This window comes from Sylvia atricapilla, chromosome 9 (genome assembly GCF_009819655.1).
Source record: "Sylvia atricapilla isolate bSylAtr1 chromosome 9, bSylAtr1.pri, whole genome shotgun sequence".
NCBI classification, from domain to species: domain Eukaryota; kingdom Metazoa; phylum Chordata; class Aves; order Passeriformes; family Sylviidae; genus Sylvia; species Sylvia atricapilla.
Window position 1 is genome coordinate 29,028,812 of NC_089148.1, and position 72,089 is coordinate 29,100,900.

The 72,089-nt window shown below is 41.7% G+C and overlaps 1 protein-coding gene across 1 annotated transcript; it reads right to left on the bottom strand.

The window, feature by feature from the left end:
* Positions 1–12,021: 12,021 nt before the first annotated feature.
* DMRTB1 (DMRT like family B with proline rich C-terminal 1) lies at positions 12,022–18,947 on the bottom strand. The gene is made up of 4 exons (XM_066325580.1): positions 18,552–18,947; positions 16,182–16,414; positions 15,496–15,640; positions 12,022–12,582 (listed from the first exon to the last, which is right to left on the bottom strand). The coding sequence occupies exons 1-4, from the start codon at positions 18,928–18,930 to the stop codon at positions 12,512–12,514; spliced, it is 828 nt and encodes a 275-aa protein (XP_066181677.1). The 5' UTR covers positions 18,931–18,947; the 3' UTR covers positions 12,022–12,511.
* Positions 18,948–72,089: the final 53,142 nt, after the last annotated feature.

The following is a 72,089-nucleotide window of genomic DNA, read 5'->3' on the forward strand; positions in this document are numbered from 1 at the left end:
ATTGTGCAAACTGGTTTGCTCTGGAACTCGAATCTCCTCAAAAGAAGCCAAAGTGTTTAAAAAAATAAACGGAGTCAGAGTGCACAGGGGGAAAAGAAATATTGACATGTGAGGCTGCTGTACTTCTAACATAAAGAAACATTGTTTTCCCTTCGGTCCTTTTATTGTCTAAATAGAAAGCGCAAAGCAGGGGGAGAGCGCACAACAAGGCAGAGTGCACAAGTGAAGGTCAGGAGCTTGTGCTGGAAGCAAAAGACACTGAAAGGAAAATGGAAAAGCACCCAGCGGGGTAGCCACAGGACCAACACATTCCTCACTGACAGCAAGAGGGCAAACTAACCTGCCTGCCACCACACTCAGACACCAAGGGGTTTGGAGAGCGAGGTCAAACCCAAGGATTGAAGATAGTCCCACTGAAAGTTTCATTCGATGAATCTTCTCTTCGAAATCTGGGTCTAGTCTTCTCCTCAACAAGATGCTACTGAAGGGCAGCTTCAACCCACGCCTCTTGGTGGATTTCTTTGGAACCACCCGGTCTCCAAAGACCCACTTTAACTAAACGGGGCGTGGATGCTTACTTACTGTTGTGGTTTTGAAAACAAACCAAGTGAGAGGCTCTAAGTCAGAAATAAAATTTAATGAGAAGAAAAGGAAAATAAAATAGAATAAAATAAAATAAATACAAAAAGAAAAAACCACTGACAGAGTCAGAATACAACCTGATCAGGGTGATGGAAACAGTCCAGATGAGGTGGTCTTCCTGAAACAGAAATCTTGTAGAAAGGTCTGGTAGCTCCAGTCCTCTGGGAATCCAGTGGGTGAGGGCTGCTTCTACTGTCCCAAATCCCAGCTTATATCCAGGTGAGAATGCTTGGCTCCTCCCCATGGGCGGGGCATCTCACAATGGGATGATGAGTCATGGAAGAGAGCCTTAATGGCCCATTAAAGAGAGAGATAACTCCCGGAGAGAGTTATCTCTGAGTCATGCAGAAGGCATTGATGGGCCATTAACTGAAGATGGTGATAGAATACATCCTAAACTACAACCCAGGACACTTACACTTCCCAAAGGAGAAACAGGAGTCAAGAACAGGCACTGCCCACCCCTGCCATGAAAACTGTGCCAGCGTATGGCAAAACCAAATTCCCTGTTAGGGAGGGGATCTCCCACAGCAACACCAGACATGGCTCAGCTGTGGCAGTGTTGTTATCGTGGCCATCACCTTCCTGCCTGTTTCCTGAGGCCTGTGACCGCTGCCAGTGCTGTGCAGCTCCGGTGCAGGAAGGTGCATGGCTCACAAGGCAGGGGATGGCTGCACACCAGGGCAGGCAGAAAGAGCCCTGACAGCTCAGGAGCCACAGCTCTGAGAGCCACACATCACCTGCAGAGAGATGTCTGTCCCATGTTCCAAACCAGTGACTCTGCAGGATCTGGACCGTGGTGCTCCTCAGTTAAGAGTCTTATCTTTGGCTGAGACTTCACCAGGCTCCTCTGCAAGGTGCACTATCAAATTTCTACATAAATAAAAATCCAGCTTCTTATATTGCCTGCTCTCCCACATACCTGCCTGGTGACATGGAGAAAGTGAATAGTGAAAGGTTTTATGTTCCACTTGTATGATTGGAGACTTTGTGCTTTAACACAAGCGCAGGGTCACAGGGCAGGAACAAGGTGTTTTCTTTCCCGTCAGCATGGACCTGACATTTATTACAGGAGGGTTTTTCTTCTATTTGTTTTAAGTCAATTACATTTTTACTCAGTTCAACAATGCTGGAAAACCTGACAAAATATTCCAGACTGTTTAATCAGCATGAATGGACAAACATTCAAAAGTTAAAATAGGAGCATATTGCAGTTTGCTCTTTACACCAGTAGGTCTTTCTTGTTCCAGTCCCTGACAAGCATTTGTGTCTCTGCCTGTGGGAAATCAGTCTGAAACGTTTCTCTTTAGTTGGGAAAAGTCTTTTCAGAGAAAGGCCAATGTTTCTTGTGATTAATTATTGAAGGAATTGGCTATTATTTTCAATTTAACCGTGGAATTTTTGCCAGGCTTATTAAGCTGCCAAGTCCTCACCTGTTTAAGAGAATAAGCAACATGAATCTGTAAGAGGAGTGGAGGGCAGTGGGGGAGTGCTGAGCTACACATCATCAGTATTTCTGTATATTCCTTTCAGAAGGGGCCTGGATTTCTCATACTGTTTTCAGGTATCATCACATTCGAGTGAAACACAAACAAAAAATGGGCAAAATTTAAGGGACTGGGTTCTCTGCAGTAATGTGCATCTACTATCAATCCCAAACAGGTTCAACTCCAAACTTCTGAAAGCATTTTCTTGCATTCTCCCTGGGAGTCTCATTACACAGGGGTAAGGAGAGGGGCAGACTAAAGTATGTAAATATATCTATATACACACATACATATAAACTGCATATTAAAGCTTTGAATTTAATTCCCTTAGCTCCAGGTTGTTACTTTTAAACACAAATAAATTTGTTACTTTTAAACACAAATAAATTTGTTGTAGACAGGAAGAAACATCCTTCTCCAGCTTAGACCAAACTTTGCATTAAATATCCAGTTTGTTCTGGGGATACTGACTTTGGTTTGCTCACTGCAGAAAAGGCAGAGTACCAAGAGAAATGCTTAGTCCTTTAGTGTTTCAGCACTTAAATCACCAGTTCCAGAAAAAAATGTTCTGAAGGCCACAGAGTTCTGGCTTCATGTAAAACCAAGGTCCAGAAAAATTAATATAATGAACAACAACCAATTCAGTCAGAACTTCTGCAAACATTAGAATAATTCATGAATATTTGCCTAAAATGGTTATTTCTGCAAATGGAAAGCCATTTAAATTCACTTCTCACTTATTATTCAGTGCACTACTCCTAACACATTTATATCTTGTAAAATGCTCCTCAGCAAGGAATAGAAAGATAGCTAAAAAATCTGCTTGCCTGACAAGACAGTTTTGTAAGCTGTAAAATATACAGTAGCTCTGTTTAATGGGTAGCATTCTAAAATGGTGAATAAAATTTGCTACTTGATGTTGCTCACACACACGAAAAATCAACCACCTATTGGAAAAGATCTTATTTTCCCAACCAGGACACTAAAACCAGCCTCTCAAACATGAGCTTAATTATGAAAATATACACAGTACCTATTCACACAGGTACTGTTCCCTGAGGATGCATCACTTCGTGGAGAATAAAGAATTAACTTTTGATGATCCAGAAATTATCCTTAGAGAAGATACCAGTCTGGCCTCTTCATTTCAGTTACAGCTCAGGTTGAACAATTTTATCCCCAGTCACTCAAAACCCTACAGATTATCCACTCTAAACACAGTTGGATTATTTTACTTGCTCAGCAGTCTGGTCTAGTGGAAGATGTCTCTGCCCATGGCAGGAGGGTTGGACTAGATGACCTTTTGAAGGTTCCTTCCATCCCAAACCAGTCTGTGACTCTGTGACAAGATGCAGCTCACACAAAGTCAGACCCTTCTGACTGCATCAGTTCACTGTGTGTTCTCCAAAGATTGACTCATTCCTGCTCCTGCTGAGAAGCTGCCCCTCACCATCATCCTGCACGTGTGTTTTATGCTTTTAGAAAGGATTCCATTGAAAATGGGAAATTCTGTTTGGAGTCTTCATTACAGAGAAACATTGCTGGGATATTCCAGCTAAAGATTGCCTCTGTCCTTTACCAGAGATATTTACAATTTTGCTTTCAGGATCACACGTGGGTTGTTTTCCTTTAGGGGACAAACATCTTGTAAGGTTCTGAGCTTGCCTTCTGATCGTAGTTCAATGTACAGTTTTCCTTGTGTTTTTTGAGAGCTAGCCTGTGTTCTCCTTGCCTCTCTCCAAAAGGAGTATCTTGCACATCTCTTCAAAAGGAACTACACTCACTGGATGAAATACTGGCCCTCCAACTGCAGTAATTTGCTTTGCAAGTTTCTGGTTTCTTCACCAAATTTATTTCTCTCAGCTGTGGCTCTCGTTTAGTCAGATGTAAAAGATTAGTATTCAAGGGAAGAAAGTCCTGAATGTCAATCTTGTACCACTGCTGTGCTTGAATGTATCAGGAGACATAATGTAGGAAATCACCCTTGAAATACATTGAGTGGAGAAGCAAACTGTGGCCAATACTAAATACATTTGTGTGACTGCTACAAGGTCCCCACTGGTTCTTTGTAGGCTCTGAGTCCTGTTTTCTCTCTTTTTCCCTGCTGGAGATCCCACTACACTGGGATACATTCTAGCTCTGTTTCTGCAAAGATTCTTCATGTCCTCATTCTCTCACTCAACTTTCAAAATAGAATGCCTTTTTCTTGGAAGGGAGGTTTATACTCTTAAAAGAAAAAAAAACCCAATTAAAAGTGCCTTTAATTATAACCTGCTGCTCTAGAACACTAGCACAAGGGACACCACGCACACCAAGTCTGTACACAGGCTCTGCTTCCACAGGTCACTATAATTTAAACAGCTCTCAGACATCATTTTTCTGCAAACATTTCAAGTCCAAAAAAGGTTAAGACCATTGGTCTGACAAAACCAGGACAAGAAGAGAATTGACTGCCTGACTTTACTCAGTAGGACTGAGGTCAGGTATTGAACAAAGCCTTCCTGACTCAGCTTCAACTACTAGAGCAGCCTGCCTCATGAATCACCCACTAAGAGCTAGCTTATTTAACATCTACTTAGAATCTGTATGATTTAAACACTGTAATAATCACTAATCAATTTGACAAGCTTAGGCTTAGAGGGGGAAAGCCTGAAACTTGGTATAAAAATATCTTTGACCAATTCTTTTCCTACGGTTACACAAAGAAGTTAATTTCTTTATATTGCTACATAAATATGTGGAACTCTCATGCAGAGAGGTCCTCAAAAACAGAGACCTGAACTGAAGGTAACAGAATCACACTGAAACAAAAGGACAGTCTTGCAGGCATAGCACTCTCCTACTTGCAGTGCCCTAATAGCACTGGGTCCTCTCAGCAGGCAGACTGAAAATTGCTTACTCCAGAAGGCAAGTGCCTTCTTGAACTCCAGTCTTTTCTGTGGCTCCAAGAGCAGTTTGGATTATCTATTGCAGGAAACACACATCTTACCTGTTTCTTCAACATAATCCACCTGCATGTTTTCTAAAGAAACTTGCTTACTTGGTTTAGACTCAGATTAATGGGAAATTTACACCACCCTGTTGGCAATCTGTTTCCCTGGTTAACTCTCTTCCTCTAAACTTTCACTTTTGAACTTGGACACTGGTGTCAACAAACCAAACTTGTATGAAACACAGTAAGGACATAAATTGGTCTGAAAGAGTCAGATTTCATTTGACCTCGAGTCTTAGACTGAAGTTCAACATGAATCAGCACAAGTCTCATTAGGGCTAAACACCCATTATAGCTAAATTTAGGTCCAAGGAATCCAAAGCCATGAATAACTGTGTTGAATTACTTAAAAAATAGAAGTATTCTGAGTTAACTCTTAAATGTTTCGTTTTCCTATTTTTATGCTACAGGCTTGTTGAGTTTTATATTCAGACTTCTCAAATTGAAACAACAGTCTGAAAGCAAGAACTTTTTAAAATGGGTGTCAAATGTAAAGCTGTATAAAGTATGGGTAATGTGTTTTGGGCTTGATTCATACCGTACAATCCAATCCCGTAAATGCTGTCCAAACCTTGTGTCCTGGGTTGTAGTTTAGGATGTATTCTATCACCATCTTCAGTTAATGGCCCATCAATGCCTTCTGCATGACTCACAGATAACTCCCTCTGGGAATTACCTCTCTCTTTAATGGGCCATCAAGGCCCTCTTCCATGACTCATCATCCCATTGTGAGATGCTCCGCCCATGGAGAAGAGCCAAGCATTCTCACCTGGATATAAGCTGGGATTTGGGACAGTAGAAGCAGCCCTCACCCACTGGATTCCCAGAGGACCGGAGCTACCAGACCTTTCTACAAGATTTCTGTTTCAGGAAGACCACCTCGTCTGGACTGTTTCCATCACCCTGATCAGGTTGTATTCTGACTCTGTCAGTGGTTTTTTCTTTTTGTATTTATTTTATTTTATTCTATTTTATTTTCCTTTTCTTCTCATTAAATTTTATTTCTGACTTAGAGCCTCTTACTTGGTTTGTTTTCAAAACCACAACACCTTGGTTTTAACAGTAGTTATCACTCACTGCCATCCTGCTGCCACCACGAGCTTGGCCTGGGCGCACTGGAGCACTGTCACGGGGCTCTGCGCTGCTTAACAAACGCCAAGGCACCACGGGACAACCTTCTCCACGGAATTCTTCCTCTCAGCACCGCCAAGGCTGTAGAACGATGGAATATTCCCGGCTGGAAGGGGCCCACAAGCCCTGAAGGGAGCGCAGGACAGAGCCCAGCCTGGGGCTGGCAGCTCTACCCACACCTCTGCGCTCGCTGAGGAATTCCGCACCATGCCTGGCAGCAAAACTCCACGGGACTCGGGAGTGAACAGAGAACAAGATTAACATTCCTCATCTAGTACTGGAAAGAAGCAAAAAACCCCAAACGAAGGTAAAAATGGGTCTAGTCTGTAAAAATCCTTTTTTTTTTTTTCCTGTATATATGGAGTAATTTCCCTCGCTTGTACTTGTGAATTTATAGCACAGTCTGCAGAGTAGACTGATGTAAGTCAAGTGATTTAAATAACTCTGAAGATGTAACAAATTACAAACAAAAGTGCCTTATAAATAACACATTTGAAATAGTACATGTTTTATTGTTTAACCAGAGAGCCGAGCCTGTACCTGTTTGCCCTGAGGCATGAAAGAACAGTCCATCGCCATGGCTGCGGCCAGGCCCGCTCCCTCTTCCCCCCGTAAATCGCCCCCAAAACTCCAAGGAAATGAATCGGGATTCTGGAAGGTGATTGATTTTTTTCTTTTCTTTTTTTTTTTTTTTTTTTTCTCTCCCCAGGTTTCGCCGTCCTCCGAGTCATTTTGTTGCACTGGCCACCATTAAAAAAACACCGTGAGGGAACACAAAGCGCAGCTGCCGCCTGGGACAGTGAGGAAGGTGACCCAGGCACATCCCTGTAAACCTCCAGCCTTGGAGTGCCTTTGGAGACTTTGGGCACGGTATAAATGCCTATTATAAAGCTGGCTTTTCGCAAATTGTGTGCTCTAGGATTAATAACTTTGTGGTAAGGATATAAGTTCTGATTTCTGCGGTTAGTAAAGAAAATTAGGCATAGTGGTAGTAGTGATATAGTATGGTTAAACTGTCTGGGATAACATCCAGTGAACATGTGAAGAAGACTCTGCTATTGATACACCAGCTATCGGCATCTCCATCTGAAAAAAGCACAGACCAAGGCCCAATCTGGAGGTGATGGTGAAGACACAGCCCAGAAACACGCAGCTCTAAAAAGGCAGACCCAAGGAGGGGCCATGCAAAACAGTCCCTGGAATATGGAAACTAGTTTATGGAAAAATATAAATATTCAACAGATTGATACAACAGAAAGGGTATTTAAAGAAAGTCTCTGAATGCTGAATGCCAACTCGTACCCGGCCAGCCGTACTTTGCTTTTTTATCTCCTAATTGTCTTATCTTTTATTAAACCTACTTCTTAAAATTCACAAAATAAGTGAATCTCGTTTTTCACAGGGCAGGGTTTGTAACCCCAGGACTGAGGAACGTCGGCAGCAAAGGGACATTTCACAACACGAGGCACTCCACGAGGAAGGGGATGTAAAAAATCAGCCATCTGCAGGTACACGAGGCTTTTGAATTTCTGGAATTTAAGTGTGTATTTGCTGTTGGAAGAGCATGAGAAACGGTCGATTTGCACCTTGATCAAAAGAATACATTTCTTAATGGAAAACAGAACCTTTTTGTAAAAAAAAAAATAAACTGGGAAGGTTCTCCCAGGGAACTATGTAGATGACTGTTATTTAAACCACATTCTCTGGAAAAATGAAAAATTTTGTAAAAAGAAATGTTTTGTATTTGCTGTAGCTTATGTGGCTTGAGCACTTTTGAGTCCCTTGTGCCAATAAGGCTATAAACCCCTGACAGTAATTATTAAATGAAACCAGAAATGCCTTCACTGAAGGCAGTTGTGTAAAATAAATTTTAAAAAAACCTGTGTGAAATCACAGCTAGATCCATAGGGGATCACCTTATGGAATCAGCAGCAAGGTCACCACTAATATTGCCTGGCTGTGGACAATACCCAAAGAAGCAGTAAGAAGAAATGAGAAAAATGTTACCCACTGTAATTAAAAGTAATGCCAAAATAAATCTACTTTTTGTGGGGGCTCTTTTCAGAATTGTTGAAGCTGAGCTTACTTGTGTGTGATAAGATGTACCTGTAAGGATATATGGAAAAGTCAAATGCACAAGGTGAGGTGTGGAGACGTCACTGCCTGGGTGTCTGTGGTGGATCTGGAGCTCTCTCAGGGCTGCAGTAAAACAGGCACTCAGTCCCTCTCTGATTTCAGGAACAGTTTCCACAAGATCTCTCTTTACATTTGGATTGCTCCCTCACATTCTGGCAAGCTAAGCAGAGACATAACTCTGTGACTAACGCTAATGTTGCAGTAGTAAAATATTGGGCAAAAAATGGGAAAAGCAGACCCACTTGCCTATAAGAATGATTTAATTAAAGTTTTCACTGTTCTAAAGTAGTTATGTTTCACATCGTAAAGAATTTTTCTGTCATGAAAACTATTTTTTTAAGGGGAAGGAGATTTTTCTCTGCTGCAAGCTGACTTTATTGGTAAGCAATTAAATACTTCTTTGGATTGCAGTTCAAAATTAATTACTCATTAATGTGGAAAAACCAGCTATAGTCTTGCTATGGATTCAGAGGTTTCCAACTGGGTGCATCTAATTCCAAGAAGAAAAAAACAAAAAGAAACAAACCCTAGAAGGAGTATTATAATTACTGTCATATGAAAACCTGCTTCAGTCCAGATGTAGAAGCCAATAGCCCGGGAGTGTTAACACTGAGCAGTCTGCTGCAGGGAAATGACAGATGAATCCTACATATGTTTGCAGAATGGACATATTATACTATCCTTCTAGAATCTCTTGGGTTTGCTTTCATTTTTCCAGAGCTCCTACCAAAAAAAAAAAAAAAAAAAAAAAAAAAAAAAAAAAAAAAAAAGGAAAAAGGAAAAAGCAGGTCTACAATAATCTGAGGGTTTAAAGTGTCACAGACACCTCTGTATAAAATCTGGATCCTAAACTTGCACAGCTAACCAGTGCTGTCCACTCTCTACCCTCTCAAGGAATTCCACTGACAGTAATGAAATTAGTGGTGGTAGTAAATGTTAAAGAGCTGGCTCCTAATTCCAGGTTTTCTCCTTCAAGGAACAAACAGGGACTTGCAGCAAGGACAGAGAATTGACAGATGTGTCAGCTGTAAGGAATCACACCTTCAGAAGTTCAGCTCAAGGGAGTGAATCCTCTAAAATCTGAAAATAGTGATGATGACAACTGCATATATGCAGATTTCCTACTGCAGCCAGTAGCAGCTTGCATGCATAAAGACTTCAGAAGCAAAAGGAATCCTTTCCTTTTCCTTCACAAATTCTATTAATTCAACCAAAGTCTGTGTGGCTTCAGCCTTAATAAAAACCAATAAAATTCTGGGATGATTTAGGCTGGAACAACCTCTGAGTGACTTGTCTAATCCAAATCATTCCATTTCAATCCAAACTGATTTCATTATCCCTAAGTCATTTATTTAAATAAATGGAGTCAGGAAGAGATCACAGAGTTTAATTATTGGAAACACTGGTTGGCACTAAGTTTGGAATTAAAATTACTCACTTTGAAGTCCTTAAGTGCACAGTATGACACCACCAGTTGTCAAGGAATGTTTTTTTCCTTGGTTAAAAAGGACAAGCTGACCACAAAGTGGAAGAATGAAACCTTGAATTATCCACATAAGATAGTTCATCCTGTCAGTTCGAGAGTTACCCACTTTCAATTCTCTTACCAAGACATTTACATCTCTAGGCAGGTGCAAGAACTTGGGCCCAAGTTTCCTGAAATGTCCAAGTCTGAAATGACACCACACAGAGTTTGACTGATGACAGGATTAAGCATATTAAGCAGGACTGGCCCCACTGTTTTCCTGCAGCTGTAGGACACGCAGTCTTAAGCTGTGCCAAGGGAAATTTAGACTGAAAGAATGATAAAGTACTGCAGTCCTCTTGCCTGGGGATGTGGTGGAGTCACCATCCCTGGATGTGTTTAGAACAAGCCTGGATGTGGCACTCGGTACCGTGGTTTAGTTGGTGTTAGGGTGTGGGTTGGACTCCATCTTAAAGGTCTTCTCCAGCCCAGTGATTCTGGGATTCTGTGAAAAACAGGTGACCTTTTGCCACAGTCACCTTCTTGTCCTTCAGATGTATAAAACAGCAAGGTTTGGTCATGGTCTTACAGCTGCTTTGCCACACCTGACATGTTCTAAAACTGAACACTCTACTTTTAGACTCCCCCAGTAATGAACTTCTCCATCTTTTCAGTTTAGTTGCCTTTCTTTGGCTCTTGCTTAAACTCACTACTTCCCTCTGGAGATGCCAATTTATCTGCAGCCAGGGAGCCCCTCGTGGAGAGCCAGACCATCCTTCAGACAGCCAAAGTAAGGGCTTTGGTTCACCTGATGGTAATTCAGAAAGATGGAGAAAAAGGGGGCATGGCAATCTGGAAGCAGTTACTGGTCCAGTAAACCAGAGAGCAAACAGTGTATCTGCAGTGACTGTGCATTACAGTCAGTGAAATGGGCTGCAATCCACCTTGCTCTGAGATTTAAGGAGTAATACAACACTGAGTATGACTTAAGAAAAATATCTGGGAATGAGCTGGTTCAAGTATTCATCCTGAATATCACTATTTTCTTAAATCATTATGTTATGAAAACCAAACCCTCCATCTTCAGAGGGAAGATGCTTTGTGGGCACTGCTGGTATTCCTATTTGTAGATTATTTTGTTTTGAAAAGAAAGAGGTATCCAGAGCTTTCCAAGCAGACTAAAGTTCTGGAACACTCCTGGGAGCAAAGATCCTATTGTAAATCTAAAATATAACAAGTTGTACATCAGATTCTTTGCTATAGATAAATGAGTTTTTCTGTTTTTTTTTTTTCTCTTGGCAGTTCTAAATTTGCCATTTCCACTTCTGCCCCAAACCACTGTGCTGCAAAGCATTCCTGCAGATCATCTACTACATTAAACAAAAGATAAATATTCAACTTAGCAGAACTTCTTTACTTCTTGCATTGAGCAAGGAATTATTAATATAAGCATCAGAAAAGAAGTCTGTTTATTTTACTGGGCTCATCTCTACAGAAGCAGACAGACATAGGAAAAAGATACTGAGGCCTAATTCTCTCTCCAGACAAGTCTGTTACACAGAGCTGTTTAGGGCAACATGTGACATTTGGCTAGAAAAATTACATGCAGACACACATCAAACTATAACAACAGTTTAATGTATCTTTTTTAATTATACAAAAGTCCCACCCCAATTATTCAAACATTAACAGCTGATCCATTTGATACAAAATTCATCCAGGCAAAACAGTAGAGGAATATACCATTCATTTTTAATTAAAGATTATAATTGACAATCATAGTACGGATGGATTTGACTAATTATTATTATTAGAAGTGGTGTTTTGTCCTGGGCTAATCTCTCCACACCTTGGCTACGCCACAGTGCACTTCCAGTACACACGTGTCAAGCTGTCTACAGGAGCCCTTTAGAAACAAACAGTACTGCTCAGCTTCAGCTGTCACGAGTTAAACAACACTGAAATCATGTATAAATCATCAAGGACCTTCAACATGTCAGATGTGAAGCCTGTGTGACACGAGGTGATTCCAAATAACTTTGTGCCCAGTCTGCACAGAAGGTGCCTTACAGGACGCAGAAACCATGCGGAGGCACCAGGCCTTTCCACACATTCCTGCCAAGCCCTTCCAGAGCAGCACCCACCCTTCCCTTCCCCTCTGTCATGTTCTTAGGCAGCCCAGGCTGTCTTCACGTCCCCTCTCATGCAGTCTTCAGGCTCCACATCACTTAACTCTTCTGTAACATTCAGAACCAGATTTCCTTTACAGCAAACTGATACAAACAACATCTTTCTGACTACTGTCATGAACATGAAAATGCTGCAGAATGCACATGGCTCAGAGACCACGGTCTGGGAGCCAGGTAAACTCAGCAGAGGAACAAATTTGGAGTCATAATCATTTTCTGCTTCCACTGGAAAACCTTTTAGAAACATGGGCTTTGTAGTGCTTGGGAGGCAGAGCTGTGAGCCTGGCAGCTGGAACATTGATCATGAAGTGAGGCAGGGGACTAATCCCCTTCTAGCTGCTGTGGCTGCTCAGTGATTAAGCATCACTCCACCCTCATTAACTAACCCTCAGAAATGAGAACAGTGCTGCCTGCTCTCAGCTCTTCTCCAGCCCATTCTCTGTGTTTAATACACAGATTGGTCTGTTGTTTATTCTAGGGAAGAAGGAGGCTGGCCACGTTCATGAACCACCCCTGAATCCTCACTGTCAGCTTCAGTAGCTAAAATGAAGAATAGGAAAATGTCAGAGTTAAACACAAAGAAAGAAGCAAAACAACCAAACCCTCTGTTTCAGTTCTTGTGACACCTGGAATCAATCACATTTCCACATTTGAAGCTGCAATGGAATAGAACTGAGGCAGAGACTTCTGCCCACTTACCCACAGTGAAGCTATTCCATGCCTTTCTAACACTCCTGTGAATTCTCAAAGGCCTTGACAGACTGATTCATAATCCCTTTTTCAAATCCAACTAGGGATTTTTATTTTCTAAAGTATTTACTTGGCAATTTCCACGAAAAACTGACTCATCTCCTCAAAGGCAACCTGGGCTTTGGTTTTCTGTGGCTTGCTCTTTTATAAAGTCAGTCATTTGCAATCAGTCTACCATCAGATGCTGTACTGGTTGTTTCACTGAACATACCTTGTGTTTATTTTGTCAAATCTCTGTAACACAACCAGTCAATACTTCAAGGAATTGTGTAACAACACGTCTACACTTCACACCACCCCTCTGAACCGAACTGGCCTCATTAGCTCAAATATTTCTGGAAGCATCTCCTACCCTAGGAGCATCTTTTACAGGTAAGCCTTGGAGTTTTTCATTTTTTGTTTTTATCTGAGATTTCCTTTGGGGCAGATATCACAGACACTTCTCCTCACCAGCTGTCACCTTGCTAGGGCTTTCTATATCCATCATCCTGCAACAGTTTTGCCAGAAAGCCAATTTCACCTCAGTTCTCAAGATTTCTGGAGAAAGGACGTTCCCAAGTTTAACTGCAGGTTAGAGTCTGTTCCAGTTTGAAAAATAAAAAAGACATCATGCAATCCTAACACATCCTTATGCACCATGCATTACAGCTTTTCTCTTGTTTCAAGCATCTTGAATTCCAGAAAGAATGTATTTGTTTCACTCTTCCCTCCACATCTGCATCTTCTGCTGCCAGGCTATTTTGTGTGACCTCATGCAGAATTATCCCCCCTCACTGGGTTTACAATTGCAAATTCCTACATATCCTGGAGCACAAATGCTATGCAGTAGAATTAATTTCTACTTTCTCCATAGCACTAAGGAAACTGGACTGTTCTCTGAGCAACACAATCCATGATGCATTGTTTCCTATGGCTCTGTGCCTGGGCTGGTGTGTGTTAAGGGCTGAGGTCATTAGATGGCACTTGGCTCCCTGGGGAAGGCTGCTCTGCTGGTGTTTCTTCTCTATCCAGTTGCCTGTTCTCATCAGTTTTTGGCCAGTACAAGTTCACTTTACCAGCGCAGGACTGGATTTCCTCTGTTTCCCTCATGCACTATGGTAACTTCACTCCATGTCCCCCGTGTTTGTGTGCTACTCCCAGTTCCTTCCCCTTCCCTCAGAGTCCAACAGAAAAGATACAGCTCCCTGTGTGTTCTCTGCCACTGCAACATCCCCCAGATTTTTGTCCCTTCCAAATCACAAAGCCCATTAATCCTCACACGCACATCCTGATTTGCAGGCCAGCCCTTGTTTTCCTCTCTTCCCCTCAAACTCAGCCTGTATTACTCCACCTCCAGCACACCAGTATCCCCTGCACACTGCCTTTATCAGCATCCTAATGTAACTTTACATTTCTACAGTGTACACCCCTACACTGCCATATTCTCCACATTCCCCTTGTCCACCACTTCTCCTGCTTCCTCTTTTTTGGCTTTCCAGCCAGAGCAGGAGCAGGGATGCCCCCAGTGCTCAGGGGATGTGTCCCCACTGCTGGGATCAGTGGCAGGCCCCAGGGACACACACCCCAGGCAGGGACTGAGTGCACAGTGACAGCCAGCCCAGCATCACAACAAGCAAATGCTTCAGTGGGAAGCATCTGCTTCCCCTGCACATCAATACTGTGTAGGCATGTGATCACAACAGATACGTTTGGCTGAAAATAGCTAATGGGTTGAAGAGTTAGGAGGGGACTGACATTAACAGAAAATGAGGCTGCATGAGCCTTATGTTGTTGAGAAATCAGGCCAAAAAACCACCAATTTGTATTTTGTCTCACATCACCACCACCACCATCTTTTCAGTTCAGATGAGATCATTCTCCTTCTCTTATTCCTCCTCTCTCTCGATTTTTCAGTGGGTGATTATTGTCATCTATTTCATAAACAGCTTATCGATTTTTTGTTCTCATGTTTGAGAAAAAGTTATATTTATTTATCTGCATTTTAAAAAAATATTAAAAAATTAAAAATTAAATAAACCTGGCTATCTGCACATCCAGTATTAGTGGTTAATTCTCTGAGCAGCTCTACCCTCTTGTGGTCACAGCTTAGCTGCAGCCAAATGAAAAATATATTGTGAATATAATCACAAATATGTCCACATGTAGGCACAGTACATAAAACAGACCTAGAATAGAGGGGCACAAAGACTTAATCTATGACAGAAATTTAAAATCCTGTGGGAATCAATCAGGGATTTTGAAGATTTGATCTTTCTTTTCCAGCAATTAAAATCTAGGATTTTCAGATGAGCAAGAAATTTCAGTATTATTCCTTGTAAGTGTTAGTCTGCATGATTTTCTAACGATTTGTCTAAATTGAAAAACAGCCAAATAACTTTTAAAATAAGCCCTGCAAACTAGCTATGTGGAGATACACTTTCTTTCTGAGAACACCAACAGATCATTTTGTGGAGTAGCTCTGAGTCCTGGGGCCTTTGAGGCCTGCCTGGGATTGAGGTGCTGTCAGCTGGAAAGCCCAAACTTGCCAGGCTGCCTTCCCTGAGGTCAGCCCTTCCCAGAGCAGAGTCAGGACTTCAGGCCTGGCTTCAATCACAGAGGTCAAAACTAGCTGGCATCAGGGTCTCCTGGGTTGCCATCTCTGTGGTTAAATACTGAAACTAGTTTAACAGTGACTCTCTCAGGGCTTATCTCATATTTCCTTACCATGAACTTCCTTGGTTGTTTCAGCCAGGATGTTCAGTGAAACCGGAGCTGGGATGTAATGAATCCCTGTCAGAAAACTTGGTGGGATGAACTGATGCAGAGGAGTGTAGTATCCTTGAGGGAAATCTCCAGCTCCATCTGGAACCTGTGGAAACACACGAAGCAGATCACCTTCCATCTAAAGACTCTCCCCAGGACACATCTGCATTATCAGACCAGTTCTGGGTTTTTGTCCATACACTGCCATGTCACTGCATGTATTGGCACGTGGAAAGCCTGTGCACAGGGTAACGTGCTGCAACTGAAGAGCAAGAACTTCTCAGACCATGTCAGAGCAAAACTGGCCTTTAAAGTCCTTGCCACCTGTTCTGGCATCTCATTGCAGTAGTCTGTTTAAACCAGGAGCAGCCATTCTCTTTCTTGGTAACCCTTAAAACGAGACAGGGAATTTCTATACAAGCATAATAAATCTATTGTTTCTTGTCTTGAGGCAGATCACTCTGCTTTCCTACTGAAAGCAGGTAGGATTATTAACATCATTTGCTAATGTCTTCTTCAGTGTAATGTACCAAAATGCTATGAAGTAACAGGTCAGGAGGATGACTCTCCTATAGTTACTTCAGCAGAGAGAAGGCAGCTAAAATAAAACAATATTAGCACAGGTAATTAAAAAACGTGCCACTCACCGATACAGTGGCTGCATTCCCTGGCACATAGCTGCTAGGGATGTGTCGGAATCCTCTCTGAAGTGATATCCCTGGAGGTGATGGTGCTTCCCCACTGCTTGACTCATTGATGGCAAATCCCAGGGAAAATGGGTGGTAAGGATATACCCCGGAACACCCAGGGTACACTTTGGGGATTTCTCTCTCCAGGTATTCTGGGTTGACACTGTATTCTGGAGGAAAAGCAGGGTGAGCTAGGAAAGAATGAGAGAAGAACAAATAAAATTATCCGTGCAATTTTATGGAGTTACGTAGAAATAGATGCAGGAACAAATTCCATTCTCACACAGGAGAATCTGGGCCTTTGGTTTCATGTTTAGCTCCCTATGAATTGATTTTGTGATTTTTTTCAGGAACTAAGGAAAGGTGCAGCAGATGACCCTGTAATGCAGTTATTTTGCATTCTTTTCTATCTTGTATGCTGCAAAGTTTGTCCTTAGGAAAGAGCTGGCTGCAGAATCTTTTTCTTTCAGTACATCAGCAAGAGCAAAAGAAACTACCTTAAATTTTGACTCTAGTGGTACTTAAAATTCCACAGAAATAGCAGACTTCTAACTTTCTAGTGTACTAATAATGCAGTCCTATCTGTCACTTCTTAGGTGAATTTACGTACGTTCAGTTTTAGGGTCATACACAAACAACTTCAGAAGCAGAAATCAGTTACTTCACTTTTATCTTGCATCTTGAATCTTATATGGCCTCTCTGAAGTCTCAGGAAAAGAAGTAGAGTGGCTATTTGAATGTAAATAGGGTCCTTCTTGTCTGCCCATCCTCCGACTGGCAGAGAAAGGCAAAGAATTTCCTTTGAAAGGTTTACTTCTGCAGAAATGTAATTTGTGCCTAATCTTTTTTTGAAGTTGGTCAGCAGGTTAGAAATATTAAGGGAAGGACTGACAGATGTCTGTATAGCTACTGTCATCTATAAACATATTTTTATTCCAAAACAAAGCTTAAAAAGGGAAGTTATTGACAGTATTCTCTGGGGACTACAGATGTCCAAAGTAAGTCTTTTCCCTGGGCTTCTCAGGACATTTTGTCTTGCAGGCTACCAACTCTTCCAGAGGCTCAGATTCATTACTGAAGTCAGTAAGAAATTCTGCAACATTCCTATAGTAACAGAATGGAGTTACCATAATAAACTAGACAAGTCCCATGAAAGAATGTTCAAGGAAACAATTTAAGATATGACAGACCAAACAACTGCTCCACCTGAGAAGTTTATGCCCTGCTCTTAAATACCAAATACACTTACATCAAGTCATGCCAGCCAGATTTAGGTTTTGCTACAGGTATGAATTAAGGCAAAAAGGTCTTTTTCTTTTACAGTGCTAGCATAAAATGCTTACATCGGACAGCTGCAGCATGACCTTACCTATTTACACGCCATCTCTGAGCTTTTTTAGCGTTTTTGTTGCTGGAATTTCGTACCTGTGAGTTTATAAAAACGGTGACAGCATTCAGAGAAACATGTGGAGCAGACAGAGTCTGGTTGCAGTCCCAGACCGATTCCCCTCCCGGTGAAAAGCCCCTTTGCCTCAGCTTGGAGGCGGCCGGGCACGCTGCTCCCGCCCAGCAACCGGCGACACGCACGAGTGGCACATTCCACACGGGAAACAGAACCGAGGAAGTCGCCGGGAAGAGGCTTTGGGGACAGGTCTGATTTGTTAAAAAAATATGGATATTGATCTAATACCGATATCCAACTGTGACGGACAAAGACTCTCTAACAGTTTGAAGTTAGAAAGTGTGTGTTATCACGACGCCGGGCAGCGTGTGGGATAGCTCCCAAATACACACGCGCAATTTACAGATGATCACAGGGTCTTTTTATGTACAAAAGTGTTGAATACCCAAAACACAAATGCATATTCATGACTCTGGGACATCCCATTCCCCGCTTCGTATGGTAATTAGCCAAAAAGCAATTAAGCATGCGTAGTTTGTTCTTTGAAACGGGTCGGTGGTCCTTTTTAGGGGGTGGGGTCTCAAAATGATGAAGTAAGATGCGTCTTCCTCGCTTTGCCTTTTTAACCTTTTAGTGTTGGTGACACCAGGATCCTGTTTTCTCAAGACTATCTGATTTACGATCACATTGTGTTCTTGGAGTCTATTGATTAAGTTGACAGGTCTCCTGATTTATCGGTTCCTTAAATCCGGCTTATGTTAAAAAAAGGAAGTTTACCTCAGCAATGTCTAGTTAGTAAAAGGGGAGTCTACGTGCTAAAGTCTTTTATTCTTCAAAATGTGAAGGGAAGTCTACGTCAGCAAGTCCACGTCTAATTCTTTAACTAAAGTCCTTAATTCTTTAAAATTACCATCTCAGGTCCTTACCGTCGTCCCTGAAGGGAGGTGGCGGAGGCGCCCAGCACGCCGTGCCCTTGCCGCCGCCGTCGGGCTGGGCGCCCTTCTTCCCGTCGTGGCCGCCGGGCTCGGGGGCACCGTCCTCCCTGGCGGCGGCGGCACGGGCCTCGCCCGACGGAGCGGGCTCCGCGCCGGGCCTGGCCGGCGGCTCCGGCTCCTGCTGCCTCAGCGCCTTCTGCGCTGCCATGATCTTCTGCCGCTCGCTGATGAGCGAGCACTTCTCGCACAGGCACAGCTTCCAGCGGCAGTGCCCGGCGTGGCCCTTGACGGGCACCACGAAGCCGTGGTTGCGGCAGCGGGAACATTTGGGCGCCCGCAGCGCCTTCGCCGCGGCCTCCGCCGCCTCCATGGCAGCCCGAAGCGGGCCCGGACCCCCCAGCCGGGCCCTTATATAGGGCAGGGCGCTGTGCCACATGTAACAAGCGGCTCGGCGGCAGGAGAGCCCACGGCAGCGGGCGGGGACGGCCCCGGGCCGGCAGGAGCCGCGGGGGGACCGCACCCACGGCTGGTGACATTGTCCCGCATTGGGGGTTCGCATGGGCCCGGCCTGCACGGGCACCAGTGCGCTTCCCTGACGAAGTGCCCTACAAGAGAATTTTCCCTTTCGACGCTTTAACATCTGCGCCCGCTTTCATACCCCTCATGCATTCGCTTTTAATATGCACGGGCCTACAGTCCCGTTTTGTTTCCAATTTGCGGCATGCTTCTCTTGATGAGGAGGAGTGACTGCCTCAGCAGAAAAAGAACACTTTCATCATTCTGGTTTTCAAAAGAAGGTACTGAGACGAAGGTGGAAAGCGTATGTCATTCCGAAGACCTGTCTCCTTTTCTCAGAATTCCTTATTCTCTGGAAACAAAGACAGGCTTACAATTAGAAATACAGGAATGCTCCAGTTCCAGTGTTGCTTTGAAAGCACTTGTTATTTGTTACTGCTGGTGTGATAAAGTGTGTTTGTTCACTAAATCTGGGTGAAGGGATATAGATGCTTTGCTCACTAGAAGGGTGAAGGGAAATAGATGTTTTATTCACTAGAAGGGTAATAGGATATAGATGTAATAAAGTACATTTGTTCACTAGAAGGGTGATGGGATATAGATGTAATAAAGTACATTTGTTCACTAGAAGGAGTGAAGGGAGATAAGTAAGGTATGTCCGTTCACTAAATCAAGGATGAAGGGAGATAGATAAAGAATGTCTGCTCACTAAATCAAGAGATAGATAAATTGTATAACTTTACTGACCCCTTCCTGTTGAGATAAACATTTTCAGGGACACGCTAATTGCGATGATTAACTGCATCTGAGGAAAGGCTAATCAAGACCCTAGCAACACAGGATGGACATGCGCAGAGTACATCGAGGACAGTCACGTCGACAAGGAACAGAACTGTATAAGAGGACACCAGAGACCCCGGATCGGCGCGGCGGGTTTGTGGGACGAAGAGCCCACCTGTCGCCCAGCGCTGAAACTGCTTTTGCTTTGCTTGCTGTAATTAATAAAATTTCAATTGGAAACCATAATTGGCTTTTGGTCATAAATTGGTAACAATTTGGTGCCGTGACTCGGATGGGAATGCTGGTGGACTCGTGAGGGGCTTGAGGAGGCGCCCCACCTACAATAATAGGTGGCCTTGGCTCCCGGTCTTCACCCCACTCCCACCGACGATCCGAAATTCAAAGCAAAGGCAGGGAAAAGACCGGTCGACCCTATAAATTCTGTGCACAGGAGTCCGGACGAAGACGCAGGAGCGCGTGAGTACTGCCCGTTGAGCAGGGGAATCCGTTCGGTCGGGGTCGGGAATCCCGGAGTGTGACGTATGATGTGTGCGTGAGAGGGAAACCGGCAGCCGGATTTCCCAAGTGAGAGCGGACCCTCAGTAGTGCGTTTCTCATTGCCCGCGAGGGCGTGAGCCACGAACCAGGGGAAGCGAGTGAATACGTGTGAAAAGAAGGCACTCCGGAAGATGGGACAGGGGAAAAGCAAGCCCCCTCCACCCATAAAGCCCCCTCCAGTACTTAGGAACTCCCCGCTAGGATTCATGCTGGAGAATTGGGAACATTATCCCGGGATAAGGGAGAAAGATAAGTCTAAAATGATACATTATTGTGTAAAGGTTTGGGGAGGGCAGAAAATATCAAAAGATGTGTGTTGGCCGATGTATGGGTCAGCTGATGATTGGGTACAGCAGTTATTGAACTTTTGGGTGAACTCCAAAACCCCTTTCAGTCAGGAGGAAAGTGACTATGCGGCAGTTTGGCTGACGACACCAGGGGTCGCTATTTTCAAACTTTCAGAGGAAAAAAGATCTAAGGAACATAAGGCTCGAAAAGAGGAAGAAATTCCCATGGGACCCCCACCTTATATACCCCCGTCACCACTGGCTCCCCCTCCGCCTCACCCCGAGCAAAGTGAGCAGGAGGAACTGGAGCAGGGACCGCAAACACGTAGCAAAACCCGGCAACATAACCTATTTCCCTTAAGGGAAATGCCGATGGGGGGTCCCCAACCACAGATGGGATTTATATCCGTACCTCTTAACTCAGGTGACGTACGGGATTTTAAAAGAGAGATGGGAAACATCCTGGAAGACCCTTTAGGGGTAGCAGAAAGAGTGGATCAATTCCTAGGACCTAACATATACACATGGGAGGAGTTGCAGTCCATTCTGAACATATTATTTACCGCAGAGGAAAAGAATATGATCAGACGTGCTGGGATGCGCATTTGGGACGCCCAGCATGTCCAGGGGCCCTTAGCCGATACCAAATGGCCCTTACAGAATCCTCTCTGGAATCATCAAGACCAAAACCATAGAGGACACATGCAAGACCTTAGGACTATTATCATCCAGGGTATTAGAGAGGCTGTTCCAAGAGGCCAAAATATTAATAAAGCATTCAATGAAAGACAAAAGAAAGATGAAACCCCCACGGAATGGCTGGAGAGATTACGAAAAAATCTGCAGTTGTATTCGGGCCTAGACCCTGAAACACCGTTAGGACAAGCATTACTAAAAACACATTTTGTAGCAAAATCATGGGAGGATATTCGGAAGAAACTTGAAAAATTGGAAGATTGGCAAGATAGAGGTTTGGATGAGCTATTAAGAGAAGCACAGAGGGTATATGTTAGGAGGGAAGAAGAGGGTCATAAGAGACAAGTTAGAATGATGGTGGCTGCAGTCAGGGAAAGTAGAGAATCGGATAGGCAGGGTAAGGGGGAGAGAACCCGGAGACCACCCCCAAAGCAAGGGGGACCGGTAGAGAAGAAAGAAGAAAAGACTTGCTTCTATTGTGGTAAACGGGGACACTTTAAAAGAGACTGCAGAGTCAGGATACAGGATGAAAAAATGTTTAAAGAAGATTAGGGGAGTCAGGGGCTCTACATATTGGGGACCCCGAAACATCCAGAGCCCTTGATAAAATTAAAACTAGGTCCCCAAGCTAAGGAGGTAGAGTTTCTGGTGGATTCGGGGGCTGAAAGGTCCACCTTACAGAGTCTGCCTCCCGGGTGTAATTCATCACGGGAAACAGCCCTCGTTGTGGGAGCGAGTGGGATTCCGTTCAAAGCCGGGGTGGCTAAAGACATTTTAATAGAAGCAGAATCCAAACTGGGGGTGGGGGATTTTTTGATAGTACCCGAAGCTGAATTTAATCTATTGGGACGAGACTTGATAATTGAATTGGGAATAAATTTGGAAGTTAAGGGAAAAGAACTGAAAATAAGACTCTGTCCTCTTAGAGTAGAAGATGAACAAGAAATAAATCCTGAAGTTTGGTATACACCTGAAAGTGCAGGACAATTAAAGATACCTCCCTTTATGGTCAAAATTAAAAACCCTGAGATCCCGATAAAATTAAAACAGTACCCTATATCCTTGGAAGGTAGGAGAGGATTAAAGCCTGAAGTAGAAAGATTAATAAACAGGGGATTGCTAGAACCCTGCATGTCCCCATTTAACACTCCCATCTTACCAGTAAAAAAACCGGATGGGACATACAGACTAGTCCATGATTTAAGGGAAATCAATAAGCGAACGGTTTCCCGGTTCCCGGTGGTAGCGAATCCATATACCCTACTGAGCAAACTGGGACCTGATAATTTATGGTATAGTGTGATTGACCTAAAAGATGCCTTTTGGGCCTGCCCCCTGGACGAATCATGTAGAGATTACTTTGCCTTTGAATGGGAGGATCCTGATACCAATAGAAAACAACAATTAAGGTGGCGAGTTCTTCCCCAGGGCTTCACGGAGTCACCCAATCTATTTGGGCAGGCCCTGGAGCAACTCCTGCAAGAATATCAACCCCACCCTGAAATAACATTAATCCAATATGTGGATGATTTATTGATTGCAGGAAAAGAGGAAGAAAAGTCAGAAAAGAAAGCATTAAATTGTTAAATTTTTTGGGATTGAAAGGACTTAAAGTATCAAAAACGAAATTACAGTTTGTAGAAGAAGAAGTGAGATATTTGGGCCATTATATCAGTAAGGGGGAAAAAAAGATAGATCCGGAAAGAATAAAAGGAATATTATCCTTACCAACTCCGGGGAATAAGAAGCAGATCAGACAATTGCTGGGGTTAGTAGGGTACTGTAGGCAATGGATTGAGAACTATAGTAGCAAGGTAAAGTTCCTGTACCAGAAACTTAGCACAGACGGGTTATTAAAATGGAGTGAGGAAGATAAGGGAAAACTACAGAGGCTACGGGAGGATCTCGTTAACGCTCCGGTCCTAAGCCTACCAGACTTAAAAAGACCCTTTTATCTGTTTGTCAACATAGATAATGGTACAGCTTATGGGGTCCTAACCCAAGATTGGGCAGGGAAAAAGAAGCCGGTGGGATACTTGTCAAAGTTATTAGATCCTGTGAGCCGGGGATGGCCCACTTGCTTACAGGCAATAGTAGGATGTGCCCTCCTGGTAGGGGAAGCTAAAAAAAATCACTTTCAATAGCAATCTTAAAGTACTATCTCCCCACAATGTTAGGAATGTACTCCAACAAAAGGCTGAGAAATGGATATCGGATACTCGGCTCTTAAAGTATGAAAGTATCTTACTAGAAGCCCCCAATCTGACTTTAGAAACTACCAGCTTGCAAAATCCTGCACAATTTTTGTATGGGGAACCAGATGACACAAAATTAGTACATAATTGTCTCCAGACTATAGAAGAACAAACAAAAATTAGGCCTGACTTAGAGGAAGAAGAATTAGAAGAGGGAGAAAGGATTTTTGTAGATGGGTCCTCCAGAGTAGTGGAAGGCAAAAGGAAGTCGGGATATGCTGTGATAGACGGGAAAACCCTTAAAGTGTTAGAATCAGGACCCCTGAGTGGCACCTGGTCAGCCCAAGCCTGCGAACTATATGCTGTATTGCAGGCCCTAAACAGATTACAAGGGAAGGAAGGAACAATATACACAGACTCCAAATATAGCTATGGAATAATACATACTTTTGGAAAAATCTGGGAAGAAAGAGGGCTAGTAAACTCACAGGGGAAAGATTTGGTGCATCAAGAATTAATAAAGAAGGTGTTAGTAGCTCTACGTAAGCCAAAAAGGGTAGCAGTGGTACATCTCAGAGGACATCAAAGGGGAGTGGATTTTAAAACCAGAGGGAATAACGCTGCTGATCAAGAGGCCAAACAGGCAGCATTTAAAGAGTTAATTGTAACTCAGAAAGAACAAGAGGAGCCCAGACAGGATTCCTCGGCCCTATTATTTACGACACAAGAAGAACAGAAATTGACCCGGATGGGTATTTCAAAGAACGCAGAAGGGAAGTGGCACTTAGCAGATGGGCGAGAGGTGTTATCTAAATCAATAGCTACTCGAGTGCTAACCAGGTTACATAAACAAACACACTGGGGAAGCCAGGCTTTGATAGACCATTTTGCCACCAAATACATGTGTATCGGACTGCACGACTTAGCTAAGCACATTACCCAGGGATGCCCCACCTGCTTGAGAGTTAACAGATCAGTACAAAGAAAATTGCCATTGGGGGGGAGACCTCTAGCTACCAGACCATTTTCTAAAATTCAAATAGACTTTACTGAATTCCCTAAAGTAGGAAGATATAAATATGTACTAGTTATAGTAGACCACCTAACCCATTATGTTGAAGCTTTCCCTACCACTAGAGCAACTGCGCAAACGGTGTCTAAAATTTTGTTGGAACAAATAATACCTAGGTACGGGGTAACTGAGGTTATAGATTCTGATCAGGGACCACACTTTACCTCCAAGATAGTCAAAAACCTTGCTGAGGCTTTGGGAATAAGGTGGGATGAACACACCCCTTGGCATCCTCAAAGTTCTGGAAGAGTAGAAAGAATGAATGGGGAATTGAAGAAGCAATTAGCCAAGTTAACGATAGAAACCAAGCTCTCTTGGATAAAGTGTATTCCCCTTGCCTTATTAAATCTTAGGGCCCAACCTCGAGCTGATATAGGAATATCTCCTTTTGAGATGTTATATGGAATGCCCTATGATGCTGGAATACCACAGGATCACCCTGGAATTACAGACAAAATCATTCAAACATATATTAATGAATTGATGAGATACAGACAAGAATTATGGAAAAAAGGACAATTAATCCAGCGTCCCCCTCTTGATATTACTTTACACCAGGTAAAGCCCGGAGATTGGATCCTTATAAAAACGTGGAAAGAAACCACTCTGCAACCTCGGTGGGATGGCCCGTACTTGGTATTATTGACCACCAATACAGCGGTGCGAACTGCAGAGAGAGGGTGGACTCATGCCAGCCGCATAAAAGGGCCTATACCCAAGGACGAGTGGGAGGTCAAGAGCCCAGCCGGAGACTTGAAACTTAAACTGGCTCGTAAAGGGGGGGGAACCCCACTTGAGAAAGACACCGATTGAATCTGACTGATTCTGGTCCTCTTGACTTCTACATCTTTTAAATACAGACATTGGGGAAACATACAAAGGATACATATATATTGTTTAACCTTATGGAATAAAAGAGAAGTGGTTAATGGATAGGGAACATAAGCATAGAACCTTTAGAATAAAATATTTACCTGGGGCTAGAAGGGATGATAAGGGGAATGTATATGCACAAGATGTGCAAATAAAGTGTACGGATTTATATTGTAGGGGAACCTGTTATCCATTTGTATGCTATCAATGCTTAGTGTGTAAAGACAGGTGGTGGACCCATTGTAATAACGGGTACCCACCAAAAGGAGTTTGTTATTCCTGTTGGTCTCTCCAACGAGAAATAACTAATTGGACATTGGCCCAGAGGGTGGCCACTGGAAACTTAATATTAGGATCTAATGAATGGTGGAATATTTTTGCAGAAGGGGTTAATCCGGACCTTTACTGTTATCATTCAAACGAACCAGTGCCTTTCGTGGCGCACATTATAGCAGGACTGTGCCGCAAAAGGGCAAAGAGCATCAATTGTAACGTTCCAGAGGTCAAAGACCATAATTGGAACACTTACATTCAAAAGACAACCCGAAGGGGGCAAAACTCCCCTCCTGAAGAATACTCTTGCTGCCGAGAAGATGGTACACCCCGTGGCTCGAAGCAACCGAGTCGACGGGCGAGGCAGAGGAGACAAAGACTGTGGAGGAGGTCGCCCCGATATCAGTGGAATCAAGAGGTTATGGTCCAGGAAATGCCCCAAGAGTGGGAATGACCCTCCTATCCAAAATCGTACCTGTTATTACAAAGGAGAGACCACTAGTTTAAGGCTGACAATTAAGATGACTATCATGTTAAGTTTATTTGAAAGATGTTGGGGTGAACCGACACATCAACCGTTTAAGTGGTCCTTGATAAGGTGGGACAATTCCCAAACATTACTAGAAGCAGCCCACCTAATGTTAGTAAGAGCCAAGTATGAACCACTTGAAATGGAAGAAGAATTAGAATGGAGCAGACAAGAGCTAAAGCGATTTAATGAACAAAACAAAATAGCCTGAAAGAAAAAGGGGGGATTGTGATAAAGTGTGTTTGTTCACTAAATCTGGGTGAAGGGATATAGATGCTTTGCTCACTAGAAGGGTGAAGGGAAATAGATGTTTTATTCACTAGAAGGGTAATAGGATATAGATGTAATAAAGTACATTTGTTCACTAGAAGGGTGATGGGATATAGATGTAATAAAGTACATTTGTTCACTAGAAGGAGTGAAGGGAGATAAGTAAGGTATGTCCGTTCACTAAATCAAGGATGAAGGGAGATAGATAAAGAATGTCTGCTCACTAAATCAAGAGATAGATAAATTGTATAACTTTACTGACCCCTTCCTGTTGAGATAAACATTTTCAGGGACACGCTAATTGCGATGATTAACTGCATCTGAGGAAAGGCTAATCAAGACCCTAGCAACACAGGATGGACATGCGCAGAGTACATCGAGGACAGTCACGTCGACAAGGAACAGAACTGTATAAGAGGACACCAGAGACCCCGGATCGGCGCGGCGGGTTTGTGGGACGAAGAGCCCACCTGTCGCCCAGCGCTGAAACTGCTTTTGCTTTGCTTGCTGTAATTAATAAAATTTCAATTGGAAACCATAATTGGCTTTTGGTCATAAATTGGTAACAGCTGGCAGCTGCAAACCCATGGTTTACACAGTAACCCAGTTCAGGAGAAAACTCCTCACTATGCAAGGTAAGGCACAGCCCTGCCGAATTTTCTCACCTATACAACAGCTGTTCTAAAACCTTAAGGTGGCAATAACTTCTATGTTAAAGAGAACACCATAAAAATTAATCACCATGTAGTAGTGAAGCTTTCTAAGTCTCAAGACAACCAGGTAACATCTCTCTGCTTGCTCTGAAACAATTCTAACTGCAGTTGAGTTCGTTTCACAGAAGCTGGCAGAAGCCCTCCCCTTGGTGCAAATCATCCTGCAGAGCCTGGGGCACCCTTCAGCCCCTTGCAGGGGGAGGCCCCAGCTGAGCAGGCCCGTTAGGGATTTGGCAACATTTGGTTTGGCAACAACTGTTCGCAGTGAGCAGCCAGCCCCTGTGCCCCCCAAAGCTCAGCCAAGATTTCAGGCTTCTCACTTTGCAAAAGACCCAGTAGGACTTTGCACCCAAGTCTTGCAGGTTTCCTGTAGGATTTTGCCTCTTGGGGAGATGTTTTGTAAGTGCAGTACCAGCATAGGAGCCCAGACTTGCTCTCGAAAGCAATTCAGACCCAAATCCTAAATGCACTCAAGCCCTCAGTGCCAATCCCAGGCTGCAGATTTCCCTCTCTCAGTCACAGAGGCTGAGCCTTTGGCAGCTGCTCTCTGGTGCTTCTAAAGCCTGGTGTGGAGAGGCAGCTTCATGTGCAGGGACATGTGCGTGTTACCATTTCTGCCCAGTTCAGAAGGGCACTTGCTTGATGTGCCTTCAATAGAAGCTGCTCTTCAATGCAGTCCTGAAGTGCTGCTTCCCTGTGCCAAGGCCTTGATCTTCACACTCATTTTAAATATTGACTCTGTATTCAATATAGATAGATAAAATATTCCTAATTTTGTGCTCCATATTTTTACCGTATGCTTGAGATGTGCTAATTGAGCTGTAGAATGAACGAGGATGGATGACACATTAAAAAAAAAAAAGTAATTATATCTTTTCATAGATACCCAAACTCTGTCCATTTGGATAATTGAGCAGAGGGGGAGAAAGGTAGGCTACATATATTTTCTCCAGTAATTTTATATTTTGAGTCACATAATACTGTTCTTCAAGACATTTACTCAAATACACAGAAATTTATCTCTTCTCTTTCTAAAAGAGTGTACCAGCCACGGGCTGTACCATTCTCTTCACTAATTAAACCATATCTTTCAAAGTCATGTGGAGTTTTCTTTTGAATAACTTTCACTTAAACATTCAGGATATATCATAGTCTCCATATAGTTTGTTTCAAACATAACTAGACTTGCTATTTGTGGAAAAGAGAACATTTTATTTTGCTTGCGAGGTAAATCCTTATTTCTGCAGGCAGTTCAAAGAATTCTTTTATTCCAAGTCTGTTATGTTTCTGTATATATATTTAAGTTAGCCTAATCACACACTGTAAGAGCATAACAGAGAGAAAACAGAACAATTTCAAAATACATTTTTGGAATGAAGTGTAGACTTGTATGTGGATGCAACTTCATGTCTATTATAATTTTCTTGTTTGTTCATATTTGAAAGAAAATGAGACCCAAAAAAGACTCTTCAAAACTTAGTTTTCTCTAGCATTTTATGTAAAATATGGTGGGACCAGAACATAAAATGTGTAAAGATTTGTGTATTAAAGTAGCATTTATAAGAATTAATATCTTGCCAAAATGAAAGGAAGGCAACCTGCTGACTTTATGTTATTGAAATAAATAGCAATAATATCTCTACTTTTTTCCAGCTTCTGAATCATATAAAGTGTGTGGGTTTGGTATGCAGTTTGCTTTGTACATGAAACAGTGAGGAAAAACTATTACTTAGCTGAAAGGGAAGAAATCAAAAGACTGCCATAAAAGTGAATAGCAGAAAATTGGGGTTTGGGGTTTTTTCCACCTTCTCAGAATTTCCAGCTAATATTCATACAGTAAATGTTTTTTTGGCAAGAAAATTGTTCTGACATTTCAGAAAGCAATAGCAACTTAATCAAGAGATTTGTTCAATCTGAGATCTCCACTGATAAATATTTCTACACTTGTTTCAAAACCATTACATTTTTTTAAAAAAATAAAAATCAAAGAGTATCTTGAGTATCTTTCAAATTTTTAAGACATCACATATGACAGTAAAATCCTCTATTAAAAAAATACCGGTTTTTATCTTTGCAGTTTGGAAGTATGTGGTACGGATTGTCATAAGTCCTTTTATAAAAATTGATGTAGCAGTACAATTATCAGGTCTTCTCCATTGTAAGTGTGTAGAACTGTGTTCACAGCTCAGTCAGGGCAGAATCTACATGAGGAGATTTACCTGCAGAGGCAGAACTGCCCAAGAAGAACTCTCACCTTCACCTGTCCCAGAATATCATTTTAAGGAGTCGCACATTTAGCATCCTCATAGTTAGAAGCTCCTTATAAAAAAATATGGAAGGATTTCAGACATCCTCTGGCTGACCTGCAGTACCAAGTCCCCTCTTGCTGCTGAGCTCACATCCATCAGTGCTGCCACAGAGCTGCAGGGCTCAGCTCTCTGCTGACAAGCTCATGAGGTTGTCTGATCCTGCCCAAAGCAAGCCTTCGTGACAATGAATGAACTTCTTCCAGTCACTTCTGGATGCTGTTTTTTTTCCACTTTTCTAATCAGGGTGAAATTGTACTGTAGTAAACTTTTTTTTTTTTTTTAATGTGAGAAGTGCAGTGTAGAAACAGTGCAATATGATTATACTCTATCTGCCTTAAAATTTGAAATGTCTGAAATGTGTTTGGGTGACACCTTTCTTAAATCTGGTTGCAGTTAAGTTCTTCAAGTTGAAATAAACAGATTTAGCTTTTCAATTCTCTTTCAGCATCAATTCTTTTATTTTAAAATGTTGTCTTTTGTAATGCAAGCAGGAATTCCACCGAGGTGTGTGTGTGAGTTATTGTTGTACTTAAAATGGTTTTAACCAGAGCACAATTAGATGTTGACTTTCATCTGCTGTGTCAAAAAGGTGAAACTCTATGCTGTGATCAGAGAAAATTAGATGGAGTTTATACATATTTTAAAGTCTTAAAAATGTATCAAAGTTATATCAGCCCTTCTGGTTTCTTTAACAAACACAACTAAAATAAATATTGAGTACTTAGAATTGAGTATCTTTTTAGTATGTAACAGTTCTTAAATATTAACAGCAGAGACTTTATTATTAACACTGCTGTTTGTTTATTGTAACAAGATCTTTATTTAAGAGAAAAGAAATCGTGATTAAACTGGGAGCTCTGGGATCTGGTTATTTCATGAGTTCCAGAAGGGTGGGGTGCACCTGGAGAGAAATCAACCCCAGCAAAGAAACCAAATGTAGCAGCTCTTATTCTGCTTCAATACACCTCTCACATAAGCAGGAAATAAAATGCATTAAAGGGAAAAAAGAGTGAGACAGATATAAATACACACACACGGATGCTTTTCCCAAATAAGTGATAGAGTGTTTAAAGATCCTTATCTAGAAGAAAATAGATCCATTGTAAAAAACTCCTATGGGGGATGTTCAGTCAGTTTGCAATAAATAAGGATCACTGGATCTTCAAAGTCTGATTGTTTGCTTATTTTTCCATGTCTAAGAAAATAATTATCCCTTCAGAAGAAATCTTTTGTTTCTTTAGCAGGTCAGCTTTGTAGGCATTAATAGAAAAAAAAGAGTAACTGAAAACCCAAAGAATAGTCCACTCTGGTAGTGCTGTGGCAGCTGCAGGGGTGCCTGAGTTACAGCACCATTTTACTTTAGCAAGCTCCCGAATTTAGTGAGTTTTATGCTGGATACCACTCAGCTTGTCAATCAGTCTTCTGCCTAGAGAAATAAACACATTTCTAACCCAGAGTCCTCATTCTCCTTCCCCTCAGCTATAGTTCTTGTCATATTACCTTAGACACAAAGAACAGAAAATCACATTTGAATCCTCCCAAAGAGCAAAAAAAGGATTTCATGCAGAAACAGTCACGCTCTCCACAGTAAGTAGGTGGCCCGTTTAGAGTCATCTTTGCTTAGCACCTCTTTTGTGCTGAAATTGTCATATTACCTTGTCAGCAAGCCTAAAGCAATGCTAATAGATGGATAAGGCAGGAGACAGCTGAAAGACCACTACAAACATCAAGTGTACTTGCTGTGGGCAGGATTCCGTTTGTGATTGTCAACACTGGTACATATCCCAAATTTTCTAAATGCATTTCTCCACCTCACATCTGAATTAGATTTCAGAATCTCTGAAATAACTTAAACAATGCAAAATAAATAAAACCATCTGTTTGCCATCATTTCTTCCTCTTCAGCCTGGACTCTTCACAAATAGTTCAGTGAAGCCAATAAAATGAAATTACCAAATAGTAGTTACTTACCAGCATAGAAGAAAGACTATCACAAAATGTTTGGCTTGGAGACCGAACAGACAAGAGTAGTGATGATTAATCTCTGGCATGCCTGCTAAAATTGATTTCTGGTATTCACACCAACAGAACATCATCTGGTCTTTGGGGATGATTCTGGGAATTGATAGACTCCCAGTGAGATCATAAAGCTTCTTGCTGGCTCCTTAAACCTGTACGTCAGAGAGAAACTGGTTTGTAGGGGGGAAGAGAATGCAAGCACCAAGAGTGATGAATTTGCTTTAGCTCATTCCAGCCAGGTGTACTGAAGGATGCTGTTTAAGAAGCATTCCTTCGCTTTGTTATTTCCATAAAAATTTTTATAGACAATGACAATATTTTCAATTTGATAGAACCTTGTAGATTATATACACAGTATATTTACATATATGGAGATATATTTTCACATGAGAGGACTTTTGCAAATATGAACATAAAAAGTTAAGTTGAAATGATGCCTGTCTGTCTCCAAATGGAGGGAATAAAGCTCTCTTGCCCTGACAGACTTATGTTCTTGCTGTGTTAAGACAACTTGCATTTCTCTCTTTCCAACATGAAATGTGTTGGTGAGCTACCTCAGCTGGAACTTCCAAGTCCACCAACACAATGTAGGAAGTAAACAGTGGAATAGGAAATAAAATCAATGCATTGATAGGGCTCCATCCTCCTTTTTCCCTCCTTGAAGCATCAAATTAAAAAATAAATCCACTCATTCAACAGTGGACAGCAAATCACCTATGGCAGCAGAGATTATGGACAAAGAAGACATGAAGGTAGCAGACAGCTGAGCAGCTGCTTTGACAGACATAAGGATAAGCATGCACGGGTGTGAAGCCATACTAAAGTATTTTCACTGCAGAAACAAGAGGGAAACCAAAGAGACACATTCCCTTGGCATTTCATACTTTGCGATCATGAAATCAGACTGTCTTTCATCCCAACAAATGTAAATAATTGCAAGATTAGTTATTACGAAGCGTAGAAATAACAGAATCAGACAATAGGCTGTTAGCAGTTATTTCCTTTGAATCTAAACCAAACTTGATTTTAAGTCAGGAAAGTTTACTTTGATCAACTCCAGGAAACAAACAGAAAAAGACACTTAATCATTTCTCCAATTTCCCCGGAGCTGTGGGACCCAGCTGTCACAAAAGGTTGCCTGTAGCTGCAGGGTTGTGCTGTTGGAAGGATTGACCTCCACAGCCGTGGCTGCTGCAGGCAGCCCCCGGTTCAGCTCTTTCCTGGGCAGCAGCTCCGTGCTTTGGGCGCCCACGGCAGCGGGAGGACGGAGGGGAAGGGCAGCAGGATGTGTGGACATCGCCCTTTGCAGAGCACAGCTGAGAGGGACCTCTCACACCTCTGCTTCCCCAGCCTCTCCCGTGCGTGTGGAATTACGGGAAACACGAGGCCAGCAGTGGTGGGAAGTCATGGCTCCTGCCGGTTGGTGATGAGCGATCATCACTCCACGATCACCAGTTCTGACAGAACAGCAGCAGTTGTCTCTTTCTAATGTGTGTCTTCGTCTTTAAATACCGGCACCAGCAAACACATACTGTTTATTTAAAACGGAATACTGGAGGGTTGAAATGTTACCGCAATGGCACAGGTAAGCTGAGGACAGGAGCTGCACTCCTGGCAGGAGGAGCTTTGACACTGCAGGGCAATAACCCCAGCACGGGGAGTGGGCTCCGAGCAGTGTCCCATCCATCGGGTGCCCTGCCTCAGCATCCTCGGCCTCTACCACCAGAAATGTTCTTATTCCCAAAGGTCAGTTTCCTTTCAAAGCAGTTTGAGCACACGGATTTCACACTCCAATCAGTTTGCACAAAACAGGGCTGTTGTCTGCAGGTTTATTTGGATTCCTTTAACATATGATGTCTGTTTTCCCTGGATAATGAATCTGAAAATGTTAACACGCTGGTTTTCGATATTATAATAAACTTCCTCACATATTTAATAAAAGATTTATCTTTCAATATTTAACGGAATGAAAGCACTAACGTGAATACACGTAATAAAATGAATTAATACATTCACATAAAGTGTTCCTGAGTAAAGTGTGTATCTACAAAGTTTGTTGAAATTGCATATTAACGATATTTGTATTTTATTTTAGCATTCTTTACCTCATAACTCATACAAACCCAAACAAATTTGGTATTTTTGAGCACACTGTATTCTTAAGCTTAATGATAGCGACTCTTATTTGCAGTTGGCAGAAATGTTCACAGAATATTTACTGGCAGGCATCCAAAGGTTTCCTGCTCTTTAATAGAAAATCTATACATGCCTGTGCTGTACAAATCTGTACTGCATTTGAAATTATTATCCAGAGACAGAAGAGTAGATGTAATACATGCACCAATTGGACACAATATCTATTTTTTACAAAAGGTACATGTTAGGAAAAATAATTGTTTTTCTTTAATAAATGAATAAGATGACATCAAAACTAAAATCAAATATTTGTGTTTAAGTCTTAATTCAGACAAGTCTCAGTCAGTACACAGATCTTAATCTTCACTTTTCTCAAGTGTTATTTGTTAAGTGTTACCCTTTTAGAAACAAATTGTTAAAAAGCGAGTAAAAACATCATTATCTCTAGGAAATCTTACCTAAATGATTTTCCCATGCTGTAAAAAATAGAGATTACCATTAATATTTTTCTTGAGTAAATAAAGTGTAATGTGGATCTTTAAGAGAAAATAATTAGGCAACCATCCTGGCAAAATTACATGTTTTAGTGTTGATTTATCGACCACATTATCATGACATTGATCCATCCAGCAGTCTTATGATTAAAATGGTGAACTGGTGAATATTATAGATTTTATCAAAGCATATCAATGGCTTGATAATAAGTCTGAGGAAAGAAGATGAACTATCTTCATTATCTCAGTAAGAGAAGCGTTTACATTTTTACAGCACACTTCCACCTGTCCTAGCACTCAGACATGGAGAATAAAAGTAAATGTTCGATGTGAGATTTCAAGAATGCTTTGTAAAGTTGTATTAATATTTCCATATATCTATTAGCAATACCAAACCTAAAATATTTTAGGACTCTGTTCAGCTTTGCCAGCTGTCTTCACAGCAGTGACTTATAGGTAGCCTCTGTTTGACTAATGCATCTCTTCCATGTTTGGTTTCCAAGTGCCGAGCTCCTGCTGTTGGTTTTTCATACATACATTATATGCTTTTAAATTTCATTCCATTTCTGTTATTCCAGTTGTCACAGTATCTATTTCTTTCCTGTTTGAGCCTTTAATCCTCTTCTGGGTTAGTAATATCTCTCAGTGTTTGCTTTCTGCAGAATTTCATTAGCATACTTTTTTTTTGTGGCAGTCATTACTGCAAATATTAAATAAGGCAGATTCCAGTATTGATCCTTCAAGAATTACAATAATATCCTCCCTTGAGAAAGCAATTCCTCTTCTAGCACAACCAAGGGCTTTGCCTGCTTTAGTATTTTATTCACAACTTTCTCTGCAGAAGCCTGATAGATTTTATCTGCATCACTTTCTACTGATTAAAGCAATGGTTTTAGTCGATCCATTCACTCAGCCTGCTTCACCTTTGGTAAACTTAGCTTGCTTTTTGACCCATTTTCCTTTTTTTTTTTTTTTTTTCCTACTCACATGGATGTTTTTTCTTAAAGGAAGAACTTTCTAGATGCTTGGATATTGTTGAGGTCACTCTAATGTTTTCTGGTTGTCCTTTTTTCCCCTTTGTGAATTCCTGGTGAGAGGTTTGCTTTTCAGCAGTGCTCTGCTACCAGTCAGCAGCTTTATTAAAAATCCTTGCTGCTGGACATGCAATTTCATGTGCCAGTTCTTTCAGAACCCAGGGACAGGGATTATCCTGTCCTTCCAATTTCAGTGCTTTAAGCTCTTTTTTTTTTTCTTTTCACTTCACATATAATAATTTCCATTTCGATACCCACATTCTCATTTACATGTTACTTTTTTTTTTTTTTTTTTTTTTTTTTTTTTTTTTTTTTTTTTGTGGATAGTTTTATCTTTAATTGCAAAGTTCCTGACAAAGAAAATCTTACTAGGATTTATTTTCGTAATAAAGGTACTTCGATAGTTCTATGTGAATTATTAGGGCTTTACCAAAATAAATTAAACCCTCATAGTTTTAGGGTTTGTGGGCTTTTACAGCCAATTTCATATATCAAATTTACCATGAAAAGAAAAAAAAAATTACACATCCATGTAATGTAATAGTTCTGTGGCAATGCCACTACTATCAGACCATGCCCTGTTAAGAATACAAATGCATCTGAAAATAACTTGGTTTGTGAAGTGCAAATGGCAGAACTGAATGGGAAACACTGCAATTAAATTAATTTCAGGATTAGGGATTTCATTCTGTTGTCAGAGTATTTCATTCAGGAGCCTGCACTGCATCCCTCCAAGCCCCACAGGACAGAGTAAGGTTTTTTAGAATTTACAAAACTTCACAGATGTACAAAGTTTACATGCTTTATCCTTAATAACATAAGGAGAAATTGCAAGACCGTGTACCTGGCACAAAACTACACACAGGTTTCAAAGTTATCAATTTTCTCAGTTTAAACTCTGGGCGATTGTAGATGAAAAATGACAAAGCAAAGTGTCTCCCTTTTACACTGGTCTCCATGATGACTGTGAGGTTTACAGGGGGAAATGCATGAGAACAAAATTATGAAGAACAGGGTATGTGGTGAAGGAAGACAGACTGAAAACGGAGTAAAATTAAAATAATTTAGACAGAAAAACTGTGTCTGAGAAAAAAACTGAAAGAGAGGGCAGAAAAAGTAATGGAGGCTATTTACAGAATTTACAGACTGAAGTGAAATTGAGACATATTGTGCTCAGGGTTTATCAGCCTGATTCAGATCAGTATTACAGTGGATGATTAATAAAAAATAAAATTTATGTGGGGACCTGCGGGAGAAGGGAATTTGTATTTTTAATTTCTTTATGGTCATAAGAAGACTTCCAGAATATAGGAATATAATAAATACATAAAAATAAATTTTAAAAGGAAATAATAGACTTGTTACTTAGAAAGAGCTCCCCTGTCTAGCTGGCAATCAGCAAAGAAATACTGTATAATAGTTCTATTGCTGTGGATATGCAGTTTAGGCAGTGTTAAACCAGAAGAAAGGAGAAATTAGTTGATATCTATCTCTTCTCAGTAAAGACAATTAAAAAACCATGATTAAAGATAAAATCTGACCTTACGTATGATCATTTTAGACTGACATAATACAGAAGAGAAAGCTCTCACTTCTCAGTAGAGCAAAAAAAAAGCTCTACTAAATTTAATAAACTTGCACTAAATTGATATCAGTACTGTCAGGAGAAAAAAACCCAACAAACAAACAAAACACCGACAAAACAACTCATGGAAGAATCATAGCAGTGTGCATTTCCAGCAGGGCAGAATCTGTCTCACAGATGTTCACGTGCAGGCAGATGCTGTTTGTATGTAATAGGCATAAATAGTGACTGCTAAAAGCATCATTTCCAAGAAGACTTAAAAGGAGAGTTTCAGTATTTGCTCAGGTTTTCTTTTTTCTAAACTTTGATGCTCCACTAAATCTTTTCGTGTACCAGAGTGACTTGACTGCAAAGACAAGGAACATCCTCAGCTGTGGCATTTTCCAAAAGGAAAAAAAAGGTTGTATTAAGACATTAATTTTGAAGAATTAAGGACTTTAGTTAAACTAGATATTGCTAAAGATAAAGTCAGTTATCTTATGCTAAGTAAGATAAATAAACTTCCCTTTGTTAGCAGAAGCCAGATTTAAGAAACCGATAAATCATGAGGCCTGTCAACTTATGTTTGTGTTTTCTGACTAATCGATAGACTCCAAGAATACAATATAATCATAAATCAAAACAGTCCTGGAAAAACAAGATTCAGTTGTCACACAACATTAAAAAGTTAAAAAGTCAAAGTGAAGAAGACCCATCTTACTTGATCATTTTGAGACTCCACCCCATAAAAAGGACCACTGACCCATTTCAAAGAACAAACTACACATGCTTAATGGCTTTTTGGCTAATTACCGTAGGAAGCGGGGAATGGGATGTCCCAAAGTTATGAATATGCATTTGGGTTTGGGTATTCAATTCTCCTGTAGATAAAAAGGCCCTGGGATCAGCTGTGAGTTGCAGTGTGTATTTGGGAGCTATCCCACACACTGCCCGGCGTCGTGCTAAACACACACTTTCTGACTTTAAACGTAATAAACATACACTTTCTACCTTTAAACCGTTAAGAGAGTCTTTGTCCGTCATAATTGGATATCGGCATTAGATCAACATCCATATTTATTAATAATTAACTCTGTAAACGAGGAAATTTGGCGCAGGTTATGCAGGACTGTTAGTCCGAACGCCGTGAAGGGAACCACACGGGCAGTCGTCTCCCCGAATTCAGCCGCTCAAACTCACGGGGATAGCGGAGCTCCCGCTGTCGGTGTCGCAGCTTTGAGGCCGGGCGCTCTCGGTGTCTGCACAGTGGAAGCTTTAGAACAAACAGATGCAGGATTTCTGTTTAAAGAAGGTGTTACCCAGGGGCTCTGCCCTCCTCCCTCACGCTGCCGCCATCTCGCCGCGCAGAGGTGTGAGGGCAGAGCACCGTCCCCTCACGGCTTCGGCTGAGCCTCTCTGGCTTTAGGCTGCTCTGCACCTCAGGACAAGGCAAAGGACGCTTTTGTGCACCTCAGGGCGAGGCAAGGGACATTTTTAGGGCGGTTTCCTTGCTCCTGTGCACACCTGCCAGTCTAACGGGACCCTCCCTGCGCCTCAGGAGGGGCTGAGGTGGGGAAAAGAACACGGTCACCTCAGGGGAGCCCAGAGCCGCTGCAGCTGTGGGTGTGGCACCCTGGAAGGGAAAAAAAACCACCCAAGAAACAGAGGAAGAAATAGAAGAGACACAAAATATGAAGTAGCTGAAATGGACGTTTGCATTCCTTCCACAAAGGAAGCAGGAGCCCATCCTTGAAGGAGGTGTTGTGTTAGGGGAAGCACGACACGGCCAGCCCTGGAAGAGGAGCAGGCCCAGACCGACCCGATCCCAGCCCTCAGGGGAAGAAGCTGCCGAAGAAAAGGTCAGGTTTTTTAACTGAGGTGTTTCTTTTTCCAGGCTTTTCTGGCACTGTGAGGGTTCTTGGCTGCAGCCACCATCGTGGTGCCCGCTGTTTTTGTAGTACCTGGGTAAACAGTATGTGGCCGTGGTGGCTCTTTTCACCGCAATTCACGGGGAGAGGAAACCAGGCTAAACCTAGGGGGTTACATCCTCTCAAAAAAAGAAGTCTTGTGAAGCCCTCTGCTCCTCAGCCCTTGGGCAAGGAGATTTCTTCAGCCTCCTCAGCACTGGCAGAGTTGCTCTGTGCTGTGGTTATAAACCCTTTTGAGGATGAAAGGGGCAGGAGGGCAGCAAGGGCTACCAGGCCCTGGCATCACTAGCCCTGCTCAGGAGCCTGGCACCACCAGCTTTATCCATGACATTGCCATTGTTTGGCAGCCAGGGCTCTGCCTGGTGGGAGCTGATGTGCTGCTGCTTGCAGCCTCTGAAAGCTTGTGACAAAATTTCTCTGTGGTGCGGGTGGATCTAGATAAAGAATCCATGGAATGGGTTGCAGGGGGAGTGGGTGCACTCAACAGAGTGCTTTTTCTAGAAATTCAAACGAAACCAGGCAGTTCTGTCAGGAAAATGTTATAAGCTCCTGCTAGATCTTATTTCTTTATGCCAGGCATTTATGCTTTGTCTCTGTCGCAGTGGCAGGTGGAATTTTCATAGGGATAAAAGTATTCTTGGCAAGGAATAATTAGCAGAATATTATGGATTAGGTGGGTGTTCCTTGTGCAAGGACAGAGCCAAAGCAAAACTTGTGAGGAGAAAGAAAAGGCTGCAGTGACAACTTTGTCCTATTGCTGGTTGTGTTCTCAGTGACCTGTAAAATCAACAGAGCTTTTAATGTTTACAGTGCATCGGGCATAACAATAAAAAAAATTGTACATGTGCAATACATTTGGAGAGGATGGAGCTGAAAGCACTGCTTCAGGAAGTGCAGCCATGTCCAGAAGCTTGCATGCTGCTGTTTTGTGCATGCAAAATCTGTGTACACAGCCCTGGGTTTCAGAGTACAGTATTTGTGCCCCAGGGGCCCTTGGTTTACTGGGTTCTTGAGACAGCTGAAAACTGTCTCATTAATGTCATTATTGATAGCAAAGGAAACGTACTTAAATTGCTTTTCAGAGAGGATAAAACACATGATTAAACATATTTCAGAATTCTTTTTAATTATATGGAGTGTATTTTCCTTATCTTCTACTTGGACTCCCGAACATCTTTGTATATCTAAGCAGACAATACATTTTTAATTAATAGCCAGTAAAGACCTCAGGATAGAAATAGAATCCCACAAAAAAGACTTCTGTTGTGCTTTATTGTATGGACGAATCTCCAAAGAAGATTTTTAATGTCCTAGTTTTTCTCTATGAATATTCTTATTCCTCTGAGGGGAATCCAGCTTGGACAGAGGTTAGGGCAATTGATGCCAGGCTGGGTCATTTTGCTGACAGGTGTAACTGCACTTGCCTGTAGCATTCTTTCTCTTTGTTGGAAAAACGGAATATTTTTGACCCCACACATCCCCTTTTCTCTCTGTTGCCAGCAGCTGTGTGCAGTGCTCGCACAGCCAGAGCATTCCCAGAGATTCTCCTGCAGTGGATTCCTCATAAAACTCAGAGTTGATCAGGGTGCCTCAGGCCATGGAGGAAAGTGTTGCTGCTGTCCATCCCTTCATTGTTCCTGCAGCGATAGATATTCCTTTTGGGGAGCACTCTTAACACTGGGAGCTGTGTTCAAGGTGGCAAAAGACTGAGTTCATTTGGGCATTTTGCTTATAGGGCTGCAAGCAAATGAATTGATTAGAACTTCTCTAATCAGTGCAAGGTGCCACATCAGGGAGGCACAAGTCACATCCGTCCTTTCTCTAGAATAAAGAGACAATAAGAGAAATTTATTTCCAAATCTCAGTATGCAGCCACTGCTTTGTCTCAATACAGTTAATTTCAAAGGAAGGGTTTGTTCTTTCTGCCTTGTTTCCAGTATTTGGAATTTCAGATGTAGTTTATTTCCAAATGCCTCGTTATTGTTCATACAGGTTTAATTTTCCTTGGTCCCTCTGTAACAATCTGGTACATAACTTATTTGATAAAGCAATTTAGTTCTTTTTAAAGAGAGCTCACATGAAACCTGTTTTGATTGCTTTTCATGCTGAATAACAAAGACGAAGTCTTGAGTGATTTCTGTTTTCTAAAACAGAGTGCTGAATATATTTTCAGAAAATGATAATGGACCAAAGAACAATGGCTTTACTCTGATACATCTCATTTAGTCCTACTGAAGTGAAGGTGGAGCTGTCTGACTAAAATCTTATGCAAAGATACTTAGATTTCTACAGAGAGATCTATTTGTCTTCATTTTCTAAAGAAGCTTCAAAGTGTGTGACAGATATTAATTCACTTGTAATGTGCTCAGTCTGGGCGGTGCTTTCCTCTGACTTGGGGGGCAGGGGCAGTGTGGGGAATTGGGGTGGGTGTGCTGTGCCAGCCCCTGGGACCAAAACACACCAACACTGTCGGAATCAGCTCCCCGTGCTCCTGGAAATTCTGGGAAGTGGCTGCACTGGTGTGCCTGTGGCTTTGGGGACATGCGGTTAGGGGCCAGAGAGGGCTGAGATCGATGTCTGTCCAACCACACGTGGGTATAGGATATATAGGATACACCTATAGCCCTCCCATTGTCCCAGCAGCTCTCAGGGGAATTTTTGTCCCTCCTTACACTGGGATTTACCCAGGTTTGAACTCGGCTCTGAAGGCTGCGGGGTGGTTCCTAACAACGTCGTGCCGCCTTCGGATCAGTAGATGGAGCTCCAAGATAAATCGTTCCAGCCCTGAAGCATTGCAATCAATTAAACCTAGCAGCTGTTGAGAGACCACAGTAATTACAAGGCTAAATGATATCCTTAAATAATCACTTGGGATTTATACATCTTATTCCTTAAATCTTATCATACATACATAGAGGTTTGTTAGAGAGAAAAATAAAATTAATTCTGTGCCTCTCTGCCAGATCTCTCTGGTGTCTTTCCAAGTGTTTAGAAGACTGAATGATAGCCAAAGTCATACATGTACTCTTGGCTGCAGTGCTTTTTCTTCAGCTGCCTACAGAAATCCAGTTTATAGAAACCTGCTTATGATAATGTGCTTTATTTTTAACCCTCTTAAATTCACCGCATTTTTTCCCATATAATATGGACAAGTAGTACTGACTTCTGTGGTTTTCCTGCTTTACTGGGGTGGCCCTTAGTATCCCAATTTGCAGTCTACATTTAGTGCTATAATAATTGTTCAAAAATCTGACCCTCTACTTCAGGGTAATTTTCAAAATAATTAAACTGTCTCAGACCTCTACCTTTCACATATATGCTAATTGTTCCCAGTGTTTAATTGCATCCATTAAAACTTTGGGAAGAGGAGACTGTTGAGTTCCTGATAACAGAAGAAACATCAACAGTAAGAACTGCCACCTTCAATTGTGCTGCCTATACAGGATACAGTTGTCCAACAACATTTTTGTTGTGACAGCAGTAAAAGATAAACTGTCAGGCCATGAAACAAATGGTCTTAAAGTTATTAATTAAATTACTGAGCATATGACAGGAATGCCAATTTGTTTTATGAGAATTTGAGTTCTGGTAAAATAATTGCCAGAGAGGTAGAAACTAATTAGCACAGAGTAAGAAGATTGCCATGCAGCTTCTTTCCAGGTAAGTGAAATTAGGAAGAGTTAGGAGACTGTGAGAATGGCACTCACGTTGGAGATCAATGACAAAATAAGGATTGACTCTTATAGGAAACCTGGATTAAGTCTGAATTAATGTGGATGGGAAATGCTGCTGGTTTTGTCTTGAATTTGGCTCTCTGATAACCTCTGGCAGTACCAGTGAAACCAGGGCTACTCTATATTAATTTATGATCCTGTTAGTTAACTCAACATGTGTTTGCTTCTTCTGGCATGTGAGAAATCCACAGAGAAGCATTAGCCATATTATATATTAATGTAAATTGAAATTAGTAGTGATGTGAGCTAATAGGCTGGGCTTTGAACTTTGGCTGCAACAGGGAAGATTTCTTGCTTCTTCCCACTCAGACAGAGGGATGGTAAACTTTAGGAAGGCGATGGGAAGATGCTGGCATCCAGCATTGTGAATCCCAGCAGCAGGAATTGCTGACATGATGGATCACACACCCCGAGGACCTGTTTCCGTCTTCCCTTGAATTCCCTCTGGTGGTTTTGCCAAGGCTGCACCTCACACTGCAGTTTACCTTCCCTTGAAGGAATGAAACCCAGCGTGAGAAGAGCAGATTGACAGTGAAAATGACGGGACACAGATTTATTATGAATATTTCTTAGCCAGGTCATTCATTAGAGTGCACAGCTGACAGTGGAAGTTGAGTTAACATTTCTTCCCATGGGAACAGTGCCGAGCTGGAGAGGACAGAAGCCCTCAGTGAGCTCCCTGCTCCCCCCACGCTGCAGGCCCTGCTGCAGGTGAGCAGCAAAATGCAGGTGCTTGTCCTGCTCCGAGTCTCTGCTGCAAAGTGGCAGCGATTCAGGGGCCAGCTCCTCCTTCCCTTGGCCTTGGGTGATCCTGCAGAGTCAGTGCACATAAGGAGCTGGGCAGGAGCTCTGTTTGCTAAAGTTTTGCAGTGGAATTTTCTCTGAGGTTCTGCAGAGTTCACCTGCTGTGACCTCCTTGCAATATTTATGGAAATGTTTGGCTGAGCTTGTGAGGATCTGTAAATCCCCAAGAGAACTTCATGCAGGATTTCCATTGATCCAACTCGCAGTTAACTTTCACCAAATCCTTGAGTATCTAAAAAAAAAAAAAAAGGACCTCAAAGGGGAAGACTAAAAAAAAAAAAAAAGGGGAGGGGGTGGGAATTAATTGGGTAGGAAAAGCAAAACACCTTCTGCTGTTTGAAAATTCAATTCCATATAAGTGTAACCCTTGGTACTCAGAGCAGCAACTTTAATCAGGACTGTGGCTGATTTTTTTAGCAATGTTTTTTACTGCAGTCCAGCTCTGCTATTAAAACCCATTCTTGCGTTATGCCTTGGAGGAGAGATGGCTCTGTTGGGAATAACATAAAGCATGTATATTGAATTTCTTTTTTTAAAAGAAAGAGGTTAAAATAGCAACAGCAACCTCATCAAAGAGCATTGGCTGGGGAGCAGCTTGCAGAATCCAATAGCCCTTGGGCTTGCCTTCAATGGTCCAGTCTCACAGGTGGTTGTCAACCCTCGGAAATCCTGTCAGTGTTGATTGTTATTTTTAATTATCAAGGTAAACACTGTAACTTAGATGAGAGCTAAGAAGCATGGCTTGTCAGTTAAACTGAGATCTGAAATGCATTAATGGTGAAATTTCCATCTTCTAAAACCCTCTGGGATTTTTTGGAAGAAAGGAAAGGACAGACATGCATATGATGAAGTTTAAGCAGAGAAGTAATATGATTGTGGTAGGAAATTGCTGCAGAACAGAACCTGAATTCTTCAGCCAGCACAGGTGAGTTCAACCTGTGATCAGAGCTGGTTCAGTCTCTGTGTACCTGCTGAACAGCACCTTCAGGGAGAAAAGTGGATCGTGAAATGATTTCTATTTAAAACATTTCATTGCTTCAAGTTAAGTCTGGTTGCACAAAGTGGAGAAGCAAGCTGAATAAGAATAATATGAAGAAGCTTTGCAGGTAAAAAGGAAATATAGAATAAATCAGGAGTGTCTGACATTTCCCTTTCCACTTGGCATAAACCAGCAGAGTAGCAAGCTCTCATTATAAGCAGTGCTGTAGGAGAAATTCTCCTGGAAAGATGCTGAATGTTCAGTTTTTTTCAGTGCACCACCTGTCCCAAGGCTAAATCTGTCCAGAATTATAAACGTGGTCCCAGGCAAAAGTGTTCAAACCAAGTACAACTTATTTAGCTTTTCTTGAGTGGGAACAGTCTGGATATAGACACTGAAGTTTCAGGGAACTTTACATGTTTGTTAATGTGAGTGCTGAGCCAAAATCTAGCAGCAACAAGAGGGAAAAACTAAGGGGAGGGGACCCCTGTGCTACTGAGAGCAGCAAAAATGACACTATATCCCAAATATCTCCTACATCCTTTCAGCAGGGGCCACAGACACTGAATGCTCTCTGGCCAGAAAGAGGCGAAGAGCAGAGGCACAAACTGAATAACAGAACTGTTGCTCCCTCCTTTGTCTCTCTGCAGCCTCTGCCTGGGAATCCTGAAGTCTTCATTTATCATCCTGCACTACTGAAATCTCTCCCGGGAAAGGTTTCAAAGGAATTAGGGAAGGGCAAGGCAATAAGGAAACAAATCTAGCTACAGAATTCTAGCTCCTCTCATAAATTGCAGGCTGGCCTAAGCTTTAGCTGGAATTTCAAGGCAAATGTTAATGGTCTGATAAGACTTACAGTCATGGGAGGGGCTTTTTAAATGGAAATAGCATTGATAATACAGTGAATGGTTCAGGAAATGATCCACTTTAGACTAAAACTTCAAAGATAGACAAGCAAGGCTCATTTACTGGAGAAACCACCCATGTAAAATAATATGCCTGAAATCTCTCTGACCAAGGAGACAGCTTATTTCAGAGATAGTCATCCAAGACCTCAGCTAGTGGAAATCAGCATAGCTCGACTGATTGAATCCTGTGAAAACATAATTGGGTAGAGTATCCCCTGCACTTCATTTCTTAGAGAGAGGTAAGGGCAGGTCCTGCTCTTGTGGTAAGAGGGCAGAAGCTGTTACAAGGAGTAATCTACAAGAGAGACATAATGAAAGAGAAACAAATTTGTCTATCAAATGATTCCAAACAGTTCGGAACAATAAAAAAAATGCAATATAGCTGTTCATTTTTGAGAAAGTGTCATAAAAGGGCTGATCAAAAACTCCATGGAACTTTGCAGTAGAAAAGATCAAGTAAAATGATACCATTTTCAGGAGAAAATTGTAGGGAGAAAAAAGCAGAAGAGCTCAGCTCTCGCTCTGCAGAGTAATTACTAAGAGATACCTACTCAGGCTTTGTTCTGTCAGAGATCGTGATAACACTTACAGAGATACAGCCAGACTGTCTGTTTGGCTAGACAGCCTTAATATAAACCACATCATTTAGAAACTACCTCTCCAGATTCCATCTCCAGATAGAAATCTGCTAATGAACGATGATTCAGTTATAATCCTAATCAGGAAAATGTCTTTCAAGCTGTGTTCCAACTGGGCAGTGTTTTGCTTCCTACGTCCCAAAGTCCAATTAAACACTTTGTATGCAGCTATGCTATAGATAATGAGTGTACTGTACAAATTACATCAATTTTGGTGAGAAAAATAGCTTATGTTCTGCTCATTTCAGTAAAAAGCCAAACTGCTGATTTGCAGGACCCCTGTAAAATGGAGTCCTACGTGGAAGAGAGGGGATTGTAAGTCTGGGTGGCAGCATGACAGTTCATGGGACGGGCCACTGGAGAAGTTGGTGCCTAATCTGATTCTGCAGCATGTCAGTCACAGAACAGTCACACCACAGTCTCAGTGGGCCTCCACCACAGATAGATTGGGCCCACTTAACTCAGGTCTGGAAGGGATGAAGTCCTATCAGTAAAACCTGGAAATAGCAGGGAAGTATAAATTCATCCATTAATGGAAGGCAAGACTTTGTAACCTTCCTCTCTCATCACGTGGGTCTACTCCACTGCTTTTTTACCAGGTCGGAATTCTGCATTAAAATCTTCACTGCTTGAGTTTAAATTAAATCCTCTCCATCCTGGGAAGGAGAAAAATACTGAGGAAATCCTAATGCAAAAATATCCATATAGTTCAGAATCAGGACAGAACCTCTGCACCAGACTTCAAACAGTGAACTGCTATTTTAATACATAGCATTTTTTAGGAAGATGATTAAAAGCTTTCACAATGGTTCTTTCCTGGTATAAACAAGGAGGCCAATTCACTCCAGTTAGAGAAGAGTCATCATAGTAGCATCTTAATGTAAGGATTTAATTGACATCAGACCATTTATCATCCAGGTTTTTCCCCAACGATAATTGGGTTTACATATTGGTCCACAGAAGATTAAAACAAAACGTGTTCAAAACACAGGGGGAAAAAAGCTATTTGTTTGTATCCGTGAAGGCCTGTTGTTGCCAGATATTCTGGAGCATCTTATTTTTTAGGCTGTTTCCTGATGGCTTGAATTCTGATTACTTATCCTCAGGAACTCAGTGTGATATTAGTTCCACTGATCTTATTGACTTTGCTTTCATGTGCAGAGGGTAACGCTGGGGAAAAGCAGAAAGGATGGAGTCATTATGGATTCTGAAAGAAGTAAAAACAAACACCCACCACAGAACACTTGGAAGAACACAGGAGACCCTGCAGCACAGCTCTGCTGTAACAACCCACTCATCCCCACAAGCTTTATCTTTTTGAGTGGAAAATGTGCTGGCAAGAGAGACAAGCTTGTGTGAGAAATGCAGGCTAAGCCTCCAGGTAAAAGTAAGTAAGTCAGTGCTTTCCAACAAAAGAAAAGACAAAAGGAAATGTGCTGGACTGAAAATCCTGACAGACTCCCATTCCCTGATCTACCCACTCTTGAGGGAGGTGTCACTCTAGGAAAGCATCAGTCTCTGTCCCCATGTACTCAGCCCATATTTGAGTTTTTTTGAATCAGCTGTAGAATGGAGAAAATTTGCAGTGGTTCTTAGATGCTACAAGGTAAATTTTAAATTTTTTCCAGGCTTAGAGAAAGGAGCTATTTAGGTCCAAGCAAAATCAGGCAGCACTCTTGAACAGATTGCCCAGATAGTTTGTGGACTTTCCCTCACTGGAGAACACTCAAGAACTGACACAATCCTGTGCACATGCTCTGGGATGACTCTGCTGGAGCAGGAAGGTTGGACCAGATGCCCCACTGTGGCCCCTTCCAACCTGGCCCATTCTGGGTTTCTGTGATTCTCTGACTCTCAGACTTTCCTGTTTAGAAAAGCATGACACTGGATGTGTATCTCTGTGATATGAAATGATTTTGAAAATCTGATCCTCGTTTTGTTTGCCTCATGCTGCCAGAACCCTTGTTCTAAACACTGCAGCTCCCAGGCTGGAATCAGAAAATCGAAATTAATGGAAGTTGATAGGAAAGTGGCCATCAGGAAATAGAAAGCAGGAACACTCCCTCCTATTCTCACATCCCTCTTATCAGATCCATGTGGAGCCTGCCACAAACTTACCTACACATCTTCCTAAATGTAAATTTGAGGTACAAGGAGAGACCTCACCTGGAGACGTCTGGGAATTTGCTCCCTTATTATGCCCTATAAGATGCAGCAAATTTGATTTTCAACTGTGAACTCAGCACTGCAACTCCTTATTAAAGAACTGCTCTGGTTTCCTGAAGCATCCAGAAATTTCTTGGCATGAGAAGGTTCCTGTCTCTGATAAGGCTTTTTTTTTACAAACTGATGCTTCTCTGTATTGCAAGGGAAAATCTGTTTTATGTGGTCTCTTCATCAGCTTGTTTACATGGTAGAATGCTGAGATAGAAAGCAAGAGGGAGAACAGGAGCTCTGGCACTCAGGGAAGAGGATGTTGATGACCTTGATTTTGCAGATCCTCAAGGTATCAATCAGGAAATGCAAATATTTTACAGCAGAAGTGTGCATAGGAAACTAACCCCTGACTGGAACCAAAGGTGAGCAATCCAGCAGTTATTAGGTAGTTTCCCAAGGCAGTGCTAAAAAGCTAAGGCACTACCACTGAAAAAGCAGCCAGGGAAATAAGAGGGGAAACATGCACCCAAATCTATGCATATTTCAGCTGGTAAGAACTGGAGTATCTTATTCCCAGCACATGCCAGTAATTGCTACTTTACAGCACTCCAAACTACATTAGAGTTTGCATCGATGCATTTGCACATTGATAGCTTTGCACTGAGGTCCTCTCAAAGCTGCATTTCCCCAAAATCTCATTTTGCCAAGGAGGGACCTGCTGAGCTGTGCTGACACACAGCTCTGCACACTCAGATGCTGACATTTGAGTCACCCATTGATGATCTTATTGGCTAAGTGCCATGGGAAGAGATTGAGTGCCCATTTGATAGAACCAGGAGATGAAAACAGGTGTCCAGGCTTTGATCCTTCTATTTGACAGCTGGATTCATATCCTTCAAAATCTCTCTATTAAATTGGCATCTCCCAGGGAAGCAAAAAGCCCAGAAACACAAGGGCAGAACTTCATATGAGAGGAGAAAGCTGAAGCAAAGACATTAAAATATTTTGCCTGGCTAACAGACAGATGCAGAATAATTGGATTTGAATTGAGAATGGCACTCTAAACTCAGGACTGAATGATCAGGTATTTTGGGGGTTTTCCATCCCAGACTGTCAAAAGAGCTGAAGCAGGGGGCAGGTGCATGCTCATCCCTACCATTGCAGCTGTGAGGGAAAAAAATAAATTTGTGTTGCCTTGTATTTAGAACCCGCCCCCCTACCTGGCAGGGTTCCTCTGCTGAATCTTATAGGAATATTTTTATTTCCTCTGAGACATGGTTTAAGGCTTCTGCAGTATCCAGAACAGCTGTGCAATGTAAAAAAGGGAAGGGACTGTACAAAATGAAAGGAAAAGGCAGAGTTAGTGAAAATAAAGCTGAAGGGGACAATAGTGAGGTATACAAAGAAATACAAGCATGACTCTTGCTAAGGCTGCAATCCAGAATTTATTTATTTGCACAGATTTTTTCCCCTTTTATTTAGTGGTCTTTTAAAACCTCATATCATGGCTTAGGATCAATAGAGGTTTTTTTTTAACCAGTTTTCCAGTGTATAAATCCTACTGGTACATAGAACCAGAAATGGAGGATATAATAGTGTTGATCCCCTCCCAGAGCAGAGGGATGAGCTGCACCATTGAGGAGAGCCCATCACTCTACTCAAGGCAATTTGTAAGGAGGTTTTGTGTGGTGTCAGCAGAGCTGCATGTCAGGGAATGGAAAGACAGAGCAAATTGTTGAGACAGACCAGCAAAATTTGCTTGAAGAAGTAACTATGCAGTTAGAATTTGTTATATGGCAGCTACACAGGACTGAGAAAATCTGGTAGAGTCCTGATAAATGGCTAAAATGGGGATTTTTTTTTTTTTTAAATGAGCACTATGAATCCCCATATCCTCTGCCTTATCACATGTACAGACCATTCCGTCTTCCTGTGAAAGGTCCACAGGGATAAAATCCACAGATCCACAAACTTTGCTGAGAAAGGACTCATGAACTTGTGTGGAGAGGCTTTGCAATTGAAGATCCTCAGCAAAAACAAGAGATGCTTTCCTACCCTTGCCCTAAACAGTTTCTGTAGAAGGAGCTGTTGAAGACAAATGTCATGCTTGGAGAAATACTTTTATTAAAGAGGTCGACAGTTTATAGGTGTTGTTATTTTTAGGTGTTTTGTGAAAGTAATAAATAGTTTTTAGCAGCAAATGTGCAAGTAGGGGAGTGTACTGTGGCAGTCCTCTGCAAAACAAAATAAAAAATACAAACAAAAAAATACAAAACAAAAAATTGCAACGTTGTGTAGCAGCTCCTAAGGGTCCTGTCACTGTGGTTACAGTCAGCCAGGGATTGCAAAAGACCAGAGCTCTGCTGGCACATTTAATGTTTCTCTGCTGTGGCCCAGCAGCAGTCTTGGGGCAGAGCCATCTAGGGGCACCCCTGGCCCTGGCATTGAGAGGAGACATTGAGTGACAGGGAGGCAGTTGCTGCAGAATTCCCCAGCATGGTTTTCCTAGGAGCCATCCCTTGGGAAATATGCACTCTTACTGTAAGAGTGAACTTGTTGGATTGCAGCTCCTAGTACCAGCCTCTGCTCACCAGCCTTTCCTTAAAATAAAGTAAAAATGACAGGCAGTCAGCCCAGCTCTGTATTAGAAATTAGTATGGCTGAAGAAATCACGTTTTCTGTAAATAAAATGAAAGGATCTTGAGGATGTTTTTTGCCTCTTGATGTCCTTTATTAAGTTCTTTGTGTAGAATATATATATAGAGAGAAGAATTTAAAAAGCATTCCAGTTGTGATTCAATGGTAAGCTGATATGTAAGTCCATGAGGAGCAGAACCACAGAGTGCAAAGCTGTGTATGCTACAGTGCAGCTGAAATTACAGTATTAGAAAGTGGATTTGGCTTTGTTCTGCACAGCAGAGCCTGAAACAGTAAAAAAATGTATGCAATTATTCTCTATTTTAGGTAAGCATTAAACACTCTGATGTGAATTCTAACAAGCAGTATCCTGTGAAAGAGAGAGATCCTTCAGTAATGTGGGGTCTGGGGAAGGGAGATTTAACAGACAGTTCATAGGTCATGTGGCAAGGGCACAAGTGCCTACAATCCATCCAGCTTTTGATTCAGTGCCCCTCTCTGCTGACTTCTGGTGTGAGCTTCAAAAAGCTGTGACAGTGACTCCGAGACGCCCTCCTCTAACTGTGCAGTAATTCCTCCTGGAGGTGCTCACAGTTACTCCTCTCTGCCTCATCTGAGAAGGCTGAATTCTCAGCGGTGGGAGCAGTCACGGTGTGCTCACGCTTGGCTTCCCACGGCAGGCCCTGATCTCAGCAGGGGCTCCATGTGTCACTGGTGTGTCACTGGTGTGTCACTGGTGTGTCACCGGTGTGTCACTGGAATCCAGAGCAGCAGCCCGGCTGGGTGTGGGGGAACGGGCTGACCTTGTTTCATCCCAAGGCAGTAGGAGTGATACTCAGCGCTTTTCTTAAACATAGGTGATAAAGATCAGAGGCCAGTGGAACATGAACTGGCTTCCCTTTGGGGAGAAGCCTTGAATTTTTCCTTCTCAGGAGAAGCGTGTTTAACGAAATACAAACTTCTCAATCATATGTGTAACAAGCTCTGCAAAAACTGCCACGACTTCGCTTTCCAGCAAAAGGAGAAGAACCTGCTTTTACTGATACAGGCTTGCAAGCACAGGCATTTGTAGAGACTGTGCCCCCTCCTGCATTTTGCATCCCATTTTTACTGCTTTATCTTGGATTTGGACTGACAGTATCACTGGAATGGTCTGGGGACTGCGTGCCTACGTGCAGTTTTTGTACCTGCATGACCACCGCGTCAGCACAGCATTTGCAGATGTTAGTGCCACAGGCATGCCTTGGAAAGGGCTCATCAGTATGCATGCAGTAGCTGCCGAGCACAAATATGTATGAAATTCTGATCATTGGTATTGAAATGGTGATCCTGAATATAAATTAGAAGGCTTCTAAATACATCAAATTTCAGTTAAATGAGAACTAAGCAAATACCGCATTTTTAAATTATAGTTGTCTTCTATTTTAGAAAAGGAAATCTGATGTGAGTTGGTTCTTCAGACTAGCTAAAGCCCTTTAGGAATGTAAAAAACACATTATTAACAGAGACATTTAAATTTGAAAAATAATTGCCTAGGCATAAGCAAGACTTTTATCATTCATGTGAAGCTTTTAAATCTTTAGATCTTGTTGAGATATGGCAGATAGGATATAAAAATGCTTATCTGTGCAATTATTTTTTGCTCAGGGAATAAATTCTCAAGTAAATTGATTATCCTAAACAAATAAAAAACCCTGAACAGAGAGAATTCGCTGTATCTTTTTCCAGCTACCACTTGTGAGGGCTTTGTCTTTACAGCTTGCTTGCTAGGGCAGCTCTCTGAAAACCATTAAACATTGGACATTTTCATCTTCCCCCAGCGTTAAAGAAGAGAGAATTCCCATCATCAGGGATGTAGAAAAACCACCATCAATTTTTTCTCAATTCCCTTTGCAGAGGAGCTGAAATGCACTTTCCCTTTGCATTGTCAGCTGTAATCCTGTGAGCAGCTCTTCATACAGTCAATAGACAACTCCACATAGGGAAGATACCAGTAACTTTTTTTTTTCTTTATCAATCCTCATCTAGCAAACCTCTTTAATTAACAACCTCTGTAAGAGAAGTTTTTAATTCAACCAGTGAGAAACACACAGCGTCTTAGTACTGCATATGTTCAAATCACCATGATGTAAATATTTGATTAGCTTTCTGTTCATCTTAAGGCAATCTATGCTTAGCATGTCAAATAACTCTGGAAAAGGAGAATGCAATGAATAGGAAAAGAAATAATGGGAAAGCATGTCTAAAATTCAGAAGTGGCTGGCAGTCAAAATTCAGAAAGCAGTACTTTATTCCTAGAGTATGAGCTCAGTCTCTCAAATAACAAAGATACAAAATGTATCTGTGAAATCAAGCACTATCTTTGTGTATGGACACCAGGGGATTTGGGATGACAGTCAGAGATATGTAAGAGAGCACTACCTTCGCTCTTCTCTACAGTTCAAAAAATACTTGTTGTGTGTAAATTGTGGGTAGACAGTTGCCAGCCATAGAATGCTTGTTTTTAATGATTGTACCTATACAACCAGATTTCTGAGCCAACCAAAATAAGACGCTTTCTTTTGCTGTAATTTCACAGTTAAATGCTAAAACAAGAGCACTGCTGGAGGGATCAGAATACAAAACACACATTGCTTAGTGTGCAGTACAGGCATGTGGCAGCACATATGGTATTACATGTGAACAGCAAACAATATGCTCAGACCCCAAAGAGTTTGCAGGAAGTCAGAGGAAACACAAGTAGGTGACAAAAATAACGTACAGTGTAAGGGGAAAGTGGAACCAGTGCAGCATGAAAATGCATTGACTCCCCCTTCTCCCAGGATGGAATACAGAATACAGCTGAAAGCAGAGGATTGTCTGCAGCAGATCCAGGGGTTGTATCTGGGAGTGGCAGGATAACTACAGCTGTTGGTTTCTTGGTGGTTGTGTTCCCATCCTGAACTTCTGTGGATGCTCACTCAACACTCTCTGTGATTCTAGAATGAGGAAACACTGGAAACCAAAGGTCATTTTTTGATGATCCCAGCTTGTACACAGCCCATAACATACAACAGCAGGTCAGTGCTCAGGCCTAACACAATGAAAGTTCAGCAACACTAAAGGTTTGAAGTAGCCACACTTACAGTTCCACCACAAAGACAGTGGCTCTGTTTCACAGCTCATCTCGTGCCAATGCTTTTTTGGAGCAGCTAATACTTCTGCTTGTTAAATCCTCGGACTCTCAGGTAAAGTCTTATTTGAAGTCTGGCTCATGCCAGTAGCAAAAGTCTCTGTCATGAAACAGAATTCATACCTTTAAAAGTTCATTTACACATGATTTGAAAAGGACTTTTATTTGGAAATGGCACTATACATAACAATCTTGATTGAAAGGCAGAGCTACACATGAATATACAGCAGAACACCAGGTGAGGCAGGTGTATCAGCTTATGGAAAACTTGCTTTTTTGTGTTTTGCAGTGCTCTCAAACCACCTCTAATATTGCACAACTTCTGCAATCACATAATTTCGTTCATTTCAGTGGAGTTTCTCCTCCTACACTGATGAAATAAGGAGGCTGCAGTGCCATATTTGTACTGGGAGTCAGGGCAGGATGTCAGGATCACAGTCTGTCACTTGCTGTGGTGGGCATAAAATGAAGATGATGTCAGGCCAAAGAAACAGTCTCCAATATCAGTCTTAAACCCAAGGATTTAACAACAGCAATTTAAAACCTTTCTTCGATATAAGAATTCTACAAGTCAACAGCATTAAGTTCTGTTGCTGATTATCTGGTCTTTGTGATATTTAATTTCCCAATATTTCATGGCAATATATTTCCTCTTTCTAATTGGAGTATGTGGTTAGAAGTAAAATCAGGAGCCTTTCAAAAGTTGAATTATTTGGAGTGGCTGAAAATCATCCCTCTAAGAGACAAGCACAAATCCTGCTGAAAATAAGGCAACATTGCAGACTCTGTGTGGTATCCCTAGGAGGGGATCTAATATGTGTTTTTATGGGCTCTTTAATGATGATAATATTTGAACAATCAGTAAGCATTTTTAAGAAGAGAAGGCTTGGAAAAAACTAACAACACTTCAGTGGAATGGTATTTCCACCTGCAGCTGTCACAGTTAATGTTTTATTGATAAGATGCAGGTCTTGCTGACTGCCATAATATCCTTTACTTCATTTCCTTTGCAGGCAGCAAGAATCCATCATTCACATTTTTCTCTTGGCCTACATCTGTCTAAGGCAGCATTCTCAGTATATAGTACTGGGACAATATCATATCTCATATTATTAAAATGATAGTTAAATGCCTGATCCTGTTGTTTTGGCCCTCTCAGTGGGCAAAGGGGCTTCATAAAATTTTGGAGGTGCATGAACATCTCAGACTCTTGATTTAGGGAAGAAAAAATAGTGATCATCTGCAAAAGCAAGAAATTATTTTGTGCCTTTCTCTCCTCTCACCCATAGTGCAAAAGTGAAGGTGTTGACACAATGAACAATGATAAAAGTGACAGAAATGTTCATGTACAAAGCAAAGTCACACTTCTTTCTGAAGCTGCTAGGATGGAAATCTCAGTGGAAAAACCAGTGGAAGAGTGAGCTCAGCATGGCCAGTGAGGCAGAGTCTGCTCACTGACAGCAAACTTCACTCTGTGCAAAAACCTGTGCACTATTTCCACATCCCTTGGGTGCAGTATGGGCCCTCTCAGTGGGAATAAATGAGTTCTTCAGTTCACTTACCTTCATTCTAGTCTCTAATTTCTAATTCACTGACTCAACTCACTGGTCACAGTCAACTCTTGTTTCTGTCTGGGCATCAGAACTACTGACTCATATGACACTCCTCTTAACTGAATCCTTCTCACATAATTGTGGAAAATAACTTGTATTTTTGGTAAGGGCATAAAGAGAAGCTTGACTTGAGGTACAACATGGAAAATTGGGAAGGGGGAACTCAACTTCTGCCACTGATGGATAATTTGATTAAAAAAAATAGGATTTTTGTATGTGTATCTGTATCTCTGTCACTCTAAAAGAAAATTCATAGTGGCAAAAATACAGACTCATATTTTGGCTTTTCTTTAATTCATATAAATTATAAAGTTAGTTACTGACTAACTTTAATGTTACTTTAATAACATATCCTGTATCTCACACCTATTTTTGAGAATGTTAAAACAAGAATAAACTTTGTGATGCATAAAATCGTCAGCAGAAACAGTTCAGTAGAACAAAGCAGTGATTACTACAATGTACAAACATGAAAACTGCCCTGAGGACATCCCTTAAACACAGCATCATAAGGAATGATCTGAATTGAGTTTCTTATGTCACTGAAGTCTCCTGCTACAAAACTGCCATCACTCAAAGCAAAGCTGGAAAGATGCCTTCTGGCAGAGTGGAATCCCTCAAGAGCATGGGGAGAGATCACACCCAGCCAGTGGAGGACAGCAGAGAAACCTGTCTGTGCCCATTCTGGGTCACAAAGGTTTTCTTACTAGACAGCAGCTCCAAAATGCTCCAAAATTGCATATTTTCATTAGATCTGCTTCCACTGTACAGTCTGTCTTCGGTCACATGTGTCATTTCAACTCCATGTTCGGGAAGTAGATCTGATGTCTCTGCTCATTGCTTTAAAAGTGTAGTTGCTGAGATCTTGCCTGGTTGTTGCTCTGTTTTCTCCAGTGTTGGCTTCACACAAGGATGTGTGAACATGTATGTGTAGGAAAGAGAACAAGAGAGCAGATAGGGATGAGGAAGAAAAGAAACTAAAAAGCATTAGCCCTTTATTTAAATGGTTTTCTCAAAAATACCTGGATATCTTTTTTTTTTTTTTTTCCCACTTTCCCAGAGTTTTCATCCTGCTTTAAAAGTATGAGAATCCTATTTTCCTCATCAGAGAGATGGAAAAATTGAGACAAACACAGTTATGCCAGAAGTTATTACGTAATTTCTCTGGTTGGTTGGGGTGTTTTTAATATTCACAAAAGATATTCCCTCCTCTAACACATGATATTCAAAATTTCTACTAACAAAATACTTTTTTTTTTTTAATTATTTGAACTGTATATTGGCCTTGAAGTGTAATTCTTCTAGGTGCAGGGACTGAGTCATTTGCAAAAAAAAATTTAGGTGAAATCCAAGTCAAGATTCAATATGTTAATGCCATCTGAGGGCAGCTTTGAAAAAGATAATTAGCTGTCCTTGTTCCTAGATTTCTGTTTGAATCTGTATATTCTCATCTTTGGAAGTTCTAGGAAGGTTTAGTTACAACTTTTGTTTTTCTGTTGCAGCAGGAACTTACCACAAAGTGATATTTTAAAGCGGGTCAATGAAACTTTGATCTCAAAATTTCAGATCTAGCCTGACATACCTCCTTAAAGAGGATCTGATTTATAGACAGTGCATGCTCAGCACTTTCGAAGGCAAAGTCCCTCTCTTGTCTTTCAAGCTGAATGTTCAAAAAGAGAAGCATCCCAAAACATGAGACACATTTTGGAAGTCAAAGGGAACCTTTGCTATGGCATATTTGGTGTCACTGACTGGTTTTCTTTTTTCTCTGCTTTTCCAGGGATTAAGATACAGAGATTACAAAGTCTTTCTTGTAGCCCCTGTGAGAGGAATAGAATAGGGGGCCCTATAAAAAACCTCTCGTGTTTATGTTCATTATTTTCAAGAGCTCCAGCTATTTATGTGTCTGTAAATAACCATTTAGCAGCAGTAGGAGTTCTCCATGGAGCAAGTCTGTTCCAGTACATGAAGCACCAGCCTGAAGGAGGATGCCTGATCAAATTGTCATCTGCATCTTTCAGACTTCACACCTGCTTGGAGTCAAGACAGTTTTCTATTCATAGGCTCTCTCCCTTCAGCACGCTGGCCAAAGCCATCCTTAATAGTGGCACTGAGCTGCAACAGCAGGTAATTCAGACTTGTAAAGAAAGGACCAGCTTCTACTGGGGCAGATGCAGGCAAAACAACACAGTTCTTACACTGAAACCTTTTCACTGCTAATAGAGCCCTAAAGACAGAGTCTGACTTCCTGCCATAATAGGCATTTATTCATTCCTTTATCACCACAGAGCAAAAGTGGTTTTCACCTGTCACAGAACTCCTGGAACTCGTCTTCATGTGCCAGTGGAGAAGGGTTTCTTTGAAAGTCTCACGGGAGAGCCATTTGCATGCAGCACGTCGTGGACATGTTCCAAATGCTGCTGCACCACAGGCATACCAATGCAGAGGGCTTATAAAATAGGGTTTGTCGTGGCTAGCCCTTGAGAGGTGGCATATTGGGAAGAGAAAAATGAAGGTATTAATTGAGACTTTGCCATCCTCCCCTTCAGAGAAGCGTGTCATCTGCCCGCCACTGGCAGTGTGAGTCAATGCCGGGCGACTGAGACCTTCACACCAGGGATGTGTGAAGAGACAGGGGGAGAGTACATGGCCTGAGGGACTGACACGGAGTGACTCCAGAATTTACACATATAATGTGTAAGGCCCTTTATTCCGGGGGTACAGATGCACATATCAGTGCATTTATAGCTTAGGTTTATGTCTAGAAAGTAAAGAAGTGGCAACTGGGCAAAAAAAGAAAAAGGTCTTTTGCAACACAGAAAGAACCTGCACAGCTGTTACAGGATCCATAAAAATGCAGGGATTAGTGGACAAGAAGGCAGATAGTTGCAGAGTGTACTGTACGTTTTCAGCATCTTGCTTTTTGGCTATCACAGATCCTGTAGCTGGCAGAAATAACCAGCAGTGCAATTCATCATTTTGCTGTGTAGTAAGTCCTTTGCATTTATCTTCCTTCACTGATGTGATATATAAAACTTGTTGATTTCTGAGTATTTTATTTTCTATTCAATAAATATGTTTACTCTAGTCTCAGGATATGTGCTACTTGCAAAAAATTATTAAAACACCAGGAACTGACATAACAGTTCAAGATAGAATTTCCCAGACAGGAAAGAGAAGAAATGTTAGTGTTCTGACCACCTATCTAACTGGCATAAGCAAATTTTGAATCTTTCAAAAATATCTTTAATATTTTGAATTGTCAATTCCTTGCCTATCTGAGCACTAATTCCTGGAATTGCACCAGTGGTTCTGCTATAGGAACAAAGACTCCAAGACTGAAAACAAGACACTACTACCTCTTCACTGTGAGAGAAAAGATACACACATGGATTGAGGCTGGAGCTGAGTCAGGAATTTCTTGCAGAGTGTGCTTCAACTTGGAGGACCAGAAAAGGCAGTTGAAAACCCTGTTATCAGGAAGCTTAAATTTGCCATACATGGAGCCACATCCCTACATCAAACAGAGCTACTCAGGCTGGAAATGTTTGATAACTTCATTGATGGTTCACTGAGGTATTAGAGAACGTGATTGTTAAATTTGCAGATTAACACGAGGACTGAAGGGCTGCAAACATTTTGGAGGATAAGATCAGTATTCAAAGCTATGTTTATAAATTAGAGAAATAAGCAGAATAAATGTGAAAACATCTTGATAAGAACAAGGACAGCCCAGGTAGGAACAATGGCTGCAGCAGCAGAACTGAATGAGAAAATTCTGCAGGCAGGAGTCTAGAGAACTTCAGCACATCCTGAATTGCACTTCAGCCAGGAGTGCTGTACATTGTGCAAATAACAAACCCCACCTGAGCTGTCCAATCTGAAGCCCTGCAGGTGAGTGTGTAAATGCCCCAGGCTTCCCTCTCCTCTGCTGGAATGGTCTGACCCATCTGGCACCTTGCACTTAAGAAATACTTGGATCAATTAGTCCTCAAGGATGGTAGATGGAAGGATCACAGATCTAAAAAACCATAGCTTTGAGGAAAAACTGAATAACTTGAAATGGTCCAACCATGTTGGGGCTGATGGGGGTAGGGAGGAGAGAAACAAATTGCTATGTAATAATAAGAATCTTCTTTCTTGTATCTGTATTCTGTCAGTAGTATTCTGTTATCATTGGACTTCTAAGGAAATATCTCTAGACAGCAGCATTTAGCTTTTTTTGCTCATCTACAGTATAAAAATATTTATATTAGTTTCCTTACTAAATAGATAGGAGGATGTCAAATAAGTCCCATTTTTCTAGGCCAGTTTGACAGAGAAAATTAGTATATTGCTGTTTATTGTTATGCAGTATGGCTTTAAAGTTGAAATTCAGTCAAAATGACTGACTTTGTGGTGGAAATATCAAAGTTGGAATTAGACTTTGTATTTAGCTGCCTCTAGTAAAAGAAGTTTCCCATACTTACTTTCAAGTATCTAACTCAGCAGAGACAGGAGAGTTATGAATGCTGTTAGTATGTGGCCTGTTAGCTCTTCACATTAATTTTAATTGTTTATTTTATGGTATTGCTTAGATCATTCTGGGATCCACACCCATTAAGGCATTAGTGATTTTCCTTTTCCATGTCTTGTCACTCACTTTCCGGCAATTAAGTTGCCCTCTCTTTATCTGATGAGCACTGGATTTGTGTCCAGAGTATACAGAGTTGTCTGCACAGAGACAGAGAGTGCCCTTCATTTATAAACTAGCTGTTTATTTTCAAGGTTATTTATTAGGAGCATAGCTAACATTTCTAGTTAGGATATTTTATTAAAAGCTGAGTCAAAGTTTTAAGCTTCAGCCAGCTAGGAATGGATAATACTTTGCAAGGCACTCCAGTAATTATAGCAATTTTCTTAGAATAACATGCTCTTCCATGAAGTGCATCTGCAATTATTTATCTCATTAATGGGATAATCTGCTTTTATCAGCATGACCATGTGAAAATGCATTTCAACACAGAGATACAATGCTAATGCCTCGTGTGTGTTTTTATGAATTTTTCAGCTTTTGAAGTATTAATAGGTTAAGAATGTATCTGTGCAGCAAAGACACTAAAATAATTTCCTGTCACTGTCCTGGGACTAGTATGTGTATGGTTTTTGCAGGTGCATCCAGCTTCATTGAACTGCTTTGCCCTGGTATCTCTCATGATGCATTTACATAATGGTTGTTTTCCCCAATATTCTTTTTAGGAAAATTATTCTTATTTTGTTTTAGACTGATTTTTTCCCTTTGTTAGTCTTTAATTTTGTTCACTATCCTAATACTGTTTGAGTATAAAATGAATCTAGACCTTGACACTGGACTTTGCCTTCCTGTAGCTCAGTGAGGTTTGGAAATTTCACATGAGCAATTACTAATTCTTCTATTCCTCCTTGAGAACATGCTCTGGTATTTTCAGGGAATTCAGTGCTCCATAAGTTTGTTATTTGTCTAAAGAGAGGCTTACAGTGTTGTTGCTAATGACTGGAAACATGCACAAAAAGCTGTTTTGAAGTATTCTACTCTTAAGGAAATTCCAAGTGTCTACTATGAGAAAGTTTGAATGAGTAAAATGTCCTTCAGGTGGCTATCTAGCCAGCCAGCAGCAGAGGAATAATGTTGGCAAAGAGCCTTAGAGGTGTTGCTCATCTCCAAGAGCTGCCCCTTAGGGAAGCTCTGAATCTGTATTCTGGTGCTTGTCCACTTCGAAACCTTTTCATCTTTCCCTGTTTCCTCATATCTTTATGCCACAAAACTGATCCTACTACAAATCAGTTCCTGTGAGATGTATAAAAACCTGTCCCCAGAAACTCAGGAGCAGTGATTGGTATTGGAGATGAGGAAGCTGCGAGGGTGAATTGAAAGGATGTGACATCTCTGTTCTGCACTTCTGCATTATGGCTCCTATTTTCCTCGAGGAAGGAGACAAATGGGGCTTGTTTCCAAGCTAGTGAATATAAAGTTGAAGTAATTGCATCTGCAAATACGTGGTCATGGTTTATATGGTTGAAATAAATGACATTGTGTCTCAGTGCTCAGTGATGCAGAAAACAGAGTTAGAGACAGAAGCATAATTTTTTTCTTTTTGTCTTCTCCCTGATTAACCAACATGTCGCATCTTCCTTTTATCTGAACTCTACCTTATATGATGATAACCAGCTGTGTGTTCATCGGGGCAGAATCTGCAGCAAAACACCTGTGACACGGACATTTGCAAGGCACTTTAATGGTGCTCCTCTAACATTAAATGTGGTCTGATTTGTTATTCATTTTGTGAAATCCTCAGCATACAGCACACAGAGCAACATATCAATTTGTTGTGCTTTAGCAAACAAACAGTGTTTGTAAAAGAGCCAAAACAAATCTGCTGCTTGCCACGTCTCGTGGATAGGTTGCTGTTCTAAAAAGTATGGAGCTTTCCATCAGTGTGTTATATAGAGTTCAAGTTAATGCTTTAGTAGTACATTTTACTACCTTTATATCTAATAAATACTTTGGAATGGTACAATTAAGTTACATTTCAAAGAAAATTTAGAATTATAGAATCGTAAAATTGCACTTCTGTTCAGTTTGTTATTTCTCAGGAAAATCATCTTCATTTTCAGGAGTTGTGTTGCTATACTTACTATTGATTCATGGCTGCTTTTTGTGAATAAAAGCAACATTTCTCTCAAACTAAATTTGGGTTGATCATGAAATACAGTCTTGCTGTACTGTTCACAGGAAGGAGCCCTTAGATGCTTATGTAGTAAGAGCAACCTGCCACAGGGCAAGAGCTGCCTGCTGTAATGACAGGCTGGACTGAGCACATCTCTTCTCTCCTCTGGAATGGGGACAGAGTATCCCTGTGCAGCTTTGTCAGCTCTGTGAGCTTGTTTGAGCTGCTGCCTTGGATCTCCACTGGACAGGCTGAGTTTGCTGGCTGCTTTCAAAGAGAAGTGTTAGAGGGGTTTTATAAGAACCACAGGCGAGGTGGGCTGGCCCTGCCTGATGCCAGGTGCCCCCCAAAGTCACCCTTTGCCACCCCTCTCCTCAGCTGGACAGGAGAGAGGACAAATAACAAAAGGCCTGTGGGTTGGGATAAGGACAGGGAGAGGTCACACACCAGTTACTGTCACAGGCAAAACTGACTCAACTTGGAAAGATTAAATTAATTCACTGCCAATCAAAATCAGAAATAACCCCAAATCTTAAAACACCTTCTCCACACCCCTCTCTTCTTCCCAGACCCAACTTCACTCCTAGTTTTCTCTCTCTCTCCTTCCCGCCAGCAGCTCCAGGGGACAGAGAACAGGGGCTGTGGTCAGTTCATCACAGTTCTCTCTGCTGCTCCTTCCTCCTCAGGGGAAAGACTCCTCCCACTCTTCCCCTGCTCCAGCATGGGGTTCTTCCCATGGAAGACAATCTTCCACAAAATTCTCCAACATGGAGCTGCAGTTCTTCCCAAACCGCTCCAGCAGTGGGTCCCTGCCATGGGGTCACACCTCCCGTGGGCATCCCCCTGCTCCAGCCTGGGGTTCCCCAAGGGCTGCAGGTGGATCTCAGCTCCACCACGGAGCTGCAGGGACACAGCTGCCTCACCATGGTCTGCACCACAGGCTGCAGGGGAATCTCTGCTCCTGTGCCTGGAGCACCTCCTCCCCCTCCTTCCACACTGACCTTGGGGGCTGCAGGGCTGTTTCTTTCACATCCTCTCACTCCTCCCTCTGCTGCTCTTCTGCTGCAGTTTTTTCACCCCATCTTTCTAAAATCCATTATCCCAGAGGCTGTACCTTTCTCACTGATGGTCTCAGCCTTGGCCTTGCTGTGTCTGTCTTGGAGCCAGCTGGCATTGGCTCTGTTGGACATAGGGGACACTTTTCACAGATGCCACCCCTGGATCCATGCCCCCCAAAACCTTGCCAGGCCAACCCCTCACAACAGGGAAGAACATCTCCACGTGGGCACACAGTCTGTTTCTGCATCTGTAGGGCTGAAAAGGCTGCATTGGAGTATCCTTCCATACTCTGTACAAAATAAGGAGTCATGGTGTATTGGGTAAAGAGAGAAACCCACAGACAGCAATAGCTGCAGTGGAAATCTGTTCCTCCTTTCCCTTACCCATTTGCTAAACACAGCTGCAGAGAATGTAGTCTGAGAACCCTCAGCACTTCTGCATAATTTTGTACTTAGTAATGATTAAAAATTTGCTCATTTACTGATTTCTAAGGAGTTGGTTCCAGTTCACTGTGAATAAGTTATTTTTCCAGCTGCATCTAAATGATAGGTTTTATATGCAGCACCATGATTAATGATTTCAGAAACAATAAGAAAAATATAGTTTTCATTGGCATATTTCTAATCCTTGTGAATCTGGAAAGTTTCTGTAAACAACCGAATCTTATCTTTAATTGTGCTGGTTATTTGTGTAGGTTTCTTAGTCCTTGCTGATGCCTCACCTGAATGCTGTAAAGAGCTGGGTGCCATGGTTTAGCCACTGTCCTAGTTCATACTGCTCATATGATACAGTTCAAAAGCAACCTGCCTTCAATGCAAATCTGGATTTGTTGTTAATCAAACTACTCGAGAATGATACCAGTTCAAATGAGAATAAAATATAGTGCTGTGATACAAATCCAAAGCCATCCAATTGAACTCAGCCTCAAAGTAGTACCACAGAGGTATTATGGCCACATAAAATCACTTCTCAGTAGTTCATTCCATGTGTTTGTTTTTATTCCCAGCAAACCTGAAGTGCCATCAAACTGTAAATAAAATGATTTCCATCAGAATGTGAAATCCTGAAATATTCAGCTGCAGGCTAAGCCTTACCCCTCAAGAACCATTCCTTTATTTGAAAGCTGTTTTCTGCTGCAGACTGGGTTACTCTGTTGGCAGAACCACTTCCTGAGGCACCCAGATGAAGGAGATGTGGCTGACAATTTGTCTTCAAAATCCCCTGTTTGCTTTAGGAAGGCTTGTTATTAATAGATGCCTTACCAGATAACGAATCTTTTAATTGCCAATTTCCAGTCTGTAGAAACTGCTCACAGTTCACCAGAGCAATAGTCATTATCGACTTGTAAAGGCCTTCTGTTTGCTCCTGCCATGAGCTCAGTGTCATCACACCCATTAATCTGAATAAACTGCATGTTGTTTATCTCCATCATTTCTGTGAGCTGCTGATGAGCCCTGTCAGTCTCACAAGCATTGAGAGGAATGGGTTTCCTTGGAAAAACTATTGCTGGGACAGGAAAAAACAATGACAAAAGAATAAAGCGCTGAGGAAAAGAAAAGATAAAAATCAGGTGTAAAATTGAATTGTCAAGATTTGAACACAAGATTTAATTCTTTTTGGCCAAACTGTTGGTAGGTTGAGTTTGAACTGTCTGAAGTCAGTGGGACTGATTCCCATCTTCCATGGGAGCAGGATCTCCTGTGGAAATGGCTGTGCATTGTTTACCAGGTAACTTCCCAGTCAATACAGACAGAGCCCTTTCAGTTGGCTCAATCAATTGATGAAGCTAAATACAATATGACCCTGCCGACCACCGAGTTGATCAGACACACGTGACAGGCAGTGGATAGAGCCCAAGGCTCTAACCCAGATCTGTGCCCATGGTGTGAGCAAACCCAGTGTGAACAATCTTCTGGTGAAGCCTCTCCACTTCCACAGAGCTGTTCCGAGGCTGATCCTGCAAGATCTGCAGCTGTGACAGGAGATGGAGTTCATCCAGGAAGGGAAGAGTGGTTTTATGCTTTTGTAGCTACGTTCAGTGTGCATTTGGAGAGAAATTACAAATCAGTGAATTACTATGTTAGACTCCACAAATTATTTCAGTGGGTCACTTTAATGGCTTTTTTATTATTATTATTACACTGAAATTTGGAGTGTTTAGTGCTGTTGTGGAGGAGCTGTGAAGAGACCACATGCTCATCTGAACCTCGCTGTACCGAAACACCTTTTAACAGGGTTGAAGCCCCTTGTAGTGGCTGTGGGAGAGAGTCACCCTGTCTCACTCCTCAGCCTGTACAGTGCAGTGCAGGAAACAGTGGATGTGCAGCACAGAAATCCTCGTGCTGTGAATATGCAGAGACCCATCTCTAGAAACAGAGAGGGAAAAAGCTTCTTTCATAGTTATTTTTAAGAACCTGGATAGTGTAAAAACTTTGGAAAGCGGCAATTCTTCAGGTTCAGATAAGCTTTCCCCACATATTTCTTATCTCCAGTGGCTGCTGATAAGGACTGGCCTTCTCACCTGCAGAGCTGCTCAAGAGCTCATTGACATTACAATGTCAAGTGCTGAAGGAAATCGGGAACATATTCATGAATGCAAGTGGCAGCTTATGTCCCAATTTCCAATGAGCAGTTTCATTTGATGTGACAGAAAGCATGCAAATCGGGATATTGGCAGGAGCAGGAAAAGTTTTTTGTGCATACGGTGTTACAAAAGAAAGCGTCAGTGTCTACATACATTAAAATTAATCTGTTTTTAAGGTAGCAGTGCTGTAAGGAACAGCTCTTGCATTCAGTGTTTTAAAAGCAGAATTAGGATTACACAACGATTTACAGAGAGGGTGTTCATACTAATGAAGCTGTAATTCCTGAGGGTGACTGTCCCCAAGTGCTATCAGTGGAAAGCCTACAACTCTAAGTCCCAAACCACAAGTTAGATACAACTGTGTCTGGTTGTGTGCCTAATGCTAAATAAATAATGAGGATTATGAGACTGCTGACCTCAAACTTTAATTGGTGCTTACAAAAAAAAAAAAAAAAGAACACAAAACCCAAACCCCCCTTTGCTTGGACATCAAGCAAATTCAGAAGTTTCTTGGGTTTTTTTCCCTCCCTTTCTAAAAGTTCAGATACATCCAAGTGAACAATGCTATTGTTGGTGTATTTATAGTTTTGTTTGTGGGTTGTGAGGTCTCTGACTCTCTATTCTAACTGCAGAACATTCGTGCAAAATACTGGCAACAGGAAATAAGAAGGAGCAGAAATACTGGCACATTTGCTAATCCCCCTTTTTTATTTTCTCCTTTCCTGCTCTATTTGCTTGGCCTCTTCACTTCTTCCTTGAGGCATATTTTCATCTCGTGTTGCTGCTTGTGCACATCAATTACACTGGTACCTCTTACAGAGTAAACCCAGTAACTTGGACAGTTATCCCAGTTATCCCTGCAGTAGATGCTTTTTTTTTTTCCCATTGGCATTGATCAAAACACAGGATGGATCATGGTAGTGTTCCTGATCTCTTGTGTTTAGGTCAGTGCTGCTGGCACGTGTGGTCAGTGTTTCTGTAGTTGTTCTCCTCCTTAGAGCTCACGCTGTTTCCAGTGCTTTGCTGAGAGTTCATCTCTTTGTCCCATTGTTTGACTGCTTTTTAAATGTCATACTAAATGGCCACTTCAGGCAAATTCTGTTTATGGGTAGGACATCACTGTGATTTCAGATGTGGTCTCTAGAGTAGGACTTGTGAAGAGTAGGACTGGTGATGACAATTTTTTCCTCATCTTGGACTGTCTATTCAGTGATCGTCTCCCTCAAAGAAAGTTTGCCAATTCCACATTCAGATATACTCCATTATATATAAATATGTTGTTCCATCTAATTCCAGCCATCTGATAACTGCTTATATCCCAGAGAGACCCTCTGAGGCTGGGACTAAGCTGTGGTCTTATTGGGGAGGAAGAGAAAAAAAAAAAAAAGTGGTGTTCTACTGGCTAGTTTCAAGATGATACAGTGGAAAAATTGAGGTTTTGTCAGTGTTTAAAAGTGGCAGGAGCTGGAGACAGAATGGAACTTAACCTTTTGATAGCTTATGTTCTGCAGATGGGTATCTTGGAAAAGACTAATCTTGTATTGAAATGCTGGACTGTGTTCCAGATGGAGAGAATAAATTGAGTTGGCAGAAAAGATGAGCTGTACTTTGTTTCCATAACTGAATTACTGGCCTGAAATGTAAGGTGGAAGATCTGGCATGTGGCCTGAGCCTCCAGCAATTTGGGGACACCCAGGTCCCTGCAGTGCCTGTTAAAGTCATATGTGCCATGCAGGCAGGGCATGCTGAACTGCAGAGGGAGAGGTCTCCACCTCAGAAAGACAGGCTGCAGTCACGGCACCTGGACAGCTCAGAAAGAAAAATGTTGGAAATGTTTTCTTTTTCCATTGTTTTTTCACTGCTGTTCATGAGGGCTTGATTCCTGCCTACTCTTTTCTTCTCATTCCTGGCAGCTTGAAGCTCTTCATGCATCTCAAATATTTCGCTACCTTTTTGCATCTCATATTTCCCCCCATCTCTTGTTTCTTAAATAGTTTGTTCACAATTTTGAGAACCAAATTATTTTATAGCAGGTGTCTTTTCTTCACTCAGATTCTCACAATATCCCAAGGTAAAATTTTTGCAAGAAGTTTGGTATAGCCTGGCAACCTTTAGATCACCCTGGCCTCCAGGACTTGCATTCTCTTTGTGTTTTTCTCTCCTGAGCTCGTTTACACCTTCAAATGGTTTTTTGCTGTCAGTTTCCCTGTTTTTCTCCTGCATCTCTCCTGGTTGCTCTGCCAACATTCCTGCTGCCACCTATCGTAAGTCTGGAGATGTCATCGCTGTTCCCTAAGCCATGTTTGCACTGAGCACACACATTTAAATATGGATGAGCCTGGATAGATTCCACTTTGTCTTTTGCCTGGCACTGTTATAAGCTTGTCATAAACACTTCCGAAAGGATTGCCACATTGAAATATTTAAGAAGCTGTTTAATCTAGTCACACTGATTAAAAATATTTAGTTCTTTAATGCACCTCACTCGTTTGCTTCTATTTGTTATCCTTACTGTACAGCTCACAAATTTGTTTTTGTGAGAAAAAAGTTCAACAAATAACGATACTAATCTTAGTAACTTGAATACTTTCATTATGAAAGGCTCATCTTTTGCCACTTTCTGCAAAGGAGGAGCTGGCAGGGAAGAAGTACACAAAAGAAATATAAATATAAAATATTTATGAGATATAAAAGAAATATAGTTAAATAATTACTTAGGCAGGGAAAAAACTATAACAGAAAAGACTTTCAAATAATTTTATTCCAGGACTTGAAGCCTGAATTATAGTATCAGTGGCAGTTTTGCCACTTCTGTCACTAGGAAAAACTTTTTACTGCCCTTCAATGTCTGGTAAAATCAACAGTCCTCTGAGAAGTGTCAAATTATTTGTGACTTTGGCTCTGAATGCAGTAAGCTTCTGCTTGATGTGTCATTAGTTCAAAGCCAGTAAGGACGAGCAGGTCTTGCCTGTTCTTTGTCTTTCATTCCCCTGAATAGCTTGCCAAATCTAATTAATATTTTGTCACCCATCACTATATAATTCCTCAGTGCTGTCTTCCATACGAAATGTTTTAATCTATTTTGCTCTTTGTACCATGTGTTGTATAACAGGGTCTAGCCAGTAGACAATAGAAGCAGCTGCCTCTGGTGTTAAAATGTGTGGCAAACATGTCCTGGTCTGTGCTGTGCTGCTTTGATGCTCAAAGCTCATGGTAAGGCCCAAAACTCAGAAGCATGAAATAAAAATTAGTCTAGAGATAAAAAATCTCTTATTATCACCAGCAAATAGAAAAAGTCCATGTACCTTGCTCATCATTCTGTGCATTAGATAAATTATGTATGTGCTGGTGGTGGTGAAGAAATAAATAATAGAAAATAATAATCAGTTCAAAGAATTTCCATGATACATATTTGTAAATAGACATAGGTGCAGGTTTGTGGAAGCCTTTAGGAGGTTGGAGATGATCATTCTTGTCAATGGTTTAACCCCAGCTCAGCCCCACACAGTGCTCACTCACTGCCAGCAGGATGGGGAAAGAACCCAAGAGCAAAGAGAGAACCCTCCTGGTTGAGAGAAAGACGATTTAACAGGGAAAGGCAAAGCACACAGAGAGCAAAGCGAGGAATTCATTCCCCACTCCAAGGGGCAGAGCTCAGCAGGGCTCCCCATGTGTAATGGTGACTTGGGAATTCAGCCACCACCACTCTGAATGTCCCCTCCTCCTTCTCCAGCTTCATATGCTGGAATTTCCCTTGGTCACCTGGGGCCAGCCCCCCTGGCTGTGTCCTCTCCCAGCCCCTCCAGCCCGTGGCTGGGGTGAGGAGCAGAAAAGGCCTTTGCTCTGTGTAAGATCTGCAATAGCTAAAACTTCCCTGTGATATCACTTCTGTTTTCAGCACAAATCCAAATCACAGTCCCATGCCAGCCAGCAGGAAGAAAATTAACTCTGTCCCAGCCAAAATTAGCACACCATTGATGCCTGAAAGAATTTGTCCAGGAGTGTCTCAAGAAGTTGCTTGGGAAAATTTTAGTGTTTTTTCCTGGTTTTTTTTCAAGGTTTATCTCCTTGCTGCATATTGGCCCTTCTCATTTTGGTATAGTATGATGGGAGAGACACAAAACAGCACTGGAAAGAAGAAAGGAGTCAAACTTGATCAAAGTTATTGAAATGTGTCTGTATGATTTTTTTTCCATTCCATTCAGAATGGGTCAAAAAATCCCTCCAAATACCTTGTGAGATTAATTTGGGTGTATGAAATGCAAATTTGCAAAGTCATATGGTTTAGCCAAGCACTGAGCAACTGCCCTTTACAAAATTTTAGGTGTCATAAATTAGTCTTGTATTTTTATTTTTATATGTTCATTCTAACATGACTACAGCTATGCTATAAATTAATGCTATTTTCTGAAAAATCTCAACTGACATTACTTTGACCTAATTAATTTCTAATTCTTTAAATCCGTTACAGTATTTGCACAAATATTCTTCATCTGCTTCACAGGTTTTAAAAAACCCGAGCTTGTTACCCTGGTATTTATCTCAGCCATTTCCATGTAACTGACATTTTTGGAGCCAAATCCTCTATTTCAGTTGAGAATGGGAAGGCAGAATGATTGGAAACAATTTACAGAGTATTTTTGCATTGTTGGGAAGCCTCAATATGCTGTAAAGTGTCTCAGAAGTGCCTGTGCCAGCACATGCTCTCAGCCTGCCCGGGGCTGGTGCACACAGAGCTGAACTGACCTCCTGGAATAAGATCATTTCTCTTGTTGTTTAGGTTGCTGCTTTCTGCCTTCTCTCGTGGCACTTTTCTGTGGAGATACAGAAACATAACTGACAGTGAATTGTCCTTTCCTTGTCATTTATATGCGTTTCCACAAGATGTTTGTGGTTTAGCAGGAACCAGATATTCCTGGATCCAGATATTCCACAGCCAGCTCGGTGCTTTTTGTCTTTCTCCTGTCTGGTGAGTCCAAGAGCAGAGGATAATCCAGACTGGCATTTCTGCTGCTGCTGCCTGCAGGCAGCTCTCTGCTTAGGAGGGCACAGCACAGATGAGTGCCAGTGCACCTGGAGCTGCTTTTCCTGAGTTTCCTCTGTGCCTCCAGCTCCCTGACCTGGGTCCCAGGAAGATGCTGGAGTGCACAGGCCCCGGAGCTGCTCAGGAGTCAGAGGAGCCTCCCGTGCCTGGCCCGTGCCTGCCAGGCTTGGTGCAGCTGCAGAAGTGCTCTGACCCCACTGCAGCGGCCCTTGGTGCTGGGCTGAACCCGTGCAGTGCTGCAGTGGTGTGGGCATGACCTAACCAAGCCTGGCTGCAATTCAGCTCTCATTAACAGCTCCCTCCTCCCTCATCTGGATGGAGGGAATTTCTTGTGTTTTAGTTTTCCTGGGAATAAAACTCCTTCAGAGTTGAAATCTCAGATTATACTGGTTCTCAATCAATACAAACGTGCTTATCTCTGGCCTTGGGCTTGAGAGGCACTCAGCTTGCAGCAGTACCTATCTGTATGTATGCACTGACTCAAGAACTTTCCAAGAAAACAGCAGTAACAGTTTGACCTCCCAGTAATGCTGCACTTCCTGTCTCCTATGAACTGGGCATCTTCATTCCTCTGGCTCAGAGATGTGGATTCTGGAGCATGCAAAAGCAGGGAGATAAGAAGGTCACCCTGCTCGTTCAACCACTGATATTTTTCCTTGTCTCTTCAGCCCCATCTCAGCCCAATTTACATCTTCTGTGGAATTGGTGAACAGAATTGGACGTTGGTGAAAGTAACTGGGTTGTTACAGTAGAAAACCCTTTCCCTTCCTACTGGAGGTGTAAGAACTGCACCCCTTGCTTGCCTGAAGAGCTTTATTTGGGCAAAGCCACTGGAAATAAATTCCAGTCTGAGCTTTGGTCTAAAGGGGGCCAAAATGCCAAATCTCTGATGAAAGGTGGCCCCAGGGCCAGCTGCTCTCATCACCCCAGGCTGCTTTTAGTAGAGGAACAGAAGCCGAAAAACATCAGGGATTTGTTTTATTTGTTTGTTGGGGATTTCTGTGGTTCTTTGGGCTGGATTCTATTTGAGGATACATATTTTTTAGGAATCTGGGTAGCAAACAGTGACATATTATTGAATCACAAAAGCTATCTACTGACAGTGGGACTATAATGTGAGTCCTACCATATTTCCTGATAGTTTGAAGGTAGGATAAGCATCAATGAATGTCACTTTAAAGCAATCTTCTGCTTTTAAAAGGCTTGGATGTCCATAGGATTGAAGAGGGATTTAAACCTTTAATGAAAACAGAAGGGAGTGGCAGAAC

Coding starts and splice junctions, on each gene's coding strand:
- DMRTB1 (XM_066325580.1), bottom strand. CDS start 18,930: ATGGAGGCGGCGGAGGCCGCGGCGAAGGCGCTGCGGGCGCCCAAATGT. Junction 16,415..18,551: donor ACCTCCCTTCAGGGACGACG/GTAAGGACCTGA, acceptor ATTCTTTCCTAG/CTCACCCTGCTTTTCCTCCA. Junction 15,641..16,181: donor GGAATGCAGCCACTGTATCG/GTGAGTGGCACG, acceptor GTGTTTCCACAG/GTTCCAGATGGAGCTGGAGA.